Source organism: Cibotium barometz, chromosome 43, assembly GCF_041138505.1.
Source record: "Cibotium barometz isolate CiBa-2024 chromosome 43, ASM4113850v1, whole genome shotgun sequence".
NCBI classification, from domain to species: domain Eukaryota; kingdom Viridiplantae; phylum Streptophyta; class Polypodiopsida; order Cyatheales; family Cibotiaceae; genus Cibotium; species Cibotium barometz.
The window spans coordinates 39,845,490-39,917,578 of NC_141088.1; the positions used below are offsets into that span (position 1 = coordinate 39,845,490).

The 72,089-nt window shown below is 38.6% G+C and overlaps 2 protein-coding genes across 2 annotated transcripts; one reads left to right on the forward strand and one right to left on the reverse strand.

Annotated features, from left to right (window-relative positions):
* The first annotated feature begins 656 nt into the window (after nt 1–656).
* On the forward strand, nt 657–7,117 carry LOC147613907 (multicopper oxidase LPR1-like). The gene is made up of 3 exons (XM_086781252.1): nt 657–882; nt 1,078–1,164; nt 5,158–7,117. Exons 1-3 carry the CDS (start codon nt 685–687, stop codon nt 6,712–6,714), a joined length of 1,842 nt encoding a protein of 613 aa, XP_086637378.1. The 5' UTR covers nt 657–684; the 3' UTR covers nt 6,715–7,117.
* Nucleotides 7,118–65,253: 58,136 nt separating this feature from the next.
* Nucleotides 65,254–67,902, reverse strand: LOC147613908 (uncharacterized). Its single transcript, XM_086781253.1, has 3 exons — nt 66,582–67,902; nt 66,137–66,274; nt 65,254–66,022 (listed from the first exon to the last, which is right to left on the reverse strand). Exons 1-3 carry the CDS (start codon nt 67,436–67,438, stop codon nt 65,401–65,403), a joined length of 1,617 nt encoding a protein of 538 aa, XP_086637379.1. The 5' UTR covers nt 67,439–67,902; the 3' UTR covers nt 65,254–65,400.
* Nucleotides 67,903–72,089: the final 4,187 nt, after the last annotated feature.

Sequence of the window (72,089 nt, forward strand, 5' to 3'; positions counted from 1 at the left end):
ATTGAAAATACTCGTGCAAGAAAGGGTGGGTTTGCCCACTAAATGTTTTTATAAGAGCGTTACAAGCCAAGCTTCTAAGGAATGTATACTGGGAAGGCTCAAGCTATGAAGGAATATGACAACCAAAAACTTCGATAAAATGTATTTGGAACTCACAAAATACAAAATACCTTAATTTTTACATGTATGATATTGTTAACTTTAAAAACATTGAATTTAGTGTTAAAAACCTTCACCCACAACCTAACCCAACAGTTAAGGCGACGTCCTCTCTTTGCTGTCTATTGGGAGCCTAGGACGTGGGTTCAAACCCCACCCCCCAAACCCACTCTACATAGAGGTAAGGTAAAATACAATGTGGACCTCCTCACAAAAAACGAAGAACACCCATGAAATGTAAGGTAAAATGTAGTAGTGTGTACCTCCTTACAAGAAAAGATTTTGAAAGTAGTTGGTGAAAAATTGTTTCTAAATTAAGCCTTCAGAAATAGACAAAGGGTTTTTTTTTGAAAAAAAGAAATAACACGGGGAAGGCCCATAAATAAGGGCACGGGCGCCACGTGTGGACCACATGAACCACATGGCTTACGCTCTTTAAAATAAGAGGAGCATAGCCTTGCGAAGGCTGCAGTCTGAGCACTCAGCACAGTGTGGGCTCAAAGCACAGAGATAGTAGCTGCTATCATGGCAACTATACTATTATCTTCTTTGTCCTGGTTTTCGATTTTAATCTCCACTAGTTATGCAAGCGTTGGTGATCTCTCCGTCTGCGAAGCGCCCACACCTACCTTGCCCAGCTTCGTCGACGCCCTCACGTTCCCACCGCTCATTGACATCTCCGCTTCCCAGAAGCTTACCTTAGGCGCCTTCAAAATCACGCAGGTAATTATCACGCTTATTACTTGCGCAGAATTAATCAATCACCTCCGTAATCACGCAGAATTAATCAATCACCTGCGTATTGAAGCCTGCAGGGTGGGTTAGCTGTCGCTCACACGTAGCTGTTCATGTAAATCAATTCTCTTGATCTCTAGCGTGGTTGTTAATCAGCACTAAGAAAACACACTTCTTCCGCAGAAGCTGCATCGCGATCTTCCTAATACCACGCTTTACTCATATGGAATCAGCCAGGCCACAGCTACGTACCCAGGACCTACTCTACTGGTAATTCACGTCATTACTTTAATTCACGTCATTACTTTATCGGGTCTTATCCTTCAGTTGTCCAGCGTATCTAACGAACACTTGGGCGTTCCCATTTCACACACATAAAGGCCTCGAATGTTGAGCTCTTCACTCTCGTGCATGGTTTTAAATCAAAGCTCACCATAGTTTTAAATCAAATAAAAAACACAATATCATGCCTTTTGACACACCTCTAGTTCAAGATGTCTTGTCTTTGCTTCTCTAATTTGATCTTGGAGTCTAGGTGGGTCGTGCAAAAAGTCAAGGTGGGGCCATGGAAAAGAGGTTTGGCTCCAACATTCACATGGCTATCTCATTTGAGCACCAACAAGGATATTTTTCGGAAATTCATTTTAGAAGTTTCCCTTCTCCCTTTTGCTACTTCTACTTTGCCCTTTTATAGCCAATTAGAAAAACAAAGAAGAATGAATATTACATCCATGATTCCAAAAGCTCATAGAGGATAAAGTTTCACTTTTCATTTTTAGATATGGATAATTTGAAAAGCATAAACGAACACTATATAAATTTCAGCTTGCACAAATATGAGCGTGCAACTAAGGGTGGTTACACAAAGCCACCATAGTCTCTGTTGCCTTACACATGTAAAGTCAATTAAACTATTTGTTTAGCTGTAACTTGACCAAGCATCCTTTATATATAGGAGCATGAGTTTCCACCCTTTATATACAAAAAGGTACTCTTTCTAGTATCCATCCTTTTACACGAAAACGTGTTATGAAATGCATTTGGGCATTGGAGATGATTTGACAAAGCTTCATTTCTCTTCCAAAAATTAACTGTGGATGAAGCTTGATGATACAAGACAAAGCGCAAGATCAAAAACATGATACCATACTAGGTGCAATCTCCCCTCCTAGTTGCTGGCTCCACACTTCCCAACTATGATATTTAAATCATATATTTTAAAAACACCCCCCTTGGGAGCCAATAATATCTTACGTCCAAAATACTATTACCAAAATAACCTTAGTGTCCTTGCACTTTATTTTTACACAAGGGTTTATGGAGGATAAGGAAGACTACTTTTACTATCACTATAAAATGAATGCTATTAAAGAATATATCATGTTTAAAAAGTAAATATTTCTTCTAGCTTCTTAAGTATGAATATCTTTAATGCACTATTGTTTATTTCTTTCAATCCTTTAACTTAATAGTAGTGCTAATAGAAATGTCCTAGACACTACCTTTTGGTCCACCTTATTGTGCACACCCTTGAATACATTAATCTCTACATATATAGAATGTGATAACCATATGATACACATTGCTATTACAAATGTCCAATGGTTGGGGAAAGTTAAATAAGGCATATAAGCAAATATACATGAAAATTGGCTCAAGGAAACCCGAAATAAGGTATATAATCAAATTACTTGGCTCAAAGTCATAGCATAGCTATTTGCTACATAACGTTGCATGGCACCTCGATTGGTACCCTCATGTGGTTCCACCATCACTAGGACACCTCAATCAATACACTCACACTGTTATCATCCATGTGACACCTCAATTAGTACCCTTGCACTATTCATCATAGAAAACTCAAGACACTAATCATTTTAGTTACAACAATCACATTAGTTAATGCCAAAATATTAATGCTTGACACAAACATAGTACCAATAACACTAGCATTATCTGTATTCACAAAAAATATTCTATAGAGTGTCTAATTAGTCTTTATAAATATTGTTATCAGTTTGTGCAGCATCTATAACATTCCATCCTAGTATGATATTGAGAAAGATAACAAACAACCAAAGTCAATTCTATAAAATCTTCTCTTTTCCATGTGTATAGAAAATAAGTAACATATACTCCTCAATGACCATCCTTAAGGAATATGTGCATTATTATCTAATCACACTTTAAGTTGTGGTTTCTTCATTCTTGATAGTAAACAGAGTTGGAACATGTATATGCTTCATGTCTAGAAGATACACGCAAGACATCAACTACCATGATTATTTTAAGTTTGAGCTTATGAGGCTTTATACATGTAATATCTCATGAAATTATCCAATATCCTTAATAGTATTTCTCCCTCCTAATTAGCAAAAGTTTTCTTTATGGCTAGGATCAAAATATGTATTTTCTCTTTCATGTTAGTTCATGATGTTTTCACCTTCAGTATATCATCTATTTGCTAGATTTTTCTCCACCTTTGCTTTAGGTATAAGATGTAACTAAGTGTTTTAGAAAGGAGTGTGATTTTAAATCTTATGTTATAGTAGTAATATACACAAAGCATTTTAGGTTATGAAAATAAAGAAATAGAAATGATATTGCTTGTTTTTCTCTAAAATTGGTTGATGATTTTGCTAGACATGGGAAGTTCTTTTGTCTTGGGTTTGTATCCATGTGTTTATAGGTCATTGTCTTATTGGAAGTATCAAATGAAAAAATAATCCCTTAGAAAGGTCCATGGGCTAGTAGTAGTTCTTCTCCTTTGAACATCAACATCATATAGCTCACTTTTTTAAAATACTACTTTTCACCACCATGACCATGACTAGTTTTATAATTGCACAATCCAACCAACCACTGTGTGTCAATAAAATATAAAATATTAAACTTTCTAGTAAATACATCTGCATGTTGATTGATGTGTTGATATTAGAATGAGTTATGTTTCTGATTCCAAAAGATTATACATGAAAAGATCTTCAAGCTCTCGGTCTAAACCAACGTTGTGTGCCAAACATGTTGCAACTGGACTATGTTTCTAAGGGATCCCAAAGACATAAACAAATTTAGTATAGTCTAATGGTAAAAAAATATTAAAAATAGTGATACTCCAGTATATGTTTTTGGCATGCCATGATGAGGGTAGACAAATTCACTTTGCTTTCGTAGTAAGGATAAGTAATAAAACCTTTCTCCACCATTGTTTTGAAAAACATTTAAGCACTATGATTTGGGGTATATCCTTCACATCAAGGGTGAGTGTAAATTTTCCCTATCAAAAGGAGAGCTAGATTTTATAAAAATCAATATTGTTACTTGTAAAAGATATCATTTTCCCATGGGAAGAAGGGTGTATAATTGAAATTTAAAGTTTCAAATGAAACTTGTGGAGTCTCTCTCTCTACTCTTCAAATATGAAGTGTGGATTCTCTCTCTATATTTGTACTAAAAATAATAGACTGTCCTTATAAAGAAATGTTTTTCTTGTATGGGGAGAATCCTCATTTGTGTGAGGGGACCTGCTATATGTGAGTTGCTAAAAACAGAGACTGGAAATACTAGGGTTATGAGATTGATGAAAGTGGTTTTGTTTGTAGAAGATAATTAAAAAAAATAAATATATAACTATCATTGTTCCTAAAAAAAAGAAATGTTTTGCTTGACACTTAATTGCATCGAGATTTATAGTTTGAAATGAAACTTTAAAAATACCCTTCAAATATGAGGTGTTGGGTCTCCTTCTACCTTTATACTAAAAACGATCCACTATCCTTAGAAAGAAATTTTGTCTTGTCACTTAACTTCTTCTTTTGGATTTTTATGCTACATCAAGCACATGCACCATTTGTAGCAAGCATTGAACCTAAAACAACACACTTGGGACTCCAATTTCTTAATTTCTTGGCACTTTAAAATTTCAAGCTTACACCATTCATGCGTTTAAATACAAATGACTTCGTACTAGTACACAGCATAAGAATTCTACTTTATATATATGGAAAAGAATTATCTTTTTTCTTAGGTTTGAGAGTGGGCATTAGTGTAGATGCCATTGAGTTAGGTTCAAACCCAATAACTCCTTCTTAGGAAGGGTGGGTGCTATTGTTGGCCTATAGCTAAGGAGGTAATTTGTGTGTCTCATAGATGTACCTAGCTCGAACTATTTTTTTCTATTTATTTAACTTGAAAAAATCTAGTTTATTAAATTTTAAGTACTAACATTGTCAAAAAAAATTCTAAAGACTTGAATACGTGCAGGGGCAGGTGGGTGTTCCGGCATATGTTAAGTGGGAGAATCACATTCGCGATGCATCCCACTTCTTGGGGATTGATAATGCAATACCATGGGCAAACCCAAGTGGAGGTGGTGTGCCTATTGTGACTCATTTGCATGGTGGGGAGGTGGAGAGCTCATCAGATGGCAATCCGGATGCTTGGTACACTCCAAGTAACGAGACGGGGCCGGCTTACGTGAAGCAAGATTACACGTATGCCAATGCCCAACGTCCGTCGACACTTTGGTATCACGACCACACTCAAGGTATTACACGCCTTAGCTTGATGGCCGGTTTGATGGGCTTCTACATCCTCAGAGAACCCATGACCAAATATAACAAGAGTGAAAAACAGCATCAGCAACAACAACAACAACAAATGCCCTTGGGGATGCCACTTCTCATAAGAGATTGGCGGTTTTTTCCCAACGGCTCCCTCAATTTCCCTTTCTATCTACACATTGACAATACCACCAAATGGTGCGCCGAGTACGGCGACACCATGCTTGTGAATGGGAAAGTAGCACCCTTCCTGCGCGTGCTTCCGCAGCGGTACCGCTTCCACCTCCTCAACGGCTGCAACAGCAGGTTCTTGGAGCTCACCTTGAGCAATCCCACGCTCTCCTTCTTACAAATCGGCACCGACGGCGGCTTACTTCCCGAAAGCAGGCGGCTCACCTGCCTTCTCTTCTCTCCCGGTGAGAGATTAGACATCTTAATCGACTTCTCCTCTTTGGAAGACGGAGCGGAAATCTTAGTCATCAACACAGCTCCGGCTCCTTTCCCCGTTGGCAAGCTTGCTTACTCAACAAACGGTACGTTCCATGTGATGAAGTTCATTGTCGACTTTAAAGACGGCACCACAGATGGCTTGTTTCCTTCGCAAACACACATCCCTTTCCCTCCTCCGCCTCCCATGGCCGCTCTTCAGCTTAATCCAGTTAACCTCACAAGGAGCCTCACTATGAGGTCTTTCCAAGGCATGCATGGTGAGCCAAATCATCTCTTACTAGACAATCGTTCTTGGTCTGATCCTGTCACCCAATTCCCCGTCGTCGGAAGCACCGAGATCTGGGAGCTTATCAACCTTAGCGTTGATGCCCATAACATGCATATCCACCTCGTCTCATTTCAAATCCTCAACCAGCAGTCCTTCTCCGTTACAGGCTACGAGAATGGAACTTGCGCTTTTGACTTGCCCTATCCCGATCCTGCAAGCTGCTTTACTGACTATCCTCGAGTCCCTGAGAATGGCTACGGCCAAGGCTGGAAGGACACCATTATCGCCTGGCCTGGCAATGTTACTCGCCTCCTCCTCCGATTCGCTTCCGCAGATGGATCCTCTGATTTCCCTTTTGATCCCACCGTCGGTCCTGGATACCTTTGGCACTGCCATACCGGTGATCATGAGGACTATGAGATGATGAGACCCTTCCAGCTGCGCTTCCCTAGCACGGACGTCCTGACGTCACAAGGAGCTTTGGACGCGTTCCTATATGGTAAATTGGGAGAAAGTCTCAAAACTGCTAGATACAAATAGGAATTCTACGATTTTGATCTAGCAATCTTGTAGCAACTAAGAAAATGGTCTATGTCAATGTAACCAGAATTGAACTTCTATATAGAAACTTGCTATTAAGTTGTCCTCATATAGTAATTCTTTAATTACTAGATAGCAAAAATGCTTCTTATCTAGCAATTCTTCAATCACTATATAGCAAGTATTCTCCTCATGTAGCAAATTCCATATTGCTAAATGGCAAATATTTTCTCATGTAGCAATTTTTGGAATTACCATGTGGACAAATTTCCCTCATCTAGCAATTATGTAGTAAGTGTAGAGTATCTATCAATTAGCCAGTAAGTAGACATTATGGTAACTAGTCAATTCATCAATTTACTCAATTCATGATGAGGGTGATTATGCCAAACAAATCAACTCGAATGCAAATATTTATTATGAACATGCACCTGTAGCTCTCAAAAGACGAAGCAAGCTATCTAAGAGGACACTGAAAAGAAATGTACAATGGCAAATTTTGCAAAAGGGTTGCCCATATCTTACTCAAGTTATCTCTGTGTGTGTGTGAGAGAGAGAGAGAGAGAGAGAGAGAGAGAGAGAAAGAGAGAGAGAGTGTTTGAGAGAGAAAGAGAATTAGAGTGAGCTCCAAAAGTTACGTTATAATGTGTGTGCATCTGTGTGTGTGTGTGTGTGTGTGAGAGAGAGAGAGAGAGAGAGAGAGAGAGAGAGAGAGAGAGAGAGAGGGGGAGAGAGAGACTCTGAGCTGCTTACATCAACATGATCCTTGAAAGCTATGTTTGTGGCACCCTATTCTTTACACGTGAGAGAGAGAGAGAGAGAGAGAGAGAGAGAGGGTTCATAGGCATAAGAAAACTCCCATAGAGAATATTAATGGTGAATATAAGTACTACATATTGTGTAGATCACAAGTTGCTTTTCCCTCTTTATATTTTATCAGATAACCACTTTTAAATTTTAATGCTTAGCTTTGTTTTCCCATGAGAAACAAATCAAGGTAAAGGGGGGGGGGGGGTTAGGCCGGAGCAAGTTGAATAGGGGATTAAATTTAGTACTATGGGCCTCTATGTTTACAACCCTATATGCACCCTATAAGAGTGATCAACTTCCTTGCCTTTGCTTTTTGCAACACTACACTCCCTTTTTTGCCCTATCTATACCACACTTCTATCTCCTTAATGAAACTATCACTACATACAAAGAATACCAATCAATGCGATTTCCTTAGACAATGCTACCGTAGGAGAATCCATCTAGCTAGTATTGTATGGCTACAACCACTACAACAGAATGAGGGTTTAGCAGCGAAAATAGTACGGCTTTTATAACTAGAAGGGTGCGGAGATGTCGGGGATATATTGCTGCTAAACACGCTGCTATCTTTGTTGCAACGGGTTTGCTGCTCATCAGCAACGAATGTACTGCATAATTAAAAAAAGCTGGGGCAGACTGGGGAGTCTGCAAAGGACTCCCCAGTCTGCCCCAACTCTTTTTTTTCTAGTGTAGACACAATAAAACTAACATAACTTTACATCATCATGGACAAGTGTAGTGTAAAACTTACAAATACCAAAAAGAAAAGATATTTGCAAACCATGGTTTTAGGAATGTCAAAATTCAATTACAATACTTAGCGGAATTACATAAGTGTATGTTTCCAAAAAACTCATATGCAAGATAAAGTGTGAGCTAGGGGCTATCTAGATCTCATGATGTGCCATTGGTATTGTTCCTTGCAGCTCTAGCCCTTTGACTTCTCACATTTCCATTGCTATTGGCATGGACATTTGCACCACCATTTCTAGTTACATGATCCTAAAACATAATAAAACTAACATAAGTGAGAAGTAGTTTTGTAAAAATAAAGAGGTTTAGGGTTTAGGAATGTCCTTACTTGCCATGCTTGCCAAGCATCTCCTCCACTAATAACAATATATCCTTCATCTTGCACCTATCAAATAGAGCTTGTAAACCCCGTTGTAATGCAAAATCATATTCCTCTTACGTAAGGGGGGGGGGAGGGGGGGCGGTCCACTGCTTCAAGCCATAGACATACAAACAAATGAACATTTTAGAAAGCTGTTATTTAAGATAACCTTCTTTAATTAAAAGATAAGATACAATTTGAGGCAATATTGTTGGGACATCGACTCCTCTTTCATGTGTACCATCATGCATTAATTTATTTGCCATCTATCCAAGAAAAAACATAAATACTTAAAAATCTTATGCATAGGAAGCTACCGACATGCGTTGGTTGCCACCGATATCCGTAGGTAGCTACCGACTTCCATAGGTTGCTACCAGCATGCGTAGGAAGCTACCCGCATGCATAGGAAGCTATCCGCATGCATAGGAAGCTACTATCATGCATTGGTTGCTACCGGCTTCCATAGGTTGCTACCTGTTGAGATGTCAAGCTCAACATGAGCTGACACTCATCACTCACGAGGTGCTTGTATGACTGTTCGACATTTATATCACTGGTGGCGGGTTTGGTAGCTGGCATCGATATATCTTCGCTAGAGATTCTATAGCTAGACTATACCGACTAGTCCACATCTACCCACTCCTCTTAGCGTGTTCACATTATGGACCGCTTGTATATACTCTATTATGTGTGTTAGTCACTTTATCTTCTTTGTAGACCTCTTTTGTTGTGTGAAGAAGAAGAAGAAATGTTAGCCTCTCACCTTGTGTGTTCTCCTTTAGGGTTTGTGTGAGTGTGTGTGTGCTTGCAAGAGCTCAAACTTTCTTCTCCCCTGCATCTTTTCATGGTATCAGAGCCTGGTTCATGCTAAGGGAAGCAAGAGAAGCACATGAAGTGGTATGAGGGTAAGAGCTTCATCTACTCTTCCCTCTTTGTGTTGGTTACTACACCCTTGTCTCCGGGAGGTCTTCGGAAGGCACCGGCAAACAAACTGTGATTGAGGAGATTTCTTCATGGGAGAAAAGCAACAGGGCAACTATATCATCTGTTGGACATTATTTTTCAAGCTGAAAACGTGTTTCGGGAATGTCTGGACCTCCGTTTTTCAGTTCGCAGGGGTTCACTCTAGCAGTGTGGATGAGTTTCGATTCTCTATAGAACTCTATTTTTGGAACTGCAAGAAGGGACATTTGTTGTGCAGACACTGTGTTTATTGCAAAGAGGTCAAAGTTGCCATTGGGTGTATGTATGCAAATTGAGGACACTGGTGGTGATAGTTTGGGTGTAGTATAGTACTGCTGCAGAGAATATAGCAGTTTGTACAGGTCAAACAAGAGTGTTGTTTTTGGTAAAATTATGTTGCAAACAAGATGTCAAATGATGGAATAAACCAGATTGTTGTAGAGAAGCTTGAGGTTTAGATTGACCAATTTCCTAATGGAAAAAGATTACTGGGACTACATTGAAGATGAACATGAGGAGGCACCGGAGATTAATGGGACTACATTGAAGATGAACATGAGGAGGCACCAGAGATTAATCCAACTACTCTGCAGATGTAAAAGAGTTCAAGGATTGGAATCAAGGAGCAAGGGAAGTCATGTATTAGCTTTCTATTAGTATACATGACACCGTGATTGGGTATATTGATAAGTTCCTCTAGCCTTTGAATCTTTGCATTCTTGTCCACATTCTCTGTGAGGATCTCTTTCATTTTATCTAATGATGTTTTAAGTCCTTCTTGACATTGTAAAAGGCTGAATTGTGATGCTTGCAATTGAGATTGGAGAATATGGGTTTGCCAAGCTCCACTTGCAGTAAGTCAAGCTCCACTTGTAGTCAATCTTCTGCAGTAAGCCAAGCTCTCCTTCACTAACAAATTGCATAAAAGATGATAAATCGTGGAAAGGAGGGTTTGCTCTTAATGGAGGGTCAATTGGATAGGGATACCCATCAACCCAAAGATCTACATTTTTCTCCTTAGTTATCCTACGAGCTTGGATAGATTGTGCATGAGTAGGATGGGTTTTTTTAGAGCTACCATACTCTTCAGGAATACGAATGTGTAAATCAACCTTCCGTTTTCTAGCTTCACAAGGGGCTACATACATAGCTTGCAAAGACTCCATAGCTAAGCAGAGGAAGAAGCTAAAGTAGAGATCCTCAAAGAGAGAGAGAGAGAGAGAGAGGCTGTTAAAACTTTGCTGTTGGAGATTTAACACAAATCCGTTTTTCTAAGTAGAAAATAATATTTTTGATATTTTTCTAAGATGGAGTTTTTTATCAATAAATTACATTCATGAGAAAAATTAAAAAATAATAATTTTTGGGGTCCCCACAATTTCGGGATCTCATGGATGTAGTGGTTCCTGACAGTTAGTTATGTTTATGGGGTTGTGGGGACCTGACAGTTAGTTATGGATGTACTGGCTCCTGACAGGCTTCTGACGTGACCCTTAAATTACAAGCTATTTGGAGAGAAAAAATTATTTTTATCATACATATTGGTTGGGTGGTGTTTTTTCACCTCAAAATATAAAAAAATAAAAAATATTTTTTTAACTTTTTGGGATCCACCTAAATACGAGAATGTTTTTGCTGATGTGGAAGGGAGATATGGTGGGAGTTAATGAGAAAGGAGATTTCAAACTGACAAGAAAGATTCAATTTGTAGAGAGTGAAGATAAAAAATTCATACATATTGGTTGGGTGGTGTTTTTTCCACCTCAAAATGTAAAAAAATAAAAAATTTTCACTTTTTGGGACCCACCTAAATACGAGAATGTTTTGCTGATGTGGAAGGGAGATATGGTGGGAGTTAATGAGAAAGGAGATTTCAAATTGATAAGAAAGATTCAATTTATAGAGAGTGAAGATACAAAATTCAAAAAGTAAGAGAGAAAGTATGAGAAAAGTCAAAAAGTAAGAGAGAAAGTATGAGAATATTCCCTTTAAAAAGTGAAACTAGGGGGGTATGGCTGATGTGGCAAGGCAAAAAATAGGGGTCATCATAGCCTTTGTCTCCCTTAAGCTTAGCTTTTTAAGCTCTAATCCCTTAAAATTAAGAATAATTAGGAGGCCCTTTTTAGGTCCAAAAAATTTCTAACGTTGTTGAAACAGGGGACATCCGATTGCCCATGTTGGAGATGTGCCATTGTCTATGCAGGATAGTAAGGTGAAGTACCTTGCATATGTACTTCATGTTTCAAACATTCAAAGAATCTGGTTTTAGTTGGCCAGATGATTGAGCAGGGTTTGGAGGTCCGATTTAATCCTGATGCAGTTGTTATGTAGAAGACTTTAAAGATAAGTGCAGATTGGTTGCAAAAGGCAACAGAGTGGGCATAATGTTTACATTAAATGTAAATATGCCTAAAGTGAGTGTTGCAATGTTTGCAAATGGTTCATGAGTTGTTGCAAATACAGACATTTGGCATGAGAGAATTAGGCATATTTACATTAAATGTAAATATGCCTAAAGTGAGTGTTGCAATGTTTGCAAATGGTTCATGAGTTGTTGCAAATACAGACATTTGGCATGAGAGAATTAGGCATATTTACATTAAATGTAAATATGCCTAAAGTGAGTGTTGCAATGTTTGCAAATGGTTCATGAGTTGTTGCAAATACAGACATTTGGCATGAGAGAATTGGGCATGTAAATGTGCAAAGAATGAAGTCTATGTAGACAAGAAATTGTGACAAGGCTGCCTAAATTTAAAAGTTGAAGGTATACAAAAAGTTTGAAGCATGTCAATTTGGAGAGCAAACAAAACATGTATTTTCACATGATAGAAATGTGAGCAGGAATGTACTAGATGTTGTGCATTCAGATGTATGGAATCCTGTGAGAAGACTATGTCTATGGGTGGTTGCAGGTACTACATAACATTCATTGATGACCACACAAGGAAAGTGTGGGTGTACTTCATGAAGGAGAAGAGTGAAGTGTTCACTCATTTTCAGAATTTCAAAGTTATGGGTGGCTAAAAAATAGACATGAAAGCATGTAAAGTGCCTAGGTTAGATGGAGGGGGAGAATACTATTCTAGTGAGTTCTCTAAATTCTTATAAAAGAATGGCATTTAGAGACAATTTATATGTAGATACACTCCGCAGCAAAATGGAGTTACAGTGTGGAAAAACAGGCACATTATAGAGATAGCACAAACATTGATGGCTGAGAAGAATATGCCACATAGCTATTGGGATGAGACTGTGTAGTTTATATCATGAACATAACTCCTATTGCAGCCATACATAATGTAATGCCAGAGGAGAAGTTAACTAGCAAGAAACCTGATTCGTCTCACTTGAAAGTTTTTGGATGTATTGCATATGTGCATGTACCAGATGAGTTGCGTACTAAGCTGGATCCAAAAGTAGAAAAATGTGTCTTTATTGGGTATTCCCTTGATCAAAAAGGATATAGATGTTATAATCCTGCTATGTGAATTGAGGGTAAATAGTGATGTATTTGATGAGATGAGTAGCTGGTATGCTGGTAAAAAAGATGCTGTTGGGGCTAATGTAAGTGGAAATGTGGTTGCACAGAATGCAAGAATCACAGTCATTGAGTGGACTAGGAGAGTCCTCATCTAGCAGTTCTATTGATAGACCATGGAGTGGCAGGCTGCGTCATAATGCCAGTCTTGAAAATGTAGTCGGTACATCACATAAAGGCAAAGAGAGTGGTTAAGCCTCTTGGTATGCCTGATATTTCTACAGAGCATTCTCTTGTTGATGGAGATTCTAGTGGCTCAGAGATGAGCCTTGATGAGGAGCTTGGGATTCCACCAATGAGGAGACCTGGTGTGAAGAAGGCTATGGAATCCATGAATGCAAAGTTACGAAGATCTGGAAGAGTCAAAAATCCTGTGTAGAGGTTAACTTATGATGGTTATGTGGCACATTACTATGTGTATATGGAAAAAGTTGTGCAGGTTGTAGAACCCACATGTTTTGATGAGACTATTGGAAATGTGTGTTGGGAGAAAGATATGGATGAGGAGATGGATGCATTGTATGGAAATGAGACTTGGGATCTGGTGCCATTGCCTGAAGTCAAGAAAGCTATTGGATGTAAGTGGGTGTATAAGGTGAAACATAACAATGATGGTAGCATAAGTTGGTACAAGGCTAGATTGGTAGCCAAAGGATATGCCCAGACTTATGGGATTGATTATGAGAGGAGACATTTTTCCCAGTTACAAATATGGCAGTTGTGAGAGTTATGACTGCGGTAGCTGTAGCTAAAGGTTGGTTTTCACATCAGATGGATGTAAAAAATGTGTTCTTGCATGGTGACTTACAAGAAGAGGTATATATGGATTAGCCACCAAGTTTTGAGGATACAAGTCACCCCCAAAGTATGTGTGTAAGCTTCGTAAGGCTTTGTATATGCTAAAGCAAGCTCCACGAGCATAGCATGATAAGATTGCTGAGTATCTTGTCACTATTGGTTTTCATATGGCAGATGTAGATCACTCTTTGTATGTATGCTTTGTATGTATGCAAGAGTGATAAGGGTATTGTGATCATCACCATTTATGTAGATAATCTTATTATTGGGGGTGACAACTTGGAAGAGATTGAGCATGTGAAAAGTCTTCTCAAAAGAAAGTTTGAGATGAAGGATTTGGGAGATCTGCGGTACTTTTTGGGAATTGAGGTCATTCACACACCTGAGGGTATTTGGCTGTCCACAGAGAGACGGTATGCATTGGACATGTTGTCCAAGTATAGGATGGCTAATTGTAAGTCAATCTCGGTGCCATTAGATCAAAATGGCAAGCTTAGTGCAGATGCAGGTTATGTGTTGGAGGATCCCACTATGTATACAGGAAGATTGTGGGGAGTTTGATCTATGTCATGATTAGCATGCCAAATTTGAGCTACACTGTTGGCTTAGAGAGCCAATTTATGATGCAGGTTCCGTGCAAACCACATCTTGACAGTGTGCGATGCACACTTTGATACTTGAGGGCCACTGTTGATTATGCATTGTTTTATGTAGAGGTGTACCATTGGAGCTATATGGATACACAGATGCAAATTGGGCACGTAGCATCTCAGACAGGAGATCTACCAGTGGATTTATGTTTTCATAGGGGAGTGCTGCTATGACATGGAGCAGTAATAAGCAACCCACAGTTACCTTGTCGAGTATAGAGGCAAAGTACAGAGGAGTTGCGGTGGCATGTGAGGTAGCTTGGTTATGTAAGCTACTTGTTGGCTGATTTGGGGTTGCATGTGGAGAGAAAGGTTGTCATATATTGTGACAATCTTAGCAGTATACAGTTGGATAGGAACCTAGTTTTTCATGTGCGGACGAAACACATTGAGTTACATTACCACTTTATCAAGGAGAGAGTCTTGGCAGGCAACATAGACTTGGCCTACGTCAGCACACAGGATCATGTCTCCCTGACATCTTCATGAAGGCCTTGGGAGCTGAGAAGCTCCGTAGATTTTGAGATATGCTTGGAGTTCATGAGCTGGAGTTGATCTTGAGAGGGAGTGTTGAGATGTCGAGCTCAACATGAGCCGACACTCACGAGGCGCCTACATGACTGTTCGACATTTATATCGCTGGCGGGTTTGGTAGCTGGCACCGACACTCCACCGACATATACTTGCTAGAGATTCTATAGCTAGATTATGCTGATTAGTCCACATCTACCCACTCCTCTTAGCGTGTTCACATTATGGACCGCTTGTATATACTCTATTATGTGTGTTAGTCACTTTATCTTCTTTGTAGACCTCTTTTGTTGTGTGAAGAAGAAGAAGAAATTTTAGCCTCTCACCTTGTGTGTTCTCTTCTAGGGTTTGTGTGAGTGTGTGCATGCTTGCAAGAGCTCAAGCTCTCTTCTCCCCTGCATCTTTTCACTATCGGCATGCGTTGGAAACTACCGGCATGCATTGGTTGTTGCTACCGGCATGCGTCGGTTGCTACCGGCATGCATAGGTAGCTACCGGCATGCATAGAGCATGGAGCATGGAGCATGGGAAAATAAACAAACCCTAATCTTAAAACCCTAAACTTACAAACCCTATAACGTGTAAAAGCATAAAAGAAGAAATATGCAAGAAAGAGATCTCTTGCCTTGTGAGACTTGTATAGAAAAACCTACAAAATCAAACCAAAAATAGGAAAAAATGTATTAATAACAAATCCTAATCTTAAAAGCCTAAAACTTACAAACCCTATAAACATGTAAAAGCATGAAAGAAGAAATATACAAGAGAAAGAGATCTCTTGTGAGGCTTGTATGTGTTGAAAACCTACAAAATTAAACCAAGTCAAGAAAAAAAAAGTATTAAGAAAAATCAATATCTCCTACCATATGAAGCTTTAATGGAGAGAGGCTTAATTAGGGAAAAAGAAGAAGGGAAAAAGAAGAAAAAAAAACTTAAAAGAGAGAAAACAAAAAGGAAATACTCAAAAGATAGCTTTCATGGAAAGCTTGTTTGCATAGGAGATAAATGAAAATAGTAAACATACCTTGCTTGAGCTTAACGAGGATAGGGTAGGAGAGATAGAAGTGATAGACAAGGCAAAAACCTGCAAAAAAAACTAAGAGTACAAGTTTATTTTATTTAAAAGATAAAACTATGCGGGCGACAAAAGAAGTGACAAAAAAGCGAGATATTTTTATAGTATAGCAATGTTTATTCACTATTGAGTAGTGCTTTTTTGCTGCTAAACGTGCTGCTTAGCAATGAAAAAAACACCATATTGGGAAATATGGGAATTTTCCACAAGTTTGGGACATGTGGTCAAAAGCTTGGATTAACCATAACTTGAACACCACTAATCCAAAATGAGCGCTTTATAGCTCTTTAGATTCCATTTTTCAAGCGCTTTCCAACGATAGGTCATATGATAGGGTTTTGAGTAACTTACAAACATGTTATCCATGTCTCCTTTTTTAAGTATTCAAAAATGGGAATTGGAAAATTCCCAAATTCACTAATATGGTGTTAAAAGCGCTACGGAGCAGTAGATCGCTACTGACATCTTGAAAACCCTCAAGATTTTCCTTCCAAAAACGCTGCTACGCTCTCGATGTGTTGTAGTGAACATAGTAGAGGATTTCACCTTAGATAAACTTCTCCCTTGAATGGGCCTCACTATGGTGAACATCACTACCTTAGATAAACTTCTCCCTTGAATGGGCCTCACTATGGTGAACATCACTACCTTGAGTAAATTATTCCAAGAAAAGGTGAGAGAGATTTGATGGAAGCTTCTTGCGCTTTGTGTTTTGCCTCTTGTCACTTTGCTATAAAAGCTATAATGTGGTCACTATGCTAGACATTATCTACCCTTATCTACATAATTCTTAGTTGCAATGTTGGAAGGTCAATGGTGTAGCTGTGTATTAAGGGTGGTGGCATGCAAGATGACATGTAGAGGTTGATGGCATTCATAAGATTAATTTTTGATGTTTCCTTTGCCCACTATTTCAATCAATTTATCATATTTTCTTTGTGGGAAACTCAACCTCTATTGTTTCAAAAGGTTTGCACTATATCATGAAGATGTGGTGCACATGCATATGCCCCGCAAACATATACAATATCTACTACTAGAGTCCACCTCTTAAGAATGAGTTATATTAATGGGTGGATAGATACATGGATAGATAGGAGATAGATCGATTGATCATGATGGATGATTATATAGGTATGGATGGATGGATGGTTATATAGGAGATAGATGATTATATAGATAAATAGAGTGATGGATGGATGATTATATAGGAGATATATGATTAGATATAGGTAATGGTTAAATAGGATATATAGGTATGGATGATTATATAGGAGATAGATGATTAGATAGATAAATAGAGTGATGGATAGATGGTTATATAGAATAGATGATTATATAGGAGATATAGGTATGGATGATTATATAGGAGATAGATGATTAGATATATAAATAGAGTGATGAATGAATGGTTATATAGAATAGATAATAGCATAGCTAGAGATATGGATGCATGGACAAACATATAGCCCAATAGATAAATGGACCTATAGATAAGTAGATAGTATTAGGTAGCTAGACAGATGGCAATTAGGTGGGTTTGAGCCATAGATGATTAGATAGCGCGGTCAATTAGCATTAACTCCAATAGTTGGATGCGGGAAAGTAAAGCTGGGTGGGAAAAATCTAATGAGTAGCTAAGCTGAGAAGATGCATTGCACACAAACAAACAGAGCACGCATGGAGCTCGATCTTCTTGCTAGTGTGTGCATGGCCAAAGTTTTTCTTGCTATTGTGCAGTGTGCCTGAGAGAGAGAGGCGCCAAGGCAAGCGCTAGGTAGCTAGACGAGAGAGAGAGAGAGAGCGAGGGGGGGGAGGGACGACGATGTTGTATCTGTCTCCACATCGACATCCATTTGCCAAGTCCATGACGACGTACAACTGCCATGTCGATGACGTCCTACATCTGCCACACGACAACATCCATCTGCCCACGATGATGTCCTGCATTTGCACCCAGCCATATGTACTCTCTGCAACACTTAGGGCACCTGCTTGACGTCTGGAGTACTCTTGCAAACTGCCAACTGCACGTTGCTTGACGTCCGACGTGCTTCTTGATGTTCGTTGCTTCATCTGCTAGGTAGGTGTGCCCCTTTTATTAATCTTTTTTTTGGGTGGTTGCAAGATGAGGTTATCTAGTTTCACTTAGTGGGCACCCTTGGGTTTAGCTTGAAAACAGACATTTTTTCAAGAAGAATAACAAATCTCTCCTAGTTAGCCAAGGAGTTTCACTTCAAGGTCTTCTAATGAAACATCATATGCAAAGTTGGGCACCTAAAACTATAATCTAATCGAATATCCACTAATTGAAAATCTCCTTTTCTTCTTTGGGAACCAAAATTGTATAGAGGCCCTGTCGGAGGTTTAGACAGGTACACTGAATGTGAGTAAATTGCCTATAACTTTTACATTATTACTTATATGAAATCCCCTCTTTTCATATCACAAATTCAAATAACATAGAGCTTAACTTGATTTATCGAGTAATTTTTGATGTGTTCTACTATTTTCTATATTATTTAAAAGGCAATAGAATTGTTAAAAAACATACTATTTTGTCCTCCCACCACATCTACCATTCAAAATGCTCAATTTGTATGGATCTAGTGATGATTAGATTAGGAAAGATTAGTATAATGTGGGTATAAGGTAAAATTACAAATCTAATGGTTGGATTTTTGAAGATTTACTTTGGAAAATTTGTTATGACTTAGAGGCCCAATAAATCAATTGTAATTTAATTCTAGAAAATCAAATATTGAATCTTTCAATCTAAAAACTCTAGGGATCAATATACTTGTTGCCATGAATTTATTAAAAATAATTTGGCTTAATTTGAGTATGGGAAGGTCCATTTTCAATCCTCCCAAGTGAAAATTCCCCTATTTTGTCCACTCTCCCCTTTTCAAGTCTAAAACCAATCCTAGTTAGGTTTGGAAATCTAGGCTTGGTAAACTTTAAAGCCTATATATCATTCCATGTGTGAGGCTTGGGTAGGCACAAATCTTATATATGCATGCCACTTTATGTCCACATCATCTTCGAGAGGATCCATATAAGCAGCTTGCCACCTCCACCCTCCATGTGTGAGGCTTGGGTAGGCACAAATCTTATATATGCATGCCACTTTATGTCCACATCATCTTTGAGAGGATCCATATAAGCAGCTTGCCATCTCCACCCTCCATGTCAATATGGTCAACCTACTTGACTCCCCACCTCATCATCCTAGTCATCATTAATGCCACATCTTCTTGCCACCTTTACATGCCACCTCGTACCACTTGGTGACATGGCATACCACATCATGGAATTACAAAATGAGCCATAATAGTGCCACATGTCAAGAAAATGTCATGTGTCATGCACGCATGTGACATGTGGCACCTCCTTCCCACCTCTCCATTTTTTTAATAACATATTTTTGAAAAAGTTAATTTAGTAATTTAGAGAAATAAAATATAAAATTTTAAATAATAAAATATACATAACTTATTAATATAAAAGAATTTAAAATCACTAATTTTAAAGGATTATATTTTGGAATTAGATAAATAATATTATTTTTAAAGTTCATGTTATTTAATTTAAAAATAATAATTTTTTAAATTTCATATTTCTTGAAAATATTTATGTATAGGATAAACCTTTGAATAAAATTTGAAAAAAATACATTATAAAAGAAAATGCAGTTATATAATTATAAAACAAAAGATAAATTTAAAGATATATTTATATATCTAGTAATGATAAATATTTAGACTTGTTAATAAATATTATTAATAATATTAATTTTTAAGTGGATAATAGTTTATCTTTAATTATCTTTATGTTTATCTTAATTATCCAATCAAACTTAGATAGGAAATCCAATGAGATTTGAAGTGGATAATCTATTTTTCATATATAATTACACATCTCTAGTACTATCCCACACTTATCTCTAGTACTATCCCATCATTGAGCCTTCACATAATTTTTACTCTCTTAGCTTCCTTTTGAGAATGGGTTCTCAAAGTCATAGGAGTCGAAAACGTGATAGGACTAGACTTCCCTCCGTCCACCGAGCTCAAGAGGAGGAGAGGAAAAGAGAAGCTTGTGAGAGAGAGAGAGAGGGGAGAGCACGTCAACGAGCAACACCTTCCCGTTGTTGGTGGCGATGATCGAAGCCTTGCTCCTCCTCTTCCACTTCCTCTCCCTCTGCCCTCTTCCCCCCCACTACCCCTTAGTTTAGATAATCCACATGAACCCACCCTTCCTGAGTCCCCTTCTCTTCCACAAGAACCCATCCCCCTCCTTTGGGCACCCATAGTGTGGATAGGAAAGAACTATCAAAGTCAGGGGCGCATCGTCGTGCCCATGCAATCTTCCATTCCTATTTCAAAGATCTCACACCTTCATCACAAGCATGCGTGCTTGATGCTTTGATCGATTTGCCCAACATGGCCAACTGCAGGGCGCTTTTTGACATTGGAGGTCGAAGAGAGAGGAGAGCTGGCATGGTGGTGCTACAAAGTGTTCGTCGTTCCTATACAGTTAAAAAGAAGAGGAACTCTGCGGACGCTTTGGCTACTTGATGGGCTATTGTGGGGCAACTATAAGTAGATCCAAAATGAAGAGTAAGGTGAGTGCCACATCTCGCATTCTTTCCATAGCACCACACGCACTTAGAGTTGGGTCTATTAGATGGCAAAGTTTAGATGCCAATGAGGTTGGTGCTTTGTGGGCGAGTAGTGGTCGTGTAGCTAGGCCTTGATAGAAAGTTTTTGGGAGGAGAATTGTCGTGCCTCGCCAGTTTTCAAGAAAGCTGTGCGTAAGAGAGTGACAAGATGAGTGTTCATTGAGCACGGTGCTCGCTTTCTTGAAATGACCCAAACAGAGTTGTATTCTCAATTTGTGGCATCATATCCAGAGCTTAAAATTGGTCATTTGAGGGGTGTAAGCCTTGGTTTGTGAGGTACTCACGTTAGTGTGACACATGTTATTATTGCTACCATGTTGAGTTCAAACTTTTTTATGATGTGTTCCGTTCTCTTAGTGGGCATAGAGAGTTGCCTCGTAGTCCTCGTGATTTCGTCCACTCTCTTTTGTGTGCATGCACGGAGGATGCCTAGTTCCATAGAATGCCTTGTGTGGAGAGCAATTGCACATCATATGGTTCACTTACACATCTACAGAATGGTAGATCTTGATGCAAGTTACCAAGAGATAGTGCCATGGCAATGTTATGAGTATGTGACACACCAGCTCCAAAGTGGTGGGCATTCTAGGAAGTTGCAGTTCGTGGACAAACATACACCACGTTGTCACTTCACAGCCACATTTTTAGGGAGCAGATCTACCCCTATATACGGCACAGTCATTGTGCCAAGTGGCAGGATCGTTAGTTCTGAGCATGCCTAGCAGAGTTTCCTATTGGTGTGATCTCTGTGATTGATTTTATAGAGAACTACACCTTCACACCTTTTCAGGAGATACAATCTGAGTATTACTTCTCAGAGCAGGTAATGGTTATATTTCATAATATTTGTTTCATGTCTGAGCTATATTACTTATTTGATTTTTTGTGTCCTAATCGTCTCTCTTGCTTACCTCACCAGGTTGCTATTATGGTCCACATTAGCTATCGACATGCAGAGGCCCATGTAGATGAGATAGCGAGTACCCCCCAAGGCCCTTGTCATTATTCAAGAGTATCATTTCTATATCAGTGATGATCTTTCACATGATGCACATTTTGTGCAACACTATTTTCATCTCCATGATGATTTTTTACGAGATTATGGGATCACACGTGGGCCAATGATGGGTTTGGTCAGATGGTTGTGGCGCACAGTTCAAGTCATCACCCATGGCAATTCTACTGGCTCTACAGGTAGTACTTATGGTTCTCTTATATTCTCAATTAAGCTAAATTCACTAGAACATCTTAAAGAAAATAATAACTAAGACTTTGTCTTATGGATTTATAGGTGGCATGTGCAGTCTAGTATCCTAGTGATTTGGTCATTTTTTGAGACTGGTCATGGGAAGGGAGAGCATGATGGTGTGGGCGCGTGTGTGAAACATGCCTTGAGGCATCATCAGCTGGGGGAAAGATGCTAAGCAGTTCAGAGATGCGGGCCACGTAGTCGAGTGGTGCTCCTAACATTTGTGTGGGAGTGCAGCATCATCATATCCCAAACGTGATGCTTGGATTATCAGGAGATTTTTTTGGCATGTGGATGGTGGCATGATTGACTGTAGAGCCTCCCATGATTGTGACACAGTACCTGGCACCTTGGGCTTACATTCCATCAGGTGGCGGCCCCCACGATTTACACATGACGGTTTGCATGCTTCTATGGAGCATGTATGGATGGCGATTGGTCACATTGTGTCTCGAGAGGATGGGCAGATGCATGGATACAGACATTTCTCTCCCCCGAGCATCCTTCACATCCAGTGTTGTCTGATGAGCACATAGGTCTTGCGCTATGATGACCTGACAGATTTGCTATAGGAGGGTGATGTATGTGCTGTTATTTTTGGTGAGGGCAGTAGCAAGGGAGTAGACTACTATCTGATGAGTTGCACTAGGCCAAAGTGCATCGTTGACCAAGATACAATGGATGATCATGGGTTTTCTTTTGACGCCCATAGCATGATTGTGGCAGGCCGGTTCTACCAACAGATTTGACTTCATCGGGGGAGTCTTGAGTTCCAGCATAGTGGAAGTGGGGAGTAGGAGGCATTTCAGTTCTCTCATTTAGTGGTTGTTACTACCAGGCTCACTCTTGATCAAGTAGTACAGAGCCGAAAAACACAGTTCTCGCCCTCATTTTCGGCTTCAAGTGGATGACCATGAGAGCATTCTAGAGCAGTTGAGAGCTAGAGAGGGTGCTATTGAGTAGACCTCTATCTTGATAGTGACTAAAATCAAACTAGCTAGGTTAGCTCACTTACATTGTACTTAGATTTATTAGGAGTGACTAACCTCAGAATAGCTGAGGTAGTTCATTTTCATTATGCCTTGATCTTTTGAGTTAGTGGTTGAACCCAGAGTGGTTGTATTAGCTCACATTCTGATGTACTTTTTTTAGTTGATGTTTTAATCATTATGAGTTTTCTCATTATTGAGGATCATTGTATTTTAGTTGATGTTCATGGTTTTTTGATTTTTTAACACTTTAGCTATCATATTGTTTGCTAATTACTAACCCAAACATGCTTCGATTGGTTGTGACCAAACTTTGAAACACGTGGGGGTGGGTCCCCCCCACATGCTTGCAAATTTTGGTCCCCATCGGACCATGTTTGCATACGATGGTATGGGGAAGACCCGGATTTTCCATGGCCTCTTAAGCACCAAGACCCGGATTTTCCATGACCTCTTAAGCACCAAGAGACTTGAAAAATCCGCATCGGGTGCTAATTACTAACCCAAAAATACTCCGATAATGACCAAAATTTGTGAGCATGTGGGGGTTGGCCCCCCCACATGCTTGCAATGTTTGGTCCCCATCGGAGCATGTTTGGGTACGATGGTATGGGGAAGACCTAGATTTTCCATGGCCTCTTAAGCACTAAGAGACTTGAAAAATCTGTACCGGACGCTAATTACTAACCCAAACATGCTCTGATTGGGACCAAACTTTGTAAGCATGTGGGAGTGGGCCCCCCACATGCTTGCAAAGCTTGGTCCCCATCAGAGCATGTTTGGGTACTTGGGGAAGACCCGAATTTTCCATGGTCTCTTAAGCACCAAGAGGCTTGAAAAATCCACATCAGGCACTAATTACTAACCCAAACATGCTCCGATCCTCACCAAACTTTGCAAGCATGTGGGGGTGGGCCCCCCCACATGCTTGCAAAGTTTGGTCCCCATCGGACCATGTTTGGGTACAATGGTATGGGGAAGACCCGGATTTTCCATGGCCTCTTAAGCACCAAGAGACTTCAAAAATCTGCACCGAGCGCTAATTACTAACCTAAACATGCTTCGATCATCCTCCTGACCAAACTTTGCAAGCATGTGGGGGCGTTCCCCCCTCCTCACATGCTTGCAAATTTTGGTCCCCATCGGAGCATGTTTGAGTACAATGGTATGGGGAAGACCCAGATTTTCCATGGCCTCTTAAGCACCAAGAGACTTGAAAATCCGCACCGGGTACTAATTACTAACCCAAACATGCTCCCATCTTCACCAAGCTTTACAAGCATGTGGGGGTACCCCCCCCCACATGCTTGTTTAGTTTTCTCCCCATCGGAGCATGTTCGGGTACAATGGTATGGGAAAGACCCCGATTTTCCATGGCCTCTTAAGCACCAAGAGACTAGCAAAATCCACACCGGGTGCTAAGTACTAACCCAAACATGCTCCGATCCTCACCAACCTTTTCAAGCATGTGGGGGTGGGCCCCCGCCACATGCTTGCAAAGTTTGGTCCACATTGGAGCATTTTTGGGTTACGATGGTATGGGGAAGACCCGGATTTTCAATGGCCTCTTAAGCACCGAGAGACTTGAAAAATCCGCACCGGGCGCTAATTACTAACCCAAACATGCTAGATCCTAAATAAACTTTGCAAGCATGTGGGGTGGCTTCCCCTACATGCTTGCAAAGTTTGGTCCCCATCGAAGCATGTTTGGGTATGATGGTATGGGAAAGACCCAGATTTTCCATGGCCTCTTAAGCACCAAGAGACTTGAAAAATCCACACACTAGGCACTAAGTACTAACCCAAACATGCTCCAATCATGACCAAACTTTGCAAGCATATAGAGGTGGGTCCCCCCACATGCTGGCAAAGTTTGGTCCCCATCAGAGCACGTTTGGGTACGATGGTATGGGGAAGACCCGGATTTTCAATGGCCTCTTAAGCACCAAGAGACTTGAAAAATCTGCACTGAGTGCTAATTACTAACCTAAACATGCTCTGATCATGACCAAACTTTGCAAGCATGTGGTGGTGGGTCCCCCCACATGCTTGCAAAGTTTGGTCCCCATCGAAGCATATTTGGGTTCGATGGTATGGGGAAGACCCAGATTCTCTATGGCCTCTTAAGCACCAAGAGACTTGAAAAATCCACACTAGGCGCTAATTTGGTCCCCATCGGAGCATGTTTGGTACAATGGCATGGGGATTTTCAACAAACAATATGATAGCCAAAGTGTTAAAAAGTAAAAAAACCATGAACATCAACTAAAATGTAATGATACTCAATAATGAAAAAACTTATAATGATATAAACATCAAATAAGTACATCAGAATGTGAGCTAACCTAGCTACTCTGGGTTTAGCCACTAACTCAAAAGATCAAGGCATAATGAAAATGAGCTACCCCAACTAGTATGAGGTTAGGCAATGCCCATAAATCTAAGTACAATGTAAGTGAGCTAACCCAGCTAGTCTAAGTTTAGTCACTATTAACGGCAACCCAATTAAAATTATCATCCTCTGACTACTGGGTCGACGTGCGCCATCGAGGCTACTGTGCATGTCGAGGAGGCTGTGTCGACTGCGGGGGTCGTCGAATATCTGGGGGAGGTCTGACTCAAAGGTAGGATCATGAGCTGGTGTCAGTGTACTCAAGAGCTCACGAGTCCCATAAGCTGCTATAGCCCTCTCCCTCTCTCTACATCGTGCTACTGTAAGACGTGTCTATTTATAAACCCAAAATCTATAATCACCAATGGTACATGCCTGCCACTCTGCGCGTGTAAGCTCCTCTGCTGTAAGGACACACTGCTCATGAGAAGCAGCACTGCTGCTAGCACCATCACCTGAGGTGCCACTAGGACCAACACCACCCACATGCTCGTATGCTGTGATCTGGCTCTCGTGAAGGACTCTCTGGTATGCATTAAACTCGTGCGCACTCCACTTAATCTCTAGAGGCACCTCAGGCTCTTGATCTTTATCATCGACGGCGGTGTCGAGTCCCAAGTCAGTAGTAGCTGAGGTAAAATCAAGAGGCCTGTCAGTCCTAGCATCTACTCGAGCAAAGCTTGGGTGAAAATCGTCAATGCCCAAAACTTTGTATGTTGCTAGGTCGACGCATGCGCAGCAAGAGGGACATGTTGAGAAGCGTACTAGCTCCTGGTGTGGGTGATGCAAAAGACAAATGGAAAAAATGTCCACATCCCAAAGCATATCCACCAATACTATCAATGTCCTCGATATACAGAGAGTGCAGCAGGCAGCATCAGACGGAGGAATGGTGGTGCATCCTGAGGTAGAGGTCATCGCTTGAAAAACCTCTGTAATTGGCCGTGGATATAGAGGCAAGTAAGGCACTGTCACGTCTGAGGATCTGTGGAACTCCCAGACATGCAACATCAATTCTCTGCCCTATGCTGTGTAATCCGCTCCATAATCATGTGCTGCTGTGCCTCAGCTCTAGAACTCTCTACCTCAGTCCGAGCCTACGCAAAAAGTACAGCATAAAAATAATTGATTAGTCTCTCTCATTAGGTATTACTTAAAGAAATTTATAACTTAGGACCTTAATTATAACTCTTTTACATACAAGAGAAACCTACCTACTGGATGTCAGACTCTCTCGCATGCCGTGCCTCTGCCGTCCGCAATGCAGCTCTAAGGCGGTCAATCTCCGCTCTTGCCTCTACCAACTCTCTACCAACTCCTGAGTGAGTCTCTCAGTGTGGTAGGTGTGGGACCCTACGTGACACAATCAACCATGCCGCTCATGTAAAAATATAGAAAAGTATATATAAACATGTAAATAAATGACTAAAAAAACTTAAGAAGTAATAAATGTGTAAATACCTGGACATCTATTGTCGATATCGATCGTGAGAACAAGCGTACCACGTGCTGGATACTCCGTACGTCGATGCCAACCTGGGTGCCAAGAGCCTCGACCGTTGACATAGGCACAAACACCGGATCTGTAGGAGCTACACGGGCTGGTGGAGGCCGCCTACCCTGGTCCTGTGGAGACGACCTCGGCCAACACCACCACTAGGCTGATGGCTAGTGTAATCCACCTCCTCCCCTAAGAAAAACTCCACATATAATTGCTTTGAGAAGTATATGGGAATTTGGCAGTTGTTCGGCATTCTCCCATATGAGGCAACGTATCGACTATAGATATGTGCTGCCATCATACGAGGATGCGAACACTGCAAAATAGTAAGGGGCTTGCCCACCTCATCCCACGGCTATCAAGGAAAAGATCTAAGTAGGATCCAAGGACCAAGATCACAAACCTGACGATATGTTAGGCCATGTGACACAAGAGCAGTGCGATGGTGGGCTATCTAAGTCTGCCCCCACGATATGTAATGTAGACGGTGCGTCTCTAGCACTCCTACTATGGATAGCCACTAACTCGCGGTCTATCTCTAGCGATGAGGTCCACAATAGATGAGCGGCCCTCCTTGTGGCCCTCCTCGCATGACTCCAATGCTAAAACCTAAGCCTAACACAAACGGGCAATGTTAAGGTCCAATAATGTGAAAGGTCCAATGCTTAGTGCTAAGTAGCACTAATGAAGCTATAAAACAATGCTAATGGGCTCACTAATGCTAATCCAAACTAGTAAGTTAAATACTACAGTGATACGTGAGGATTTGGTAGCTTGGTTTTTAAGTCAAGGTGTAGATACCATTAACTTTAGCAAAGTGGGTAGTCTATCAATAAGTGTTGTTTGTGTGCAAACTATTAATAATGATGTATAGGGTGGTATGGTGTGTCTCATATTTGGTATGAGACACATTTGCAAACATATTGCTTTGTTTAAGTGACGTGAGCTCTTTTATTTTGGTTGTTTGGACTTCATGGTTTAATTTATGTAGAGGTTGTATTTCATTATATTTGTGTTGCCTTATTCAAGATAATGATAGCTCTTCTTTTATTATGATGCTTGAGAGGATTCATGAGATGGTTTTGTGGTTATGGAATTTAGTCTCATAAAATGAGTTATAGTTGGTGCTCACTCTTTTTTGTCATAAAGTCAAATTATATGAGATTAATAAACAACAAAAACTTGTAATTTTATGACCAAATTTGCACACTATTTTATGATATTGTGTCATCTAACTTTGCTAGATTAGCTATCAGTTTGAAAATATACACATATAGTAAGTGCCATTACCATGTGGGAGAAAGATATGATCATCTAGTGATTATGTTACTATATGGAAATATTGACTTGCCATATGGGAAAATAATTGCTAGATGTCACATAGCAAAATTCTCACACTTACTAGATTGCACTCTTAGTAGATGCATATTCTCAAACTAGTAGATTTTCTAACAATTCTTAGTAGATTCATATTCTCAAACTACTAGATTTTCTAACAATTTCTATTTTTTTTCTATATAGGAATGCATCCAAAGCTCCTTGTGGACATCCTCATCATCTATGAATGTATACTCACAATTTTGAAAGTAGTTCAATCATCAAGTATTTTAAAAGAGAAAATTCAATCTAATGGAGATGGGAAAGGATGACATAGTGTTGAGTGGATAGCCATGTCAGGGTTTAGTTACTATCCCTGCCTTGTACTATGGTGGAAACAAATTATAACATGAGAGAGAGAGAGAGAGAGAGAGAGAGAGGTTATTTTTAATCATTAATGTATAGCTTCAATGTTTCTCCTATTTTCGATCATTAATGTATAGCTTTGATGTATCTCCTATTCTAGTCTTGGCCCTAGAGGATGCATTCTTCTCCCTATTACCTATGCTAAATCATTGGTTTCCCCACTGTAATTAGCAAAACAAAATTTTCGCCCTAAAACAAGTGAATAGTGGGTGAGGTGGTGTTGCAGGAGTTTCTTCCATGAAACTCCAACGTGGAGATTTGCTCAACATCTTCCAATACAAAGTCTAAGCTTTCAATGTACTCTTTGTTGCCGGAAAGCCAACGTACATAATTACTCACATTAACAGATACAGAACATCAAAAGATAACAATATAAATGAGTAAATAAAAGACAGGTAATCCGCAAACCATCAATGACTACAATTATTTTACTGCTTCTCTGAATGAATGAATTAGTGAATACATAAGCGGTGCGCTTTGTGCCTTAAGATGCTAATAGATGTGGTACAAAGCGTCACATACATTCAGTATATTGGTTAGATCCTCATAGCTATTTAGCAAATAAGTATTGAATGAATAAGAATAAAATAACGAGTTAATACCTGGCACACCTAGTGTGGGTAGTCCACCCCATGGTGGACGAAAGTAGAACCCACTTGATGACAAGGATAGGTATAAGTAGAATTGCATTCTGTAACTTCTTCAAAGAAGTCCTCCTGAAAAGAAATTTGGGAACTTCTTGAATATGCAAAATTACGTAGCATGCACATGCGATGTTATCACCAATTTGGGAACTTCTTGAATATGCAAAATTACCTATCATGCACATGCCACATCAACACTAATTTAGGAACTTCTTGAATATGCAAAATTTCCCAGCATACGATATATCATTGGAAAGATCTTGAAGAGTAGGTTCCCAATCTGCAATCTCCGACAAATTTTGATTTGATTTGAAAAAATTTAACCATCAGCCCATTTATTAACAAAAAGCTGACATGGCATTTCTTAGAGGGCCCTTTTTGAGTCCAAATTTTGCCTAATGAATTATTAAGCACAAAGTTTATATTTTTGGTAGGTGCTCGAACATCGATCCTCTTGGCTATGATGATTAATGGATGGGTAACACTCATTTGTTACTTTTACCAAAACATGATTTGGTGGTAGTGGTGGTAGTCCTAGCACAGTGTTTGACTGAATGAACATCAACATGCTTGGCAAGATCTTGTAATAAGACAAGCCATGTATACTATATGGGGTTGTTGGCTAGCTCTATATGGGGGTTAATTCTTTTTTTGGATTGGGAAGATCCATATTGGGGAGACTTGGTTCTATGTCTTCTTCCTTAGATATTGAGTAAACCAGTAGCCAATATGAATTACTCATGTGATTGTTAATTCTCATTCTATCTTGGGTATTTTTATCCCTCTCATTTGTTGGAATTGCATGCATTGTATCCGTACTAGCACAATATTGTTAAGGGAAGGGATAAATTTGTCAATCCTATTGGGCTTAATCAAAGGATCTCATAAGAGCACATTCGTCTAATGTGATTTATTTCTTAGCTTCCAAACACACCAAGATAGACATATCATACTACTTGCATGGAATTAGCATTAATTAAATATTTTGCAACATCCATAAAAAGATGCATTATCGTTGAAAGTCCCCTAGAGTCTATAAATGTTTCTTTCATCTAAAGAAACATCACCCCATCAAATGTCAACATGAAGTACCTAAAATTCAATAGAAAGAGATAGCAAGATGCAAACACACATGTGCCACAATTTCAAAACATATGGTCATCTGGAAACTCGGGGGGTTAACTATATGTAAACCCTCTATATCACATGCGTTCAAGTTCTATTTAAAAAATCCCTTATCTGTAAATTTTTTATGCATAAAACACACCCTTTTTCTATTCAATCTATAAATATCCCTTTAAATGGTACCCTTCTATATGTAAAAAATGTATAAAAAAGGGATTAAAAAAACCCTTTTGTTAAACCCACGTGTTACACTTACACTTTTATGAGTGACTTCCCCGAGTTTGGAAAATAGGATGAGGCGGCCCACAATTTTGATTAAAGGAAACAATCATCTTCCTCCCTTTAAATGGTACCCTTCTATATGTAAAAAATGTATAAAAAAGGGATTAAAAAAAACCCTTTTGTTAAACCCACGTGCTACACTTACACTTTTATGAGTGACTTCCCCGAGTTTGGAAAATAGGATGAGGCGGCCCACAATTTTGATTAAAGGAAACAACCATCTTCTATGAAACCTTGGGTAAGAAGGTCACATATTAGCTAACACAATATGATTAGAACAACTTTGCCACATATGTTGACCTCAAAGAAGTCTTTTTGCTCAGATTTATAAAACATCTTTCTAGATTCTAGTTAATCTACAAAACTAAAAGCCAAAACATCTACGTGTGAGGATTATGCCATTAAGTTCTGCACCCTCTGCCCCCCCCCCCCCCCTTAACACTACTTTGGTAGCTCAACAAGACATAAATATGTCATTTCAGGGGTTTGCTAAAAATTTCATATCTTATGAATGAGAGCGATATTTTAGCATTTCTCTTTTAAAGAATTTCTTCATGAATTTGGAAAACCTTATAAAATTATTAAATTGAAAAAAAATACCTTAAATATAATTGATAAATCACCACCATAAGTAGAGGTATATCAAGCATTATAATCCAAACAAGTTACGAATTTATAAAGTAGGTTCTTACATGTAAGAAAAAAATGATCTTGACTCATTATAAATTTCTCGTAAACCTTACATATTATATACGAAATGAGAGATAGATTTTTCATGGAAAAAAAATTATTATTTAATAATTAATTCAATTAAATTTCCTTCTTATAATCTTTTTTTAGTTGTTGAGTCTTTGATACCCAAAATACGATAATAGTGTGAGTGTATATGGTGATTTACTTTAGTTATACTAAATAAATCAACATCTCCGCTAAGGCAATTGGTCAAGAATTCATATCCAAACATTTTAATTTAGTTAAAAAATAAGGTGATGGTCTCAACTTTCAAAATTGCATTGATAACAAAACAACGTATATAAACCCTTGCTTATATTTGGATCATCAAGCGAAAAACTTATGAAAAATAGTGCTATATAAAATGACTAGATATTCCACTTAAAGCCTTATGATATGTTAAAAAATGTGCGAAGTAGGCTCTTATTCTATAGTAATGAATATGGTTCAAAAATTTGTAAACTTTTATCTAAAACAAAGTGCCTCTAAAAGAATAGGTGTATATGCGATTAGCTCTCACAAAATGCACCAGCAAAGCATAACATTATACAGAACATGTGGTGCAAGATTTGGTCCTAGTCTATGATTGTTTAATTAGCTATAAAATTCCTTAAAGTTAATGTTTTTTGAGACAGCTAAATACCTTGGAATTTTTATTAAGACCTAAATTTTAGACTTTTAATCGATTTTTGAGTCTAAGATGGATTGTATTACACCATATGTATATTTTTGTGAGGCAATGCACATCCAAGAACTTTGGAAAGAAATGAGAAATTTGTAAATTAAAGCCTTTGATCCAAATATAGTCCAAATAGCTTTGCATTACGATTGAATTCTTATGGAATTGAAAAGCCTAGAAGTAACCAATATGATCCTTAAAAATCTCAATTTTCCTTCACTATGTACTTGATGGTATAAAAAATGGAAACCTTTGATTTTCACTATCCATGTGTTCCAAATAATTCCATAAAATTTTGTCTTAGTAATGAGGGCATAAATATGTCCACACGAACACATTTCTGTATTGTTACCAAACTAGTGTTAAACTAGTGGGGTGAGAGGCCAAAATAACTCACATTGGGATAAAGGTTAGTCACAAGGACCTCATCAATGAGTAGCAAGATGTATTTAAGATTACTTTTTGTTCTTATTTTGGTCATTATGAGTACCTTGTTATGCCATTTAGGTTTACTAATGTGCCAGCCAAATTTATGTTGTTAATGAATATAGGCCATTCATGGGTAAATTTATGGTGGATTTTCTTGGGTATGTGCATTTACCAAGCAAAACTGGTAGGTCCCGATTTTATTGATGACATTTTGGTTTATAGTACAAACCACACTTGTTAACAGTATTTAGTGTACTCAAGGAAAATGTATTGTATGATAATAAACAAAAGACTTTCCTATGTCAAGAGAAAGTTGAGTATTTGGGACACATTATATTGGCATGCTCAGGGAAAATGTGTTGTATGTCAATAAACAAAAGACTTTCCTACATGCTAGGCATAAAGATGGATCCGAAGAATCATTAGGGAAAATTGAGAATCATTTTGGGGCCCTCTAAGATAATCCATGTCACCCTATTTTTTATGGCCCAAAAAAGGGATTTTCGACCCTTTTTGTGCATTTTTGTAGAGAGAGATAATCAACACAGTGGTCCATACCTTCTTAAATGCTCAAGAATAAAAAGAATATATCGCAGCCCTATGGGTGCATAATAAATACCGAAGGAATAAAGACGCAATATGTATCTATAGGTAAACGAGCTCTCATTAATGCACTTTTTGAGTTTGGTGAAGGATTTCCCTTCTAGTGACTTTTCCCTCCCATTTCAGACATTCAAGTGCATTTCTCGTGAACTTGGGCTATTGCGAGCTCATCATTGTGCTACATTGTGACTTAGTAACATCACGTTGATATGGGAGAGGAGGAAGCCATATCATATGCATATTGATCTTGAAGAAGAATATGCACCTTGGAAGAAAAGAAATCAGCCCTAGCTTTCAATCAATGAAAGAGAGAAGAAAGAGATGAGAGCTTCAGGCACAAAGTATATAGACCTATGGTGTGATGGATCTATGTATCCAAATAATCCTCTAACCTCAAGCACACCCTCATTCTCAAATCCAACCTCATTTATTAGATATGTTGGCGATGGTCACCAAGGATTGCTTGGCTATTGCAATGCACTAAGCCAATCAAGTAGAGTTCTAAAAGACTTGAATCATGCAGCACAGTTGGAGTATAGTCATTTGCAACAAATGTACACCTCTCTTCAAGAAAGAAGTTCACAGCTCTTGTGCAAAATAGAGTCTCAATCTAAAACAATATAGGAGATTGATAAGAAATTATAGGGTGCACGTGTAAAATCAACAAGCATTGGCATGAGAGCAAGAAAAAGGAATCTGAGGAACATAGAGGAACTTAATCCAAGTGGAGGAGTCAAGAAGAGTATAAGCTGCAAGGTAATAAACTTCTACATTTCTATGATACAACATTTAGTGCATGTAACTTGTAAATTTATAACAAGATGAATTCATTCAGGTGTCTCCTACATCCAAATAAAGAAAACATGGAATTGGATTTAGCAACCATAAAATCTTCCATGCTTTTATCTTCAAAGATAATAGGCCAAATGCTCAAGGAGAAGAAGTACAAGAAAGTATGATAAACATTAATAAAACATTTCAGGTGTCTCCTACATCCAAATAAAGAAAACGTGGAATTGGATTTAGCAACCAGAAAATCTTCCATGCTTTTATCTTCAAAGATAATAGGCCAGATGCTCAAGGAGAAGAAGTATAAGAAAGTAAGAAAGTATGATAAACATTAATAAAACAATTTACAAATAAAAGCTTGGTGTCAGCTCTTGATACACAAAAATGTCTTGATGATGTTGGCATAGGGAGAAAGGGGTATTTGAAGCTAATACACTCAAAATACAAAGAAAACGAAATTTGGGCTACACTTCTTCCAAAACCATATCATGTTAGGAGAGAACATGTGGTGCTCAATGAGAGAATCAGAACTTGTCTTGGTCAGCCTTTTCACATCGAAGACACCTACGTTAATAACGGCGAAGAAATAAGATATGATAATACCAACAGTATTTTCTTTGATGTGAAAATATTACAAAAGGCAATGGTCTAATTTTTTGGAATGACTTGGTAGAGACTAGATGAGTTATTAAGTGTGTTATCAAAATTGATGAATGTGAAGCTGTGAAGCAAATAAAAACATGGAGAATAACAATCACGTTAATAAACAAGGCATTGGATAACACAATACAAAAAAAGGTCCCATATATTTTAGTGTGCAATCACAAAACAATATTTGGTGGCTTGGGTCATTTGAGGTATGAATTTATTCTTTTTATTTTTGGTTTCATGAACTCTTTAATTAAAGAAATCTCACTTTCAATTTTATCATGTAGGTTGTGACAAAGAACCATGATACCCTCCATTCGGTGTTCCATAATACAGACATACCTAACATAATTAGGAGGCAAAACAAAGGAGAAACATTTCATCTAGAAGCTCGGGGGGTTCACTATAAGTAAACCCTTTGTATCACGTGTGTGTTTAAGGTGTATTTAAAAAATCCCTTATTTGTGAATTTTTCATGAATAAAGCATACCCTTTTTCTTTTCAACTTGTGAATACCCCCTTTAAACGGTACTCTTTTGTATGTAAAGAATGTGTAAAAATGGGATTTTAAAAATGCCTTCTGTTGAGCCCACGTGGTACGCTTACATATTTATGAGTGAACCCCCTAAGTGTAGAAGATATAGGAATTTTAACTGTGGAATGACATATGGCAAGTATGGATTGTATTAAGAGAATGGCACAAAAAACATTCCCAAATAGTTCTTCTAAAGAGGAAGCATTTAATAACAATTCTTTTGCTTTTATATTTCAAGAGATTTGAAAACACTCAAGTGCATGTACAAATGTAAAGTGCCCTTGCCTATACTGCATGAAACATTCAAGTACAATGGATAAAAGAAACTAGTCACGGGCCCCTAATAGGCATGAGCACGATCCAAACTTTTGACCTATGCTAGATATTCCTCTTGCAAGAGTAGATATTTGCACATTGCATGCACTGTGCAGGATAATTATGAAACTCGTATTCTTGTACATTGGATTTGCTTGGAAGCTCTTGCCTATATGCAGAACAAAAAGGGCTATCAGATCCTTGGAAAAAGTTCTATCTGACATTGGCTTACATGGGGACAACATCAAGATAACAGTCAACGAAAAGAGGTCAATAAAGAGCATCCAAGTACCATCAAAGCCATCAATTTATGGAGTGAAAGTAAGGCTTTTTCTTTCCAACAATAGACATAATGTAGAAACAAGGAGGAGGAGCACTACAGTGTCATATGGAGAAATGGAAGGCATTGCATAATGCAGTAAAGGATCATGGGGATGATGGTAGTGCAAGAACGAAGAAGGCAGATGTGTGGAAATCCATAGACAAGATCTTCCATTTTTGCGCGAGAAGAAATGTTGGGAGACAATAATGAACTTAACATCTTTAAAGCCACCATCAAGAAATTTTAGAAATCGATGAAAGATGCATGGAGAGAATCAAATATCACACATTATATGGTTGAATTCATTTCACTCATTTAGCCACCAAGGACTCATTTCATTCATCATGCATTGTAAGGTCAGAACTCATTTCATTCATAATTGTCTTTCTGCAGCACCTAATATACAATCATCTACCATGGTTTGTGAAAGAGTATGGAACTCCATCAATATGGTCCACACAAGGAAGGAGAAGTCTCACTATCAAGCAAGAAACACATACTTTCACCACACTAGACATGCAGGAGGGAAAGTGAGAGCAAATAGTCTACATGAAGTATTCCAATGGTTTTATTGGAGGATTCTATAGAAATTACAAATAAGAAGCGAATTGGAGCGCATGAGAGAACATCGAGCAGTACAAAAAGAAAAAAGGCAACAAGCATACAGAGGGCCAAATGCTGCACAAAAACACTCAGAGTGGCGATCACAGAAAATGTGCATCAATCAACGCTGGGTAGACTGCAGAATGAAGCTACTCTTTTGAAAAAAAATTGTATGTTAAAATAGCAAGAGGAAGTATGTACAAGCCTTTTTGTATTTGGACGAAGATAATACCAAGGAAGTTCATCGTTATCTTTTTCCTTGTCTATAACACGATTCTATTAACAAGACATGTTTACTACAAAAGACCATAACAACGTGACAGGGGATAGTCCTATGTTGAAAGAGAACCCATATCGCGTTGTGGTTGCTCACAAAAATCATGTTTAGCAAATAATGATACGAAAAAATCATGTTTAGTACCTCACGTTTACATTCTCTTTTACAACTAAGGAAGTTGATCATCATTTTGTCCTTGTCTATAAGACAATGCTATTAAAAAGACATGTTTATTACAAAAGAACACAACAACGCGATAGAGGGTAATCTTGTCTTGAAACATAAGATCTTGTATTCAAACATCTTCATTTATTGAAACACAAGATTTTGCATTCAAACATCTTCATTCAAATGAAATATACCTTCATAACCAAAACAACCACAACAATGCGATATGGGGTATATTTGCCGATAGGATGACCCAACATCGCATTGTGGTGGTAGTTTTGGGGGATGGAAAGGGCTTCCCATCTTGCATTTCTCTTTGCTACAAAAAAGACCACAACAATGCGATACGACACACATACTTGCCAGTAGAATGCCCTCCCCTCGCGTTATTGTAGTAGTTTTCATAGCAAAGAGAAATGGACATTTGATTAAAGTATTTTCCCACTGAGAGAGAGAGAGAGAGAGAGAGAGAGAGAGAGAGAGAGATATTAAGCATCTACTAAAGACCCAATGGCCCTATGAGACCAAAGTGATACAATAATGTCCATGGCATATCTCATCATGGAATGGAAAATAAAAACATAAATATAGCTATCTCACTGGGGTGATACAAAAGTGTCCATGGAAACTCGTCTCATGGAATACTGAGAACATAAAAACATGGGAGAAACCTCAGTTCTGAGTAGATGGTATACCACTCTCCAAAATGTCCAGCATGACGAGTATGGCCGAGAGGTCTTCCTCAGCTATGTCACATGGAAAGGTAGCTCGATGATGGTGGCAATGGAGCATGTCCTAGATCTGGAGCTGATGAGGTGATCGTGCACCGATGGGGGGGGTCGAGGGTGTCGGGCACGCTGGAGTGCAGAGGCTCGGTCCGAGGTAAATACTCTCGGGCGAGGTAGGTCCGAAGCAGCTCATGGAGGCTCCACAAGATCCACTCTGTCGGTGTCCTCCACCTCCTGGGTCCGGAAGAAACTAGTGATGGTTGGTTGTTGAGGGAGGGGTGTTGAGGGAGGGGGCGAGGTGGCTGGGGCCTGTGTCTCAAAAAGGTGTCCCTGTGTCTGCGGAGCTCAAGCAGGAAGAGGCCCAGGCAACGCTGGTCCTGGAAGTCAATGATCCTAGAGAGTGGACCGAATCCCTCACAAAATAGACAATGAAACCTCCCACGGATCTCATAGTATATTGGGCAGTGGCATATGTAATGCTCCTCTGTCTCAACTTCTGTGTGGCATAGTCAGAATAGTCAGAAGATCCTCTCCTCTTTGGGTGTCCGTATGAGCTTCCTGGCTCTGAAGATGCCCTTAGCTCTACCTGTCTCCACTCTTTGAGGCAGTGAGAAGAAACTCGTATCTGGCCAATCGCAATCTACATGGCATGGGACATGTGAACACTCAAGTAGCCTGACTGCTGGATGAATCCATCCTCAGTGAGTGTGAGGAAGTGGTCTCTATAAAAGTGCATCTTTGTGGGGAGCTCCGGGGGTGTGATCCATGTGCAATGTGTGTAGAGGCTAAGAAGATTTGATTGGATAACCCGGTTGGTATCCTCGTGAGACAGCCAGAAAAAAGGGGAGTCCAAACTGTACTACTGAAAGGGGGGGTAGTGTTAAAACCCTAAGATCTCTCTAGATATAGATAATTGTTATGCATAACATGCATAAATCAGGCATAAACTCAACCACCCAACCACCCCCGAACCCGAGGGATGCACACATGATTCATAGATGAAATACATCATACCTCTACCTTGATGTCCCATACCATTAAGAGGTATAACCCCGATCCAATAGCATGTAGCTATAGTGTGAAATGGTAGATGAGTAGTTATGAACCTCTACACAAGAGAGCATAACATAGCCTTGGCCTCATAAGCCCAAGCCTCCAAGCCTCCAAACCCCCAAGCCCCCTTGAGTGTGCCCCATGTCCCTATTATATAGGAGGGCCCTCAAGTGACTCTTGACTTTCCATTTCCCATGTGTGACCCTTGGATGCCTGACCCTAACCTTAACCCTTAAGGTTAGTCCTAACCCATGCTCCACTAGAGCTTGTTCCCATGCTCACAAGCCTAATGTGGGTTAGCCTCCTAGTATATGCACACATAATGTGTATATAACATAGCACACATAATGTACATATAACATACTTCCCCTCTCTCAAAACATTGCACTCTTGCAATGAAAAGGAGGAGAACTGCGCCGAACAATCTCAACCGACTCCCAAGTCGAATCCTTAATTTCCCTATCTTTTAACCTCAGGGATTAGTCAACTACAAAGTTTCATTTTCGTGAATTCAAGAACCTTATCAGGTTCATGTGGAACATAGGATAATTCATCGACTTCAATGAGTTCTTGAGGAGTAACTGTGTTATCCTCACCTCCCAGTTTCCCTTTCAATATATTGATATGAAAGACTGGATGAAGTTCAACACAACTGTGCCAATCCGATGTATAACTCGAAAATGGACCACAATATCTAGGAGATAAATTCGAGCATTTTCCATTGACAAAGTCTGAGAATCTTTAGGAACATTAAAATAAACCAATGCTCCTGGCTCAAAAGACCGAGATGAGCGTCCCCTATTAGCATAAAACCGTGCCCTATCATGAGCACTCCTGATAGAATCTCGAGCTTCGGTCAGCATTTCCTGTATATCACGCAAGAAATCCCTCGATGCATCAAGCTCGATGTCCTTAAGACCGACATCAATAGGTGCCTTGGGTTAATACCCATACATAAGTATGTACGGACTAAAACCAATAGCCGTATATTTAAAACTGTTATAGGCAAATTCCATCATTGGAATATTTCCCAATATGATGATTTTCTGGAGATATATGCATGAAGCATATACACTATAATCTAATTCATACACTCCGTTTGCCCATCAGACTACTACGGATGATCAGAGCAATTCACATTCAAAGTAACTTCCTCGTTGTAAACCATTCGGAATAAAGTAAGAAAACATGGCATTATAATAGCAAAAACCAAGGATTCATCGGTGCCCCGACATACCCATATCTGCATATGGAATAATTGACGTCTCGAGTTACCCATATCAACATATAGAGTCATCAACGCCTCGATGAGTCACATATGTCCATCCGTAAACAATCAGGTTGACTATATAAATCACCTAAAGTACGAAACTAGAGAAAGAAATGCCAACAAAGGAAGAATCCAAATTTCCTTATCCGAACACAACAAGATAAACTTGTTTGAACTCTAAAGAAAGAGATTTCAACAAGTGAAAATGCCGATGAGATTACCCTCATCACAACATGCAGGCTATAGATAAAAGAAGTTTATCTAGAGAATGCCCACACTATAACTTCTAGTGAATTTAGAAAATGAGATTGTCTTTGAATGTTGAGGACAACATGCTAAGTGATGTAAACAAAGCAACAATCTTGAGCCCAAATTATCCCATAAGATAATATATGTGAGGGATTACTAGCGTCCCATACCACCATGATACCACCCATACATACCTTAACAATTTGAAACTCCCTAGTATGCCGTCTAGGAAAATATGAATAAAATCCTGTATAAAAGGAATAAGATAGCCTTATCCAAACTTTCACATACTAAACCTGTCTCTATATACTTGAGATTACATCAAGGAATAACTCCTTCTGTGAGTACATCATTTAGAAAAGAAATTGAATTATTGGCGCCTTTCTAATGATAACTACCCAAAACACAATAAAGTTAGGGTAGAAAAATAACTCACCTAGATATATAAGCAACTAAGTATCCGAGTTGGAATATATACAAGAGTATAAGAAATATACTCCAAAATTATGTGCAAAAAACGAAGGCAAATGCTACCTTCAAGGCACATAAAATTATCCAAAAGATCAAAAGATCCTTATAAAACCATGGATAAAAGCATAGAAGCTCCTTAAATCCATAAAAACCATAGTTGATCATAAAAATCAATGCATACCATCTAATGGACATAAATCATGCCAAAAGAAGCATTAAAATTGGTGGCCAACTCATCAATCCGGAGTATATGAATGTTGTGTTATTCAAATAAAACTCCAAAGTAAGAAAGTGAAACACATGTGTGTAGCACTCAATAAGAAAACCCTAGACATAAGTGATCTAGGCAGAACTTCACGAGTCCATATAAAACTTGGAAAACCTCCAATAAAAATCCACCAAAACAAACCGATCAACTAACCCATGATAGAGGCTTAAGAAATTAAGCACAAACCACACTTAAATAAGTGCAAAATAAATTATCATGGAAAAGTGTCAAAGGTGAAACACAATTTGAACGTAAATTATAGCCATCAAAAGAAATTAAGGAACATGTCCAAAAAGAATGGCTAAAAAATGGTAAAAAATCATGAATACATCGTTTAGAATTAATCCAAACATAAATATCCATTAATACGAGGTATAATTGTATTAATAATATGCGAATAACCCGCATCTATCTAATGTCAGCACGAGAAAACGTACTTCAATATTAAATAACCCTTGAAAATATTAAATTCTCAAGAAAAAGAGTTTATCATGATTTTTTCTTAATTTTCCCTAATTTGCTAAGGCCTCAAAATATAATAATTTTGAATTCCACCAAACCTATCTTATGGCATTTCAAACCTATATTTTTCCAAAAAAATTTTAGCAATTTAATTTGCCAAAATACCATTGATATTTTAAAAAATACCAATATTAGGATTTCTAAAAATAATTTCAAAATATTCCTAATTTTTCTTGAGAATCCCATCCTTCACGAAATTTCCAATTCTGCCACAACAATTCTCAACTCCAATGAAAATTTACAATTTTAATGGATTTTTCTAATTTTTTGGGTCAAAAAATATATTTTAAAAGGAATTTGAATGGTCACGGGCGCCCGAATGGACACACCACATGCCAAACACCAATCCCACATTTTCTCGAAATTTAAAATAACCTTTGTCTAATTTTTCACTAATTTTTAAGAATTTTTTGAAAATTTTAAATTACCCCGAACGCATTTAGAATACGAACGGTCAAAAAATTTTAGAATTCCAACGGTTTTCCTGGAATATGGAAAGCCAAAAGTTTTGGGAAAATGAAACGACAAAAAAAATCGGAATGTGAAAGGTCAAAAGTTTTCGGAATACGGAAGGTCAAAAGTTGTTTCAGAATTCGGAAAGCCAAAAGGTTTCGGGAAAACGGAAAGCCAAAGGTTTTCCGGAAGATGAAAAGCCAAAAAATTTCAAGAAGAACTTTTTAGAAAATTTTCAGAGATTTTTTTCCTCAAATCCCATATTTTTCAGTATTTTTCAGGCTTTTTTCTGAAATATTATCAAAAAGCTTTTTTTTTAAATATAAAAAACTTATTTAAAAAAAACCAAAAAAATAAAAAAAAGCTTAATTAAGCTTTTTGCATTGTTTTTTTTTTCTAGGGGGGTGATCCCCCCCCCCCCCCCCCCCCCCCCCCCCCCCCCCCGCGTTGTTTGCGCGCATCGAAGGAGAGAGGGAGGGAATTTTAAAAAAAAGCCTCCTCTCCTTCTTCTCCCCTCTTTCCTCTCCTTCTTCTCCCTTCCATTCTCTTTCTCCTCCCTTCTCTGTTAATCAGAGATTAACATAATCTTTCATTAAGGTGATTAATTAAACTTTTAATAATCATAATCATTAATTATGATTAATGTTTAATTTAAAAAATTCCTTTTGAAGAGAAATTTCATGGAAAAAGAAGGAAAAATCAGATTTGAGAGACGGAGAGAGTCCCACGCACATGGGAGAGCATCTCATGCATCAACACGCTGTCCCCTACTAAATTTCAGTAGAAAAACGACAGAAATTTGATCGCATTCGCGTGGGAAAAACCCGCAAAAATGTATAAAAATATATTTTTTATCATAAAGATGCTCAAAAAATTTCTAAAAAATTAAGAAAAATTTCTAAAAATTCTAGAAATTCAGGGAATCCATTCTATCAAAAATATCCACCATAAACTATATGGTATTTTTGTAAAAAATTCTATTAATGCTTGATTTTAACTATAAAAAATAGGAAAAAATAGCATTAACTCACGGAATTCCCCGCAACGTTGATTCGTCCATTGAATTGTAGTAACACACGTTCCAATCACCATATCGATGTTCAATCCACATGCAATTCATCAACACAAATCAACCAAAATAACATTTTTATTAGTAAATATTAAAATTTACTAAAAAAAATCAATAATAATTAAATAGACATTGCTCTGATACCACTGTTAAAACCCTAAGATCTCTCTAGATAATTGTTATGCATAAACATGCATAAATCAAGCATAAATTCAACCACCCAACCACCCTCGAGCCCAAGGGATGCACACATGAATTATAAATGAAATACATCATACCTCTACCTTGATGTCCCATACCATCAAGAGGTATAACTCCAATCCAATAGCATGTAGCTATAGTGTGAAATGGTAGATGAGTAGTTATGAATCTCTACACAAGAGAGCATAACATAGCCTTGGCCTCATAAGCCCAATCCTCCTCCAATCCAATAGCATGTAGCTATAGTGTGAAATGGTAGATGAGTAGTTATGAACCTCTACACAAGAGAGCATAACATAGCCTTGGCCTCATAAGCCCAATCCTCCAAGAAGCCTCCAAGCCCCCAAGCCCCCTTGAGTGTGCCCCATGTCAATATTATATAGGAGGGCCCTCAAGTGACTCTTGACTTTCCATTTTCCATGTGTGACCCTTGGATGCTTGACCCTAACCTTCACCCTTAAGGTTAGTCCTAACCCATGCTCCACTAGAGCTTGTTCCCATGCTCCCATGCTCACAAGCCTAATGTGGGTTAGCCTCCTAGTATATGGACACATAATGTGTATATAACATAGTACACATAATTTATATATAACAGGTAGGCGGTCCATGTAGAGCCCATATACTGAGAACCAAGTGGAAACTAGTGCATACCATACTCCAGAACCCCTCAAGTGCTAGCTGTCTGGAGGACTCCAGGAGGACAAGCCTGGGGTACGTGTGGGGATCCATGTGACTGATGCGATGGAGGTATGTGACTATATGGAAGAGTGCCTCCACTACCATCGGGGCTGTAGCAAACTCTGCGTGGATAATCTGGTGTGGGACTGATGGTTTGCTGTGGATCATACAGGAGAACATCATGACCTGGTGCCTCTCAACTCGCTGCCAATCCTCATCGGATAAATCTGGCCCCTAGAAAGCTGCTCCACCATACATCAAGGCTGGTGTGACGAGGGTGTCAAAAAGACAGCCCTTTGTCTGGGATCCTGGAAATGTGCCTGGAAGCACTGCAGCTCAGGTAAGCTCAAGGCTGCATATCCCTGCATCACTCTGGCATGTGCTACGGGAAGCATGGTAAAGCGTGGGCCACTGAAAGTGACACCAAGGTAGACATAGGATGAGACAATCTCCACAGGATCCCCTCTATATGTGAAGCTCAATCTAGATGTGATGAGGCGAGAGGGATTGAAGACCATTACCTTGGTTTTACCAAGGTTAACAGAGAGGTCCCACTGAGTGCAAAAGTCATGTCCATAAAGTCTAAGAGGAGGACGATGTCATCTCCATAAAGTAGTATGGAGATCAATATGCCTGCCAGTGTGGGACCAGCCCCGCCTGATCCATCAACAATAAAGTTCGAGATCTCATCAATGTAGAGGCTGAAAAGAGTGGGTGAAAGAGGGCAGCCCTGTTTCACCCCAATAGTGCTAGAAATCTATTGTGATGTACCTCCTGGGGCTCTCACTCGTCTGATGACGGACTCATAGAGGGTGATGATGCTCCAAACCATGTCAGATGGGACTCCAATCTTTTGTAGATGGTGTAAGAGGCGGGCTCGAGGTACAGTATCAAAAGCTTTGCAGAAATCCACAAAGCAGCAGAGCAGGCAGCAGTAAATCCTCTGGTGTCGTGCTTTACCCTCCTCGATGATGGCACGGAGGGTGAAGATGTGGTCACGCGGGTACAATTTCTCCTCTGAAAGCCATCCTGTCCTGAGGCTCTGCATCCCTGGCTCTCTACAAATGAATTGAGCTCCACCTCTAGCACTGATCCATAGAGTTTGGCCAATGTGTGGCCAATCATGATCATCCTGTAGTTATTAGGATATCAAGTGGATCTTTGGCTTTGAGGATGGGGGTGATGGTGTTGGTGGACCAAGAGGGTGGAAATCCTTCACAAAGGACTCTATTGAACATGTAGGCTAGTAGGGGCACTAGGGTATCATGGGAATGTTGGTGGACCAAGAGGGTGGAAATCCTTCACAAAGGGCTCTATTGAACATGTAGGCTAGTAGGGGCACTAGGGTATCATGGGCATGCGAGATTCAGCAGTGAGTCCCTCATGATCTTGGGCTCACCCATTGCGTAGTCTATGAATGGCCTTGAGGACCATGCCCTTTGTGAAGAAGGTGGAGGTAGTGGGCAGGGGTCTGGTGGTGGGGGTAGGGGTGGCTGATGGGGAATATGATAGAGAGGTGTGCATAGGAGTGCCATGTGTCTGGGCAGGTGATAGGTGTGGGAGGGCGATGTTCTTGGAGTTTCCTCCATGCCTCTTTGCAGTACAACCCTAAGAAAAGTCGGTATAACTCATCCTCTTTTCGAGCATAGAACTCCCGTTTCTTGCGTCGGGTGAGCCGTTGAGAAATCTGTTGCGCTTGGCACTTTGTGATTTGCCCAATTTGTACCTCATGCTTAAGACGGGAGCATGTGGCCCAACATTCTCATCATACCAATAGTTATGGGGCATGGAACCACAAGGTGGCTTGGCGGTAGACCGCTGCGTGTAGATGAAAGAAGCTATGGCGGATGTGTGGAGTATGGTAGTGAGTTGTGTTGTGAGGGTGGATAGGGGGACAGTAGGTTCCACATCCTAGAGTTGGCGGTAGATGTGGTTGGAGTAAACAAGGTCAGGCTTGTGATCAAAGAGGACTTGAGTGTATGAGATGGGGGGGTGGTGGAGGGATGGGTGGTGTGCAGGTAAGAGTGAAAGAGAGGTAGGCATGATGAGATTTAAAAGGGGGTGGCAGAATGGAGAAGTTGGGGATAAGGTGTGCCAAAGCCAGAGATCCCATAAGGTAGTCCACAATGCTAGTACCTCCTGAGCGAGGGAAGGAGGTGAGGGCGTCAGAGGAGGGCCATCGGGACATCCCGTTATAGATAATGAGACCATGTGCAGCTCCTAGCTCTAAGAAATATCTCCCATACACTGTGACCTCCTCATGGTCTTGTGATGATCGCTGTGCTGCAGCCCTGTGTTAGTGATGTCCAGCTCCTGTAGTATGATAGGGTCGTCTAGAACAAGTAGTGCGACCTGCTCACTTCCTATGTCCTGGCGTTGAAATCCACGAGCAAGAGGACTTCCCCTAACTATGAGAACTCCATAATATCCTCGTATAATGGTAAGTACGGTGACTGGCCATGTTGTGCGACTTAAGGGGAGTGGCGTGGTGCAAAAATAACACACAACAATGTGGATGACTCTGTCACTACTAAGTTGTAGCCGCACCCAAAGATATGGTGCATCCCCTCCTTTTGGAGGATGCTGAGAATCTATTGAAGATGGGATCTAAAAAGGACAGCTACCCCTCCAGAGCCACGTACTCCTGTTGATGTGCCGGTCTTGCCTCGAAAAGCTGACTCCCACTCACACCTGGCTATGTATGGTAAGCCCCTCTCAGGGCTCTGATGAGTCTCTGTATAAAAAATGACATCCCTGCCTATGAGAATCTCGCTCAAGCCTCCTGGATTGCAGTTCCATACTACCAACCCCAAGTGTTTAGTCTCATAGACCTCGCATGCCTATTTGGGATGGCGCTCAGTGATAATGACTCTACCATCTCTGTAGATAGCCCACTTGCCTGCTCTCTGCAGGCCTCATGAACAGTCACCATTGCCTCACATCGGTGTGCCACCTGTGCTGGAGTGAGATCATCTCCCATGTACACCTGTGTGCCTTGAGGGCTGTCTGCCTGTCTAAGAAGACAATCAACAGAAGAATGCACCTATTCTTCTCATCATTTCTCATGCATAAGGTGATTCTCCCCCTCTCTCTTCCTCGCATACCCTCCCTCCATAGCCATATGGGCTTATGAGGGTTTGGTAAATAGGGTGTGGAGTTTCTCAATCTCCATCTCTCTTTCTCGGCCCTCTCTCTCCATCACAGACCCTCCCTCCATAACCATGCTCATGAGGTTTTGGTGAATAGGGTGTGGAGTTTCTCAATCTCTATGTCCCTTTCTCCCCCCTCTCTCTCCCTCTCCCTCACACACCCTCCCTATGTAAGCCATGCTCATGAGGGTTTGGTGAAAAGGGTGTAGAGTTTATTAATATCCATCTCCCTAAGCTTTCTTCCCTATGTAAGCCATGCTCATGAGGGTTTGGTGAAAAGGGTGTAGAGTTTATTAATATCCATCTCCCTAAGCTTTCTTCCCCCTCCCTTAATCTCTTCATCCCCCCTCTCTTACACTCATGAGGGTTTGGTGTGTGTGTAGATTGAATAGGGTGTGTGTATGTGTGGGATTACATTGCCAAGTAGTGTGTGTATCTAGCCTTTTTTTGATAGTTTGATTTCTCTCTTTGTTTGATAGGTTGATTGCTTGCTTGCTTTGACAAGGTTGTGTGTTAACTTGTAAATAGGCTTTTTATGTATAGACCTTAGTATTAGGGTTTTTTAAAAGTACTTTTACTTTGTAAAATTTTTAATGTTCTTACTAGTCTTTTTATCATTAGGGAAAATCGAAACTCATTTTGGGACCCTCTAAGCAATTCTTCATTTTCCTACTTATTTGATGTCAACAATGTGTAAAAAATAAAAACATGATCCAAAAGAAACATTATAATATCCCCATGTACTGAAAAGGTGAATCTATGTAGATCCTTGTGCATTTAAGATGGAATATATATGACACTAACTATGTTACACATCATATTAATGAACACTAACCACTGTACACACCATACTGAAGGTATTTTCTATTTAATATCAAATATTAAATTCATCGAATTCTTAAATTTTGGAGGGTAACAACCAAGTTTTGTGCCATTAGTCCTAATTCGGTATGATAAAAGGTCTCGTTTATATTAACAAGCAACCAAAAAATGGAAGGAGGATAACTATATATTTTAACGATCTAGTATCAAAGCTGAGCCAAGAGTGGTGGAAGAAAGCCCCCAACAGAAATAAGGTTGATCCAAAGTACAAGCCTATGCTTGACATTCTTTATCTAATGTACATATGCCCATTGCATGCTTTATGTCAAATCATTGAAAAACTTGTATTCCTATACATTGGATTTTCTTGGAAACTTTGTCAAGAAAAGCAAAGAAAGTAGGCAATCTAGGCATTGAAAAAAGTACTTTCAGACATTGAACTTCATGGTGGTGATGTTAAAATTACTAAAAACTTGAAAAGGTCGACAAATAGTAAGGAAGTTCAAATCAAACCATCCATTGGTAGTGTTAAGGCGAGAAGGTTTTTGTCAAGGCCACATGTTAAGATAAAGCTTAAAAAAAACAAACACATTATATCTCTTCAATCAAATACAATGTATGGAAGGGGATGCATAATACTGTGAAAGATCATGAAGCAGATGTTCTCGCACAAGGAATGTAAAGTCTGAATTATGGCAATCTCTTGATCATGTATTTATGTTCTATGAAGAACAAACTAGGAATAAAACTAATCACAAGGCCTTTAAAGAACAAGTGAAGATTTTTGGAAAGATCATGAAGGAGCCTTGGAAAAATTGCAACATAACACATTACATGGTAATAATATCAACCTAGTTCGATCATATCAATTACATTATGAATGTTTTAACCTTTGTTTTATTAATGCAGCATATAATTCACAATCATCTACCTTACTTTGTAAAGAGGTATGGATGTCATGTAATCTGGTCTCAATGCAAGGCATGGAAAAGTCCCATTATACAGCACGTAGTGCATTCTTTCGGCACACACAACACTTAGGAGGAATAAAGAAGGAAAATAGTATGAAAGAAGTTTTTCAATGGTTTTACATAAGCATACTACGACTTAACAGAAAATGAACTTGTAAGATCATAAGTACTATGTTGGCATTCAGAATTGCTTAAAAACAATAGAGAAGAGAAACATTCAATAGCTCTATAGCTACACAAAAGCATACAGAGTGGAGACAAACTAAAGTGTTTTTAAACCATCGTTGGGTAGATGAACAGTAGAAAGTACAATAGATACGAATATAAAGTACCCTTTTGAGTCTACAAAGACTTCTTGTGTAAGAAAAATCAAACATTTTGGGTGGTCCCTATGCAATTATGGTATTTTTCTATATCTCTTCCCATAATCTATGAGTAGGAGCATTCCTTGCTATTTTTCTTGACGTTCACTTTTTCTTCAACAAAACTTGTTGTTTTTTAGGAGTTTCAACAATGGGATCTTCTTTCGTTTTCTTTGGCTCTTTGCCTTCAATCTGCAAGGTCTCTTGCTTCGGAGCTGCCTCCCTGAACCTGATCAAATAGTGCTTGCCAAAATCATCAAGCTGTGAAGGATTTCTTATTCCATTTGTAAGTGCATAGGCAACGTAGGTGAGATAGTATGCTTCCCTTGAGCATTGTTTACCTAGATAGTATTTAAAAATACTCATAGCACTTACTTTCCCAATAAGAATTACTTTGTCATAGTTAGTAGGGATTGCACTTCCTTCTAGGAAACGAGATAAACATTTGAATATAAGAGAATAGCAGCCTCCCCATCATTACTCAATAGCTTGTGATCTCCTTGTGATAGACCAAAAGCTTTGTATCTGACAATTTGTTAATGTAATAAAATAAAGTTGCATCTTTTCCATGTCCTCTCTCTCTTTTTCCAAATGCTCAAAGCAAGAAGTCATTCTCTTCAACAAGCAACTAGAATGTAAAAAAAACTTATGAAAATATAAATTCACAAGAAAATAGCATTCCAATGATAATATCAATAAAAAAGCATTACCTACATATTTTCATCCAATTCTAATTGTTTGTCAGTCCACAAGTCAATGGTATTATCAGCTTTATCTTCCTTTTCTTTGTTATTTTCCTTGCTCTTGCCAAGTTGATCAAATCCGAATTGTTGTTGGACTTGGTGAAACGTTGCATCATCCATCTCCTCAAACTTGGCAACCTCATCAAAACAGAGTGTCAGAGATGCATGTGGATTGAAATTATCTTCCAATGGAATGAATAGATCATCTTTATCAATGAACTCAGAGCCTAGACTACTACATGACTGAGAAATTATTGCTAGTGCATAATCTTCTTTTAAGTTGAAGATGTGTTGTATATCACTTAGAACAGCATGCTTTGAATCTTCAATCCTAAAAGATGAAAGCAAAGGAATAGCATGATTGTAACTTTGAATATCCAATGACCCAATGTCCTCAACCGTCTTCAGTGTTTCTGATTTTAGACCAACTATGTCTAGAGCAGTAGCCTCTTTCTCTTCTTCTTTATGATTGAATTCCACTTATATATCATCAATCTCTTTTGGCAAATGTGAGGGGACCTCAGCACTAGATTCCTACTCCTATTCATGATCCTCCTGCTCGAACCAAAGAAAAATTACAAAAGTAAGATATCTGTGATATGCACATAGCCTCTATATCCAATGCATGCCCTTCCTTCACATGTATGGTTCTTAAAAACATGAAGATACTCCTCTAGAAAATCATTGTGTTGACCAATTATCTTTGCATAATCCAAGGGCTTATTGAACATACCATGGAAAATATGGAACTCTTGGTTAGCTTTACTTCTTTTGCAAGAACTCAAATCATAGCATATCACTTGACTTTTTATCTGGACATGGAAATACACTCTCTATTAGCCAATACAATTAACTAATTAAAGCAAAATAGAACTAAGAAAAAAATGTTGGTTTCTACCTTCTTTAAGTTTAGTTCCTTGGAGATTAAGCGATCTTTTGAAAGCTTTTCTTGTCTCCATATCAATAAATAAATAATTCATTTTCAACTTTAGTACATAAGAAAGAGGAGGAATGTAAAGGAATGGTGTATTAGATGTTGGTTACTTGGTTTTAGTTTTGTAGAAGTTGGATTTTCAAGGGATTTCTTCCCTTTTTGAACTTTCTTCCTTTTTCCTATTACCAATAGAAATTAAGAAGTTAAAATGATATACAACAAAATAACCCTCACAAGACCTAGCATAAAAAAGATGAGAAGAAATTCTACCTGGAGATTCCCAATCTTGGAGAACCTCACCATCAAGGCAATTTTTTCTTTTGATCCCCATCCTCTATGTCAAAGAAATCTAGGGCTTAAGGGATGCACATACACATAATGTTGCTAGACCCCATAACATACTCATAAGGCTACTAGCCCCCAAATGCGATTTGGAGACATGGAATACATATGAAGGCCCTAAATTGCGTTTTGGGGCTATCATCGAGGTGATAGCCCCCAAACACCTCATTGATAGCTCCCAAATGGGATTTAGGGCCCTCATATGCATTCCATTCTCCCAAATCACATTGGGGGGCTATCAGTATTTCTGATCATTCATTGCAAAATGTAGTACCTTTCTCATTTGGGTCCATTGCAAGGATTTTTCTTCACTGTGAACAAAGGGAAGAATCTAGCTGCTCAAGAGACGTGGGTGCAAGATAGGTGGCCACAGCTTGAGGGAGTAGGATCTACTGAGGTGATGATATCCATGTGTGGCAATAGCAAGAAGGAGAGTGGTTGGATAAGAAAACAACTCGAGAATCTTTGGTGTAATAGCGGATGGGATTCCACACACAATAGTGGGACTGGTATAAGCAGATGAAGAGGGAGACGTGGGGGGTGTGGAGAGATGATAATAAAAAGTTCAAAAACTATGCAATAATGTCGCATACATGATCCTTGTTCCTTGATTTTCACACCACTTTTTAGCATGATTTTTGAGACACGTGGCCGTCGTTTCCAAGATAGGTACGTACCTTTTCAGCATTCTTTTTGAGACAACCGTTGGGAGTCGGACTTGTATACGCATCGTGTTATAGTTTTTGAATTCACACAAACTCTGGTAGCCCACTTCAATGTAGGCTCTCCTTATTCACCAAGCTCTCCATCTTTAGCAGGATATCTGTGCTAGTCTACCCTTCCAAGCCAAGGTTTTGATCAACAGGACATGTATTTAGACTTCTCATTGACCTTTGTTTTCTTTGTCAAAGAAGTAGCCTCCAAACATGATTAGCATGTTTCACGAGATCACTGACATAGGCTCTTCTCGTTAGATGGCTAATGTCACATTAAGGTTTTGGTTTTTGTAGTGAGTAGCCTTACAAAGCGATCTCATCACCTCCTCTACCTTGCCATACACCCAAATTACTTTTGAGGGCTATTAGTTTTCTGGTTCTTCTTGGAGTTAGTTCATGGCAAGAACAAAGTCAACTATCGGGTGGAGAGGGTCCTCCTATTTCAAAAGTTTCTATAGCTAGAGCTTCACATCCCATGAAGGGAAAGTCAATGCACATATTGAACCAAACAAAGAAAAAAATACTGACTCAAAACGTAAGTGTTCTAGGGCCGATTGGACAAGCTCAGAATGCCATAGGATTTGCAATCCCTAAGGCACCATTTAAGAGACTTCTAAGAGAGGAATGGTCACTTGGATTGAGAAGTGCAGTCACACCCTTCAAGAAGCACCTGAGGATTTAATCATAGAATTGTTTCAAGACACTATGGTAGTAGCTGCACATGCACACAGTTTGACAATCATGCACAAGGACATGGAGACTTTGAAGAGGGTGGTCATGCATGACCATTGTAGATGCTATTGTGAGACATTGATGATGATCTTCATGGAGTTCTCTTTGATCCAAGCGGTCATTTGGACTATTATCTTGGTGGATCATTGCATGGATTTCAAGTTACTAAAATATAATGTGTTGTAGATGTTTGAAGAGACTTTTGGATCATTTGCCTCCAAATATTGGTCTTCTCGGGTCTCTAACTCCACTTTGGATTCATGTTAGTACCTCTTCCTCTTTTTTATGTTTCAAAACTTTTTCTCTAAATGAAAATAGCCTAAGGTTCATATTTTTTAGTATATAGGTTCCACCTCAACATGATGGTTTCTCATGTGGGTGGAGGACTCTTATCAATGCAAAGTACATGTTCGATGTGTATTTCAAAATAGACAGACCAGAACTGGTAAACACAAAACCCTCAAAACCAATAATGTGATGCAAAAGCGTAAGATATAACAAAATATAATCATTATTATTATTTGGATTGCAAATGACCTTAGAGAGTTATAATCATGTATATGTAAACAGCTTTATGTCTAGAATGAAATTTGCTAAAATTTTCTAGGCTCAAGCCAAGAGATCTGATATACCAATTGTAGTAAAGAATCGCTAATGCAAAGGAGAAAGAGACAGTAGAGAGTAGAAACAATGGAGCAATACCTATCAAAGAGAGTGGGAAAAGAATAACCATGGAAAACAGAAGAGCTCAACCATGAGTGGGAAAAGCTGTTTGGGAGGGAAGTTTTTTCACTTCTCTTTGATTTACTCCCAAGTGGATTGACTGCTCTGACAACCTAAAAATCCCATCAAAAATAAAAAATACACCTACATTGAATGCATGACAATCACATTCAAAATAAAGAATAGTTTTAGTCTTTCATTTTTACAAATTAGAACTTTATTTATGAATTTTCTAACATTACGTCGGCCTTTCTCTCATTGGAGAAGAGGGATTTTTCATTCTAGCCAAAAGGCCCCAAAATTTTCCCCTAATGTGTATTTTGTAGCCATTGGAGGGTGGTGTAGCAAGCTTTTTGCCTTCTTCTTGAGGCAAAACCCATTATAGACTAACATAAAGCAAAACCCCTTCTTATTTAACCATAAGGTAAGTTCTTAATCTATATTTTTTTGTTTATTGTCTATGCGTCAAGGCCATGTGGCACATGTGTTTTCCCATATGCAAAGTTGTCCATAATGTGGCAAGATGGGTAGGCATTGGATAAGCTTGTATGCATAACATAATGTGTGTGTGTGTGTGTGTGTGTGTATGTCTTTGCATGCCGTAAGGCCATAAGCCTTGCATATGCATAGCCATGGGGCTATTATGCATGCCATAAGGCCATAAGCCTTTCATGCATTTTCCTTAACACATAAGCCATAAGCTTTGCTATATTGGTTATGGCTTATGGCTTATGTGTTAAGGGCTATGCATGCAAGGCTTATGGCCGCATGTGCGTAGCCATATGCGGCTATTATGCATGTCATAAGGCCATAAGCCTTGCATGCATAGGCCACACATTCGCCCCATAAGCCTTGCCATTTGGCTTATGGCTTATGTGTTAAGGGCCATATAGCCATATAGCCATATAGCTATATAGCCATATGCATAGCCACATAGCCACATAGCCTTGTATGCATAGCCACTAGCCTTGTATGCACTAGCATAAGCCCTCGTACATAGCCTAGAATAAGCCCTCTTGCATAGAAGCATAAGCCCTCTTTGCATACTAGCATAACCCCCTCATACATAGCCTAGAATAAGCCTTTAACACCTAGCATATATCCCTTTCTATTATGATGCCTCGTGAAGGAGATACTGGCAAAGATGAGTTCCTATTATGATGCCTCACATATATATCCCTTTATGTAGTCATCTACACCTAGATTTGGCCATATTGAGATTGATCTAGGTCAAAGGATGTTCCAATCCTAAAAGATGACTATTGGCTAGTCTGCCCTCTTATACACACATCCCCAAAGTCAAAACCCGAAGGTTGGGTGACATAGACTTCTTCATTCAAATCCCCATCATAAAGGTGACGTGAAGGCTACGCATGTGGAGCCGAATGACCCGAGGGTGGAGTGTGAGGCATGTGGAGGGCAGCATGATGCGAGGCACCTTAGTTAAAGGGTGTTGAGAGTTGAGTTGTAGGTCAACGTGCAAGCTAGAGTTTCAAGGTTAAGGATTGTATACATAGGTTGCCTATGCAGATAGGTCGAGGGCATCTAGGGACGAAGGTCGAGAACAAACTGCTTTGTTGGGTAGGGAGCAGTGTTTGCAGAAAACATTTTTCCCAACAATTCAAAAAACCTTGAACCTCAAATTTATGTAAAGCTTTTTCCTAATTTTTAGGTTTTTGAAAGTTATTTTTCAAAATTTGCCAGTAAACCTCGGTTTTTTTTGAACGCTGGTGCTCACACACACACAAACACATAGTTACACACACGAAACTCAAGGTGAAAGCGAGAGAGCATCTTGGATAAAATACAAAAGTGAAAGTATGTAGTGTTCTTCCGCAATCCACTTAACTTCAACAAGACTTCTTCACTTTATGTTAGAGCAATAAGATTAACTTCAAAGTGATGAGAGAGTTAGAGTCAACACCAATTGGGTCCCAATTACCCTAGTAAAGGGCCCCCTCTGTTGAACTATGAGTAGGAGCCCAAAAAGAGAGGTTGTGGGTTCAATTCCTACTCGTCGCAACGCAACAGTGGGATGTAAATGAAATTCTACTAAAAAAAGAATAGTGATCACAAAGTGTAATAGAGAATGTGCGGTGGCTAAAGGATAGTACGGTAGGACGGTTGAGCTATCGTGCGAACAACGAGATGACTTGACCTAAGTATCTTGTGCTGCGTGCATTACTACATAAGAGTCTTTGATTAAAAAATATTAATGCATATTCTTTTGAATTTCTTTAAATAAAAAACATCAATGCAAAGGACCTTCGTGAGCAACCTTCCAACCCAAGTGATGCAAACGCTTATGTTCTAAAGATGACGACACACTCCACATTCTTGACTGAGTTAGCTTTGTTCAACATGTGTTTCAATAGGAAAACCCGCATGGTGTTAATCAATGTACTAAACAAAAGATTCAATAAAAGAAAAGAGGATTTATTTTGGTTCACTGCTCACCACTCTTTTGAAAAATCCTACATTTTCTCTCTGTTTTTTTTAACGATTAAAGTTTTGGTAACCTAGAAAGAAAAGTGGCCAAGGTATAAACCTCTCCTTAGGGAAGTTCACACACCCCCAAGCAATTATGACACTAAAGCATAAAAGAGTGGAGTTGATGCAACCACCAGGTGATGAGAGCGATGCACATTTAGATTTTGTGTGCAGGTTACACAAGTCCTTGTATGGCTTGAAGTAGCCACCCAAAGCATAGTTAAATAAGATCGAGGAGTATCTTGTTACAATTAGATTTTAGATATTCAATGGTGATTTTCACTTTGTGTGAAAAAGATAGAGATATCATGATGTTTTTTAGGCAGATGAAAGATTTCGTTGAGTTGCATTATCTCATTGGTACATAGAGGTGGTGAGATCACCTGATGGCATTTTGTTGTTATAGAGGCAGTATGACTTGGACATATTGTCCAAGTATGGTATGGTATGTTGTAAGCTTATTTCAGTGTTGGAAGCTTTTCATAGATAAAGGTAGAACTTTGGAGTACCCCACTACGTATAGGCACATAGTGGGTAGCTTGATTTGCATGACCATTACTAGGCTAGATTTGAGCTACTTGTGAGTTAGTTTATGCAAGCCCCCAAGAAGCCACACTTAGATGTATCTAGACAAATTCTCAAATGCATAAAGTCCACCGTTCTATGGGACTTGAAGAGACATATATCTATATGGATATATAGATGATAATTGGGTTGGTAGTGTCTCAGACACATGAGAGCTACAAGTGGCTTTATATTTTTTTGGGAGTGCCGTTGTGAGTTGGAGCAGTAAGAAATAGCCAACAGCTACCTTGTCGAGTACATATATAGAGCAAAGGGGTGCTTCTTCTTGTGAGATAGCAGCTACTTGGTGATATGGGTGAGGCTTAAGATAGGGCCGTTGTCATTTATTATGATAACATGAGTAGCATACATATACCCATTAACCTAGTCTATCATGCTAAGATGAAGCACATTTGTGCAATTATCATTTTGTGAGGGAGAAGGTTCTAATAGGTGATGTGGATCTATATGTCAGCATAGAGGATTAGGTGATTGATATCTTCACAAAGAAACTGGGTGTAGAGAAGCTTGCAAGTTTAGGAGCTTACTCGAAGTGTAGTGTGTGGAGTTTATCTCAAGGGGGAGTGTTGAGATATTAAGCTCAACTAGTGCTGTAGACTCTTGATGACTCGGCTGAGTGATATCTTTCGCAGTTAAGCCACTCACATGGTTGGTGAGATTATGCAAGCATGATATTCCACAATTGATTTCCATGATGTGCAATAACCACTTTGGTATACTAGAGTTATAGCATAGTTATAGCACCAAATCATGTAGTCCGGTTCACACTATGGACTGGCCATTATATGTTATAGTAGGAGAGTACTTTCCCTTATAGTATGTACTCTTATTTCTTTGGTTTTATGGTTGTAAAAGAAGAGAAGAAAATTCAGCCATCCATCTCTCTTGTGTGCTTTGTCTACTCTTGTATGTCACTTCGTTTGTTTGTAAGAAGCTCAAAGTCATCTTCTGCCCCACATTCTTCTTAGAATTGTTGATTCCACCTAACCTTCCCTCCACACCAACCAATTTTGAAACCCTCTCAAACAACTTTGCATAGTTTCAAACTCAGGGTGGCTTGAGTCTTATAGCAATATAAGTACTTATGTTTACATGAAAGTTCTCTTAAGAATCCCTATGGTATACTCTATAAAAAAGTATAAATATGTAGAGCAAATAATAGTATCTCTAGTGTATGATTTCACTATTGAGCATATCAAGTATCTCATTCTAGTAACCCTAAAGGATAAAACAAATATAGATATGTTCATTAGTAAAACTAAGCTTCCACCACCACCCACATTTGAGGAAGATAGGGAGGGAGATAATATGTATCATTATACTTATCCTCTTAATCAACGTCTTACATCCAAACTCCTTTCTTCACATGAACCCGTCACTAGTAATACTCCTAACCAACCTCTCTTCTTAATCGACCTCTTACATCCAAACTCCTTTCTTCACATGAACCCATCATTAGAAATACTCCACCAACATACTAATGTAGAATCTTCTTCTTTCTAGTTTGATTTTCTTACTGACACTCTCGTCCCTAAGGAGTCATGATAGTTAGGCCGACAATGAGCATCTTCACAAAGGTAACACTTCCATCTCTTGTTTCTCTACCTACAAATTATGTTGATAAAATAGAGTATTCTTAAAGCTCTATACAATAAATTAGTTATTCTCATAATTTTTAAGGACAATCTTGGAAACTAGCCTAGGATTCACAAAGTAAAACAAGTTATAACATGCTCCATCTTAGAATATGAAGGAAAAATCTTGATAAGGAGTTGGTTGCTCAAGGAGGGAATTTTGATATGCCCTCTCATGCATTGAAAGCCAAAAGAATAAAAAGAAGGAGAAGAGGAAGAAGGAGAGGGAGAGGGAGAAGAATCAATTAAGGTCTAGCTCAACTAAGAAGGACTGACTCTCTAGTAATTTTAGTTTATTTTGTATACAATGCTATGTACTTCTTTCTCTTTATCTTTTATGATAACACTCTAGTAGAGCTAGTTTGTTTTATATACAATGCTATGTACTGCTTGTCTCTTTGTCTTTTATAATAATGCTCCAGTAGAGCTGGGATTAACTCCCCAGTAGAGTTAGTTTATTTTATATACAATGCTAGACACCATTTTCTCTGTGCCTTTATAATAACACTCTAGTACAACTAGTTCTACTAGAGTTAGTTTATTTTATATACAATGCTAGACACCATTTTCTCTGTGCCTTTATAATAACACTCAAGTACAACTAGTTCTCCTAGAGTGTTTAGAGAATGTGATAACTAGGGATGCCTTGAGATGAGATGCCCTATAATTGTCAACATATAATTACTTAAAGTGATGAAAAAATCCTTTGCGTTTTCAATGACTTTCTATAAAGATTATTAGCCTTTGGTTTATTATGTGTTTAGATATTTTACTTTGACTCAAATTCCATCAATGATTCATTAGGGACATGAATTTAAAATGGTGGTTCACTATTGGACAAGGAATAAGGTAAATCTTTCACCCATTAAGATTATAACCCTATGATGAATGCATGCCTTAAGGTAATAATTAATGAGGCTTTTGTGTATCGTGTCAATTATTGGAGAATGCGATGCTGTTCATAGGTGTAAAGAGGAGGCCACCTCTATAACGTAGAACTTTGCTTAATAAAAACACATTCTCTATAACCCGTTTGTGCACTTAGAGCTAGTCAACAATAGAGACTTGGTGTCATTACATGATTGCTCAAAATTGGTTTATGTGTGGTTTTGGGTGGATTTCCTTTTTTCCTTGAGAGCTGGTGGTTGGGGGGGGGGGGCTGGGGTAAGATTAGTGCATGGCTTGGACATCATCATGGCTACTCCTTAAGAGAGACATAGTTTGCAAATCTTTAACAAATACCTTCCCATTGGAGTTCTGATTGCTCACTTCCAAGTGAGATTATAAAAAAAACAATTAGAGTTGGTTTTACAAGATTTGGTGAGACTAAAGGAATTCTTTTGTTGATTACTTTCTTAAAACACTTAACAAGGGTAGTGATTGAAAGATCCACATCTTCTATTTTCTTTACCATATATATTTTAATATGTTTTTTGTGTTTGCATGTGGGTGTGAGGATAATGTGTCCATGACAAGATGTGTCCGTGATTTTTATACAACATGTGCATGACTCTCTCTAAATATAGATATAATTGTGATGCAATTCTTCATTTGATATGGGGTTCTTGAAGTGAAGTTTTGGTGGTTAGAATGTGAGGTGTAATCAATCGTGTTTGCATTGCCATGAACTGGGAGTAGGAGCCCAAAGAGAGAGGTCATGGGTTCGATTCCTGAACGACGCAAGAGTGGCATGTAAATGAAATTCTACTAAATAGTGATTGTAATAAGTGCTCATAGAACCCGATTCGTAGTGTAATTTTCCCAGCTGAAATTTAGAAATGCCGGTTGAAATTTCACATTGTCTTTAATTTTAAAGAATGAAATTTGTATATTTTAGTTATAAATCCAGACATTTGTATGATTTGTAGTGATTTTCCAGTCTAAATCCTGGTTAAGTCTATACATTGCCTTTAATTTGAAAGGTTTAAAAAAAACATTTTTTTTCAAGCACTAATTGCAATACCGATTCGTCAAAGGGCCAAGGGACAACATGTGGAGTGGCGTGCCGCTGGCCAAGGGACGGTACGGTAGGACGCGGTCGAGCTGCAGTGCGAACAACGAAGACGGTTTGACGTAATCTGCGTGCATTACTGCATAAGCTTTGATTAAAAAAACATTAATGCATCCTTAATCGATTAGAAAACGTTACACAAAAACCGGACGTCTACCATTCTTTTGTATTTCTTTCAATGCGAAGAGCTACCTTCCAACCGACGATGCAAAAGCTTTGACTTGCATTATGTTCTGAAGATGACGACACACTCCGCGTTCTTGACCAAGTCCTCGAGCACGCACACATAATTGTTTTTATTTGGGACCTATATATATATATATATATATATATATATATATATATATAAGCATGTATTTACATCTTACATCAAAATGCTATATTTAACAAATCACATATCAGTGTATCCTCAAATACAAAGGAAGATTTTTCCCACAAAATCTGATATCCAAACTGGATACAAGCTTCAATTAGGCCTTTAGTTTGTGCATCTTTTGGGTTACTGCTATTCCAAAATCTCTCCCTTCTTTGACCACACTTTAACAACTAGTCTAGTGCTAATTGGGTTCTCAATAAAGGCCACAAAGGTATGATCCATCTGCTTCACTTTCTTATACCACCTTTTAGTTCTTGGTCCACATTTAATTGGTCTTCTCCTTGACTTTGACTATGTTAACACCACCTGAATACAAAAGCAATAAATGATTAGGCTCCGCCCAGTAGCTAGAGTGTTTTCCCTTTTATGGATACCATCAAGATATGGCTACCTGCAGGGTCAGAATCATCTGTATCATCACATCCTTATTTAATTTATTAATCAAATGCACATACGTACACATATGCACACATTTATACATCAATCATGTTGCATCTAACCTTGTATCAACAGCTCTCTGAAATATAATGCAGTTCCTAGTGTTCTATATTTCCCAAAGACAACAAAATCTGATTATATTGAAGATAAGATTAGCATGTTCTTCATTGGATGCCCATTTCCCAAACAACCAATCCTCCCATAGTCCATACATCCTAGTACAATTATACATCTGCAGATTTTAGACCAGGTACCTCTAATAGTTGGACAGTCCCAAAAAGGCATGTTTCCCATCTTCAGGGGCAGTTTTACATTTAGGACAACACCCATTAGTGAAGTTTCTTTGATCCCTAAAGAAAGAGCTCCCATACAAACTCTCCACAGAAAGACTTGGAACTTTATAGGGATCTTTAATTCCCAAATGGTCTTCCATCTTTACCTCCAGCTACTACAAGGACCCCAGCTTGTCTTCCAGTTCCTATTACAATAAACCACATTCTCCTCAGTTTTCTATTTTTTTTTCATAACATTTTTTTTTCATGGTCATCATTTAGGAACTTTTCGATGATCCTTAATTAGGCACCTTTTGTAAAAACATTATCCTTTAATATTTGCTTTGAAAACACCTTAAATAAGTTTTTAAGCATGCTATAAATATCATACAAAGAAAATTATATACGTAGTCAATCATTATAGTGTATCTTCCATCAATTGAAGAGATATGTTTTTACATACTTCTCCTCAAAGGCAAGGCTATTACAACATTTCTATTCTTCATTAATATTATGTTTTTGGTATTTTTTTAGATTGTATTTTTTTTCAACACTTTTACAATATTTAGATGCTTGCTAACCAAGTATATGCAAATCGTTTCATGAAATTTTATTTTATTTCTTCAAAATTCCCAAATCAACCTTTTGTGAGGCGCAAGTTCAGCCAAGGCTCCAAACACATAGAAATTGTAGAACTATAATATATAATTTTCATATCAAATGAGGCCTCCTTACTCTCAACATCATCATTAAAAAAATTAAATTCACAAAAAATTTATTAAAAATAGAGATTTACAGACAAATAACTCAAAAAAGTAGATTTACACCATGTAGAAGGGAATTGCCAATGAGTCTTTGATTAGGGGAGAAGTATAGCTTGATGGAAACTACACTCCATGGCAAAGCTTAAACCTCCCAACCACCCCCAAGATTTCTCATGCTCTCACACTCATAATAGCCTTTCCTCCTCAAAGGATCAACTACATTTACAATAATATGAAGATGAATAATCACATATGAAAGTCTTGATCCACATATAATTGAAAATCTAAAGTCCTCTTATTATAACTAGAGTACTCATCCCAAAGAGCAATCTTCTCTACAATTTGTCGTTTGACAACTAACTTTCCCTAGTGATAATATAGATGCAATGCTCCAATTTTGAATTTGAAATACATTTTTAGAAACTTCATATATTTAGAGTTTAGAATGTATATGTGTGGTGTGGATACTTTTTGAAAAAAAAATCAGTTTTTATGCTTTCTATTGTTTTGTGGGTTGTTTCTGAGTAGTTTAAACTCAAAATTAGTAGAAGTTCTAACGAGAGACTTGTGGATATTTTAGATTGGAACTTTTTGCAAAGAAACCCTTGACTTGATTTGTTTCTGTATTTGCCCAAATTTATCCCTCAAACTAGTACACATGCCACTTACGGCTCATTTTACGAGCATAGTTTTTTTTGTGCCACAATTTTGCAGATGAGTTTTGGGGCCAAAGATGAAGGTTTTTGGCATAAAGAACTTGTGAGAAAAAAGGTGCAAAATTTGAAGAGGTACATAAGTTGTCTTGAGGGAGATATTTAACTGGCTCATTAATTGTCCTCTCCAAATTGGGGTGGTGGACACTCTTGTTTGATTGCTTAGTTATTATTGGTTGTGCCCATTCTTTTTGAGAAGAAAACCCTTTTTAGCAAATTTCATGTTTACTCATGTAGATTGTTGCGATTGGAGTTCTATTGAGATTTTATTATTAGTAAATAATTTGTGATTAGAGGTAAGAAACATGTTACATTTTGTAACTATATCACATTTACATCTCATACAAGACTTTTCTGTATAGATAACATTTTATTAATTTCATCAAACTTATGTGGAGGGGTAATTTATGCTAGTGCGAGTGTGGGGTTGTGAGTGCTTGGGGGGTGGTTGAGAGGTTTGAGCTCCCGGCCATGGAGTATGGTTTCCATAAAATTGTACTCCTCCCTTATTCAAAGATTCATGGTAATTCCTTGCTATACGAAGTAAATCCACTTTTTTGAGTTTCGCTCGTAAATCTCTATTTTTTGTAGCTAACATCACTTTAATGGCTTCAGTACAAGACTAACGATAAGGTCTATAGTAGAGGTGTGAATATATTCATTAAAGGAGAAAGGTGGTTGTGAACAAGATAGAATCCTCTTTGATGCATTTCACATTAGTCTTCGTATGGTCAGAACTTCGATAGAGTTCGATAGAAATTTACTCATAAAGGAGTTTACTTGGGGCCTGGGCTAAGTCAATACTTGAGGAACCTCAATGAGCACTATAGAAACGAGGGACATATCGGTGCTATTTTTTCAACATTCGCTCTAGGATGCTCTTATGCTTTTCGCATGCTGAGAGCTATGCATATCTCTATGCATGCTCCATTGCATTATTTATAAAATTCTTACAAATAAGGAAACAAAGTTAGTGAAAAAGTTAAGTTTAATGCATAGATATCTAAAGCATAGAGCTATAAAGCTAGAGAGTCTATGCTTTAGAGCTCTTGATCTATGCATCCATAAACTAGAGAGTCTATGCATACATTATTAGAGAGATTTATGGATTAGAGCTTTATGCTTTAAATATCTTAATCATAGTTCTCTATGCTCATGCATGGAGCTATGCATAGTTCTAAAGGATTAGATCTCTATACTTTAGATATCTAAAGCATAGTTTTCTATGCTCATGCATGGATCCATGCATAGTTCTTATGCATAACTCTCATGCATTGCATAGGGTTTTATACTTAAGAAAATGCATGCATAGACCTTATGAAAAAGTGAATGATATATGAAATCCCTTATGTTGTATAAGAGCTACATAAGAGCAATGCAATATGCAAATGCTCTAATGCTCTATGACACTTTAAAAATATATATAAGATATAAATAAGAAATCAATGACACTTATTAGAGCTTTACGGATTAGAGATCTATGCATACTTTTATAGAGAAATGAATATTCTTATTCTTGCTAGATCTCAATCCCAAACAAAAATAAGGTATATCATTTCAAACTCTAAACTCAACATCTCTGGTGTCATCTCTTGTGTCTTCTAGATCTTCTCTTCATGGTTCCCCATCATAATTATGTGGTCCACATATAGGCCAATGATCATGTACATGCCCTACTCAAAGAAAATTTCCAATTATTTATTTGATGGGATTTTAGAAAGATTAATAGTAAAATGAAAGCATCTATCCACCACTGGTACCATGCTTGACGGGTATGTTTTAGCCCATAAAATGCCTTTTGGAGTCTCTGAGCACTTTATTTCTGAATTGGGTATCTCAAACCCAAGTGATTGTGCCACATAAAGCTCCTCCTTGATATGGCCATTTAAAAATGTTAACATCTAATTCAATAATCGGCAAGTTACTCTATGAGTAACCAAGACTAATACTATACAAATAGTGGCTAATCTAGATATGGGGCTAAATGTCTCCTAAAAGGAAAACACTTTGACCTATGCAAAACCCTTTTCCATGATCCTTGCCTTCTATACTTATCCAATGTACCATCAAACTTTATACTTAGCCTTCCAAATCCATTTGGTATGTTAATAACCTTCCATTTTGCAGGACGATCCATGATCCATAAGATCCCAAATGTCGTTTCTCATGATTAAGTCATTTCATGGGCCCCTCCACTTTGAATTTACTAATGCTTTCTCCAAAAAGTGATTGCCCTTATACTTTCATTATCTTAGCCACCATCAAGTCCATATTGACAATGTGAGCGGAGGCTCTCTTTTGCTCCTATATTCTTTTGAATCTACAAAAACAACTCTTAATGGCTCTTCTACAGAGCTTTCCCATCTAAGAGCTACTTTCCCCATTTATGATACGGCCCCTTCGTGGTATTGCGGTAGGCTTCCCTCCTTCATTATCTTATGAATTCACCTATTGTGGAACTAAGCTACTTCTTCTTTGTTGAGAAGAATAGTGTGGATGGAGTCTTCTCCTCCGGGCCTAATGAGGTTATTCCATGAATACCAACCACATCATGACTAATATCCATTATAGTTTTAAGATCTGAGAAGAAAAATATTCTCCGTGAACACTTATGCATGGTCTTCACATTATCCATGGCCAATTTTTTTTTAAAAATGCAAGTTTTTCTAACAGGAATACCTCGTGAGGCAGGCATTGTTTACAATGTACAAAGGGCAACCTTTTAGCATTACCTTTGAGTCACGAGGGGTTCATGACCAGTTGAATAAATCAAAGGGATCCATGTTACTAGAACCATGATTAATGCCCTCTTGATCATTAATATGATCCAATCTTGCATCCAAGGGGTTTCTTCCAAACCAGTCAGGGAGCTCATCCAGTTGGGCAAAGAAATCATCCTCTAGTTTTCTATCAGAGCTTGCCATGTTGCTGCAATTGCTTGATAATAATAAACCCACATGCAGCTGGTTATTATTGAATGCGAGGCTTTCTTCAACTGTTACTGAGGTCACCCCTTGCTCTTGATCATCACCCTCAGCATGCAGGTGGTGGACGTTGTCAATATTGTTGGTGTCGTGAATGTTATTATCACCATTATTATAATTATTGTCTTCTGATGAATTGAGCTCACAGCTAGCCTCACTAATCTGATCATTAACATCACCACTGATCATATTATTGCTCTGTTTATCCCCTGCATTAGCCGCATCCTTATCATCTCCGGTTTTGGTAACCTGACGATCTGATCCTGCTGATGCAGGATGGCTGTGATCCGAAGTGTAGGTTATTATAATCATCACAGGGTCCGATGGGTTGCGCTCCACTTGCTTCCTTGCGGTGCACCCTTTCAAACTACTGCACCTGTAGTAGCTCCTGCAGAGCAGCACAATTATGCTTCATGTGAGCTAATCGTATCTCTGAATGCTTGATCCAAACCTAGGATAAGCGCAATTGATCCAAAATCTAATAGACAGGTATGTCATCTACCTTGGATATGGTGACCCTTTGATGGGCTTCTGCCCATACTTTCTCCAAGCCCATGAATCTGAGGGAAGACACTCTCCTGTTGGCTTGTCAAGTCCACCAGTTGCCGGAACGCATACTACTCTCTTGTGTTGAGATTTCCTGCAAAATTACAGTTTACATGCAAAAATTAATTACCATGGATTGATCTAATACACCAACGTCCCAAAGGATCCATGGCGCTGCATATTATAAAACTATTGAAGATCTGACGAAGCTTAATAATACTTTACTTTTGATGCTCAACCAACAAGTTGCATATACTTAGCGTTGTCATTCAGAAGATTAACTTTAATGAAGAATGAGCAGCCTAAAGAAGCCAATATAAAACTTAGGCTAATGTTGATTTGATTAGCATTAATTAGTCAGCAACACATTGAGCTACAGAAAAGTTTATTGCAATATGTACCTTTTCTTTGGGGCCTGAGTTTTGCACCCAGTCGCCGTGCTAATCTGGTTTTCTGCATGGTTGCAAGACGCTTCAGTATTGGAGCTGTCGTTGACATGCAGAGGTCGCTTGGATTGAGTACTGATTTTGATCTCTCTTGCAGAAAAGGATGGCAAAAGAAAATCGAAGCCGTCTGCTGATGTAGATGCTGCAAGATCATTAAAAGAAGTTGTGCTATCATAAGCATCTTCTTTCACATGAGACTCCATATCCACAAGATTGTGCAGAAATGTTGGAGCCAATGGAATGCTAACATCAGGGATTAGTGAAGAAGGTCCATAATTAGGCAGGCTAATCTCTGACTGAATCTCCATATTAACTCTGCTTGCATCATTATCTTCTCTTGAAAAAGCATATGGTTTAGCAATTGCAGTGGGAGAAGGATCTGCTAACTCCTCGTGATTAAAAGGATAGGTTAACCCCTTGTAAGCATGATTAGCTTGGCAAGTGGGCAAACCCTGCAGGTCAACTCCATAATTGAAGATGGATGATGACATGGGATCGTGATAGATCTGATGAAGGGGGTAATCAAATTTTGTTGTATACAATCCCGGGAGATCTAATTGCGAAATTGAGTTCATATTCATGCTGGGAAACATCAGGTAGGGAGGATTAGCACAGTGGATTAGGGAAGAGGGATTACTAGAGTCAGCAATAGATGGAATCAAAGGGAGCTGTGCAGCATGATTAATGTTGAGATAATCCAAACGATGCAGGTTATTAGCATAATCAAGAGGCAGGGGATAGCTCGGGAATTCGCTTGCAAGTTTCGTAAGTGAAAACCCATGGGAGCCTAGCTGGTGCTCAAAGATGTCCATTGCAAAACGTGCTGTTTCTAAAAAATCAAAGGCCTTTTGATGCGATCAGGCAACCGATACTATGCTGAATGAGAAACAAGGGGCAGATTAAGCTAGACAGGATCCAATTAGGTTTAAATTTAATTGGATCCAAGGGACGTTCTTGACAGAGTCCAATACCCAGCAGCTTGTGAAGTAAGCAAAGTGATTGGAGAAAAGGGATTGATACTCGTGCAAACTATTCTAGGTAATGAGGCAAAATAGGTTTAATGCACAATTAAGCTCCGGACCTCTTGCATAAATGAACTCCGAGGGTATGGTAATCTTGCATAAGTAAGCTCTCAGGGTTGAGGAAGCATGCCCAAATTAAAAGGAGATCTCGAAGGAAAGGAGAGAGAGGAAGAGGAATAAGAGATCTGTGCAGATGAGAGAGAGGGATGTGTGTGTGTATTGTGATATGGAATACTTTCAACAAACACCATGCAAGCAGCTTATATATGAGATCGTGCCAAAAGTCAGCTGCCCAAAGCACGATATACTCACGAAAGCCTTTACAATGGCACTAACACACGCAAGTGGGCAAACTGGCTGTGTCGTGGGAATACATCAACAAGCAACACACAAAAGCTTTAATATATTTGGAAGCCGGGGACCTTAGCAAACGGATATAATTAAGGGCCCGCGAGTGATGAAAAGCTGGTTGATTGTTACCTTCCAAGGCATTAAATGCAGCCAGCTAGCTATGGTGATTATCGTATCAAATACATTAGAACATTCAATTAATAAAAGGCGGAAGAGGTCTCCGAGGAGGCAGACCGAGAAGAGAGCGTACATACCACACCGCCCCTCCTGTACTCGTGTTCTGCCGGCCAAGCACTTATCATGTGTAGACTTAAGCGTATTATTATCCATTTAAAAATCCCATCAATTCTCATCCCGTGTGTGAGCTGCTCGCCTTGTTTAATATTTCCGCCCTTGACTTCTCCCCCAATGTCAAACCCCTGGCGGCGCTGACTTTTTGGAACATCCCTAAGGGCCTTTTTTTCACATTAATGATTACACACCAGCCTCGATAATACTATCTCTCCTCTATAAAATCTTTCTAAGGCCCGGACCTTGTCACATGGACGTATCATCCATGGGCCTTTGCTATCACCACTCTTACCAAGTGTGTTCTCTTGTTTCTCGGAAAAAAAGTGTGTTCTCTTGTACATCCACTCATCCTCTATGATGGTACCATGTCTCAACAAAAGCACCTTGTCTTACATCCTTTCAATGGATCATATCTATTTGCTGTTGACTTTCACACCACCTCCCACTAAAAGAACAATACACGTTAGAGAACTCCCCATATGGCAATCATCTTGTGAGTGGCACTACCCTTCAATCTCTAGAGAATGCTTCACTACAAATGCTTCACTACAACTATTCATCACCGATCTCGCATTCATATCGATTATCCCACTTCTTCCAACTACCCTTACAACCAATGCTTAAATTTGAAGCCCAAAATGGGCTTCAAAGGGCTTTTTAGGCTTCAAATGACACCCACAAATTTACCAAAGGTTACAACCATGAAACCCTATTAAACTACCAAACCTTCAAAATGAAGCCTACTTTTTAGTTCTAAAGCTGCATGGCTCCACACACACACACACGTGTGTGTGTATATATATATACCTACATACATGCATACATATAAATATGTGTGTGTGTGTGTGTGTGTGTGTGTGTGTGTGTGTGTGTGTGTGTGTGTACCTACATACATGCATACATATAAATGTGTGTGTGTGTGTGTGTGTGTGTGTGTGTGTGTGTATGTATGTATATATGTGTGTGTGTATGTATATATATGTATTGTTCTTTTAGTGGGAGGTGGTGTGAAAGTCAACAGCAAATAGATACGATCCATTGAAAGGATGTAAGACAAGGTGCTTTTGTTGAGACATGGTACCATAGAGGATGAGTGGATGTACAAGAGAACACACTTGGTCAGAGTGGTGATAGCAAAGGCCCATGGATGATGGGCATTGGGATACGTCCATGTGACAATGTCCGGGCCTTAGAAAGATTTTATAGAGGAGAGATATTATTATCGAGGTTGGTGTGTAATGTGAAAAAAAGGCCCTTAGGGATGTTCCAAAAAGTCAGCGCCGCCAGGGGTTTGACATTCGGGGAGAAGTCAAGGGCGGAAATATTAAACAAGGCGAGCAGCTCAAACATGGGTCGATGAGATTTGATGGGATTTTTAAATGAATACATACATACATATATGTGTATAAATGTATGTATGTATGTATGTATGTATGTGTGTGTGTGTGTATGTATGTATGTATAAATATATATACATTATACATACATAAGTACATGTATATATGTATGTATGTATGTATGTATATATATATATATATATATAAATATATATATATACATACATACATGTATGTATGTATGTATGTATATACATACATACATACATACATACATACATGTATATATATATATATACATACATGTATGTATGTATGTATACATACATACATACATACATACTTATATATATATATATATATATATATATATATATATATATATATATGTATGTATGTATGTATGTATGTATGTATGTATGTATGTATATATGTATGTATGTACATACATACACAGTAGGAAAAATCCGAGCTCATTCTTGGGCCTTGTACGAAAATACACGTCATCCTGTTTTTGGAGTACTAAAAATTATGAAATACCAAGATTTATGAAGAAATACATGTTTTTTTCTAGAGGGAGATAATCAATTACTCATTCTTTTCATTTAATGAGTATTTATAAATGAGTATGGAAGAATGAGAATATTCACATAGCCATGTCACTTTCGAAAAATGTTCCACCCTTGAATCACACTACAAGGGAACGATGGGTTCTCGGGGGATGCACTACTAAGAAACCCTATGTATCACATGTGTTCCAAGGGGTATTTAAAAACCCCCTTACCTGTGAATTTTCCATGAATAAAATCACCCCTTTTTCTTTATGAACTTATCGATTTTTTTTAAATAGAATAAAAAATCCCCTTCTGTAAATATATTTCTGTAAATTTACCTTAAATTTTTGAATTAAAAAACCCCTTCATTTGAACTCACGTGCTATGCTTACATATTTTTAGGTGAACCTCCTGAGGATAGGTTACCGAGACAACACTTACGGGCACCAATATAAGCGGTGGTAAACCGTGGAAAAAAGCACATCATAAAGCGTTGGTAAAGGCACCAATATATGCACCCAGTATGCATGTTGGTAAAGGCACCAATATATGCACCTAGTATGCATGTTGGTAATAACTGGAATTCCTACTTTTTAGAGACCTAAAAAAATATTGAAGTTTGGTCATGTTTAGAGTCAAAATTATATACATACATACATATTAGGAAAATCCGAGCTCATTCTTGGGCCTTGTAAGAAAATACACGTCATCCTATTTTTGGAGTACTAAAAATTATGAAATACCAAGATTTATGAAGAAATACATGTTTTTTACAGAGAGAGATAATCAGTTACTCATCCTTTTCATTTAATGCGTATTTAGAAATGAGTATGGAAGAATGAGAATATTCAAATAGCCATGTCACTTTCAAAAATGTTCCACCCTTTAATCATACTACAAGGGAACGATGGGTTCTCGGGGGGTTCACTACTAAGAAACCCTATGTATCACGTGTTCTAAGGGGTATTAAAAAACCCCCTTACCTATGAATTTTTCATGAATAAAATGACCCCTTTTTCTTTATGAACTTACAGGTTTTTTCCAAAATAGATTTAAAAAACCCCTTATGTAGATGTATTTCTGTAAATTTACCTTAAATTTTTTAATTAAAAAACCCCTTCATTTGAACGCACGTGCTATACTTACATATTTTTAGGTGAACCCCCCGAGGATGACTTATTGACGATAGTTAGGGGCAGTAGTAAACCATGGGAAAAAGCACATCATAAAGCATTGGATTATTGATGACTTAGGGGCACCAATATAAGCGGTAGTAAACCATGGGAAAAAGCACATCATATAAAGCATTGGTATAGGCACCATTATATGGACCTAGTATGTACGTCGGCGGTAACTGAAGTCCTACTTTTTACAGACGTAAAAAAATATTGAAGTTTGGTCATATTTATAGTCAAAATTATAATATTTGGCCAAACTCATCTAGATCATCATCTATTTTATCATCCTCAGCTAGATCTATGGCCCTAAAAAGATCAATTTCAAGGAACGCCTCTACATACTCTTTAATGTCACCTAAGGACTTTTGGGGCTCTCCCATGTCACCAAGTAGCTTATAAAAAACCAAGCTATCTCACAAGCTACCATAACAGCACCCCTGTACTCTGCCTCTGTAGGTACTCGACAAGGCAATTGTTGGCTGCTTCTTACTACTCCAACTCACAACAGCACTCCCAAATGAGAACATAAAACCACTGGTAGATCTCATGTCTGTAATACTACCAGCCCAATCAGCATCTGTGTACCCATGCAACTATATCTCTGTACCAGCCTCATAGAAAAGTCCACAATCAACTATGGACTTTATGTACTTGAGGATCTATCTAGCCGCATCCAAGTGTGGCTTCCTAGGGGCCTGCATAAACTGACTCACAAGTCCAACAACATAGC

What these genes read in the sequence shown, in the direction of transcription:
- LOC147613907 (XM_086781252.1), top strand. Translation starts at nt 685, where the DNA reads ATGGCAACTATACTATTATCTTCTTTGTCCTGGTTTTCGATTTTAATC. An exon ending in GCGCCTTCAAAATCACGCAG is followed by an intron (nt 883 to 1,077) that starts GTAATTATCACG and finishes CTTCTTCCGCAG; the next exon opens with AAGCTGCATCGCGATCTTCC. An exon ending in ACCCAGGACCTACTCTACTG is followed by an intron (nt 1,165 to 5,157) that starts GTAATTCACGTC and finishes GAATACGTGCAG; the next exon opens with GGGCAGGTGGGTGTTCCGGC.
- LOC147613908 (XM_086781253.1), bottom strand. Translation starts at nt 67,438, where the DNA reads ATGGACATCTTTGAGCACCAGCTAGGCTCCCATGGGTTTTCACTTACG. An exon ending in ACTCAGGCCCCAAAGAAAAG is followed by an intron (nt 66,275 to 66,581) that starts GTACATATTGCA and finishes GTAATTTTGCAG; the next exon opens with GAAATCTCAACACAAGAGAG. An exon ending in AAAGGGTCACCATATCCAAG is followed by an intron (nt 66,023 to 66,136) that starts GTAGATGACATA and finishes GCTGCTCTGCAG; the next exon opens with GAGCTACTACAGGTGCAGTA.